General features: G+C 48.8%; 3 long non-coding RNA genes across 5 annotated transcripts; 2 read left to right on the top strand and 1 right to left on the bottom strand.

The window, feature by feature from the left end:
* Positions 1–26,114: 26,114 nt before the first annotated feature.
* LOC119867435 lies at positions 26,115–29,431 on the bottom strand. Its single transcript, XR_005383531.1, has 3 exons — positions 29,351–29,431; positions 27,658–27,761; positions 26,115–26,199 (listed from the first exon to the last, which is right to left on the bottom strand). It is a non-coding gene; the product is annotated as an uncharacterized LOC119867435 (long non-coding RNA).
* On the top strand, positions 27,323–28,964 carry LOC119867434. The gene is made up of 3 exons (XR_005383530.1): positions 27,323–27,454; positions 27,549–28,094; positions 28,263–28,964. It is a non-coding gene; the product is annotated as an uncharacterized LOC119867434 (long non-coding RNA).
* A 10,572-nt stretch (positions 29,432–40,003) lies between the features above and the next one.
* LOC119867482 lies at positions 40,004–47,770 on the top strand. 3 transcript variants are annotated; one of them, XR_005383736.1, is made up of 4 exons: positions 40,004–40,243; positions 40,576–40,928; positions 41,223–41,460; positions 41,875–47,769. It is a non-coding gene; the product is annotated as an uncharacterized LOC119867482 (long non-coding RNA). The 3 variants fall into 3 exon arrangements; XR_005383735.1 differs by having other exon boundaries at positions 40,576–41,460; positions 41,875–42,023; positions 42,932–47,768; XR_005383734.1 differs by having other exon boundaries at positions 40,576–41,460; positions 41,875–47,770.
* Positions 47,771–71,404: the final 23,634 nt, after the last annotated feature.

Here is a 71,404-nt window from a genome sequence, read left to right as displayed (position 1 = left end):
AAAACTGGACAGGAAGAAATAGAAAACCTGAACAGGCCAATAACCAGGGAGGAAATTGAAGCAGTCATCAAAAACCTCCCAAGACACAAGAGTCCAGGGCCAGATGGCTTCCCAGGGGAATTCTATCAAACGTTTAAAGAAGAAACCATACCTATTCTCCTAAAGCTGTTTGGAAAGATAGAAAGAGATGGAGTGCTTCCAAATTCGTTCTGTGAGGCCAGCATCACCTTAATTCCAAAGCCAGACAAAGACCCCACCAAAAAGGAGAATTACAGACCAATATCCCTGATGAACATGGATGCAAAAATTCTCAACAAGATACTAGCCAATAAGATCCAACAGCACATTAAGAAAATTATTCACCACGACAAAGTAGGATTTATCTCCGGGACACAAGGCTGGTTCAACACTCATAAAACAATCAATGTGATTCATCATATCAGCAAGAGAAAAACCAAGAACCCTATGATCCTCTCATTAGATGCAGAGAAAGCATTTGACAAAATACAGCATCCATTTCTGATCAAAACTCTTCAGGGTGTAGGGATAGAGGGAACTTTCCTCGACATCTTAAAAGCCATCTATGAAAAGCCCACAGCAAATATCATTCTCAATGGGGAAGCACTGGGAGCCTTTCCCCTGAGATCAGGAACAAGACAGGGATGTCCACTCTCACCACTGCTATTCAACATAGTACTGGAAGTCCTAGCCTCAGCAATCAGACAACAAAAAGACATTAAAGCATTCAAATTGGCAAAGAAGAAGTCAAACTCTCCCTCTTCGCCAATGACATGATACTCTACATAGAAAACCCAAAAGTCTCCACCCCAAGATTGCTAGAACTCATACAGCAATTTGGTAGCGTGGCAGGATACAAAATCAATGCCCAGAAATCAGTGGCATTTCTATACACTAACAATGAGACTGAAGAAAGAGAAATTAAGGAGTCAATCCCATTTACAATTGCACCCAAAAGCATAAGATACCTAGGAATAAACCTCACCAAAGAGGTAAAGGATCTATACCCTAAAAACTATAGAACACTTCTGAAAGAAATTGAGGAAGACACAAAGAGATGGAAAAATATTCCATGCTCATGGATTGGCAGAATTAATATCGTGAAAATGTCAATGTTACCCAGGGCAATATACACGTTTAATGCAATCCCTATCAAAATACCATGGACGTTCTTCAGAGAGTTAGAACAAATTATTTTAAGATTTGTGTGGAATCAGAAAAGACCCCGAATAGCCAGGGGAATTTTAAAAAAGAAAACCATATCTGGGGCCATCACAATGCCAGATTTCAGGTTGTACTACAAAGCTGTGGTCATCAAGACAGTGTGGTACTGGCACAAAAACAGACACAGAGATCAATGGAACAGAATAGAGAACCCAGAAGTGGACCCTGAACTTTATGGTCAACTAATATTCGATAAAGGAGGAAAGACTATCCACTGGAAGAAAGACAGTCTCTTCAATAAATGGTGCTGGGAAAATTGGACATCCACATGCTGAAGAATGAAACTGGACCACTCTCTTTCACCATACACAAAGATAAACTCAAAATGGATGAAAGATCTAAATGTGAGACAAGATTCCATCAAAATCCTAGAGGAGAACACAGGCAACACCCTTTTTGAACTCGGCCACAGTAACTTCTTGCAAGATACATCCACGAAGGCAAAAGAAACAAAAGCAAAAATGAACTATTGGGACTTCATCAAGATAAGAAGCTTTTGCACAGCAAAGGATACAGTCAACAAAACTCAAAGACAACCTACAGAACGGGAGAAGATATTTGAAAATGACGGATCAGATAAAGGGCTAGTTTCCAAGATCTATAAAGAACTTCTTAAACTCAACAGCAAAGAAACAAACAATCCAATCGTGAAATGGGCAAAAGACATGAAGAGAAATCTCACAGAGGAAGACATAGACATGGCCAACATGCACATGAGAAAATGCTCTGCATCACTTGCCATCAGGGAAATACAAATCAAAACCACAATGAGATACCACCTCACACCAGTGAGAATGGGGAAAATTAACAAGGCAGGAAACAACAAATGTTGGAGAGGATGCAGAGAAAAGGGAACCCTCTTACACTGTTGGAGGGAATGTGAACTGGTTCAGCCACTCTGGAAAACTGTGTGGAGGTTCCTCAAAGAGTTAAAAATAGACCTGCCCTACGACCCAGCAATTGCACTGTTGGGGATTTACCCCAAAGATTCCGATGCAATGAAACGCCGGGACACCTGCACCCCAATGTTTCTAGCAGCAATGTCCACAATAGCCAAACTGTGGAAGGAGCCTCGGTGTCCATCGAAAGGTGAATGGATAAAGAAGATGTGGTTTATGTATACAATGGAATATTACTCAGCCATTAGAAATGACAAATACCCACCATTTTCTTCAAAGTGGATGGAACTGGAGGGTATTATGCTGAGTGAAATAAGTCAATCGGAGAAGGACAAACAGTGTATGTTCTCATTCATTTGGGGAATATAAATAATAGTGAAAGGGAATATAAGGGAAGGGAGAAGAAATGTGTGGGAAATATCAAAAAGGGAGACAGAACAAAAAGACTCCTAACTCTGGGAAACGAACTGGGGGTGGTGGAAGGGGAGGAGGGCAGGGGGTGGGGGTGAGTGGGTGACAGGCACTGAGGAGGACACTTGGCGGGATGAGCACTGGGTGTTATTCTGTATGTTGGTAAATTGAACACCAATAAAAATTATTTTATTAAAAAAAAATAGAAACAGACAAGGAAAAGAAAAGGCATCCACAGCTGTAAGGGGGAAGTCAAAATGTCCCTATTGCAGAAGACACACTACTAAAAAAAGGAAACCCTAGAGGCTCCACCACAACTGTTAGACCTAATGAGTGACATCACTTGGGGACACAAAATGAACGTAGAAAGATTGGTAGCCTTTCTGTGTACCAACAATGAACATTCAGAAAGGAAATTAAGAAAATAATTCCATTCTCAGTAGCATCAAAAAGAACAAAACAATGTGTCTGAACCAAGGCAGTGAAAGACTTGTACAATGAAAACCGGAAGACTTTGGGAAGACATTGGGGCTCCTGGGGTGGGAGCCTTCCTCTTGTGAAAATGACGACAGTCCCTGATACAACCCTCACTTTCAATGGAATTCCTATGAAAATCATGGTGGCAGATTTTAGACATAGGAAAAAGACCCCTAACTTTCGTCTGCCCCTACAAATGACCCTGGATAGGAAAAACTACTGAGAAGCAGAGCAGAGCTGGATGCAGCACTTTTCTATTTCAAACTATGTCACAGAGCCACAGAATTAAAACTGTGTGACTCTAGGGTCCTGTCTGGCTTAGTCAGTTAAGAATAGGACTCTCAGTCTCACCTCAGGTATTGATTTCAGGGTCATGAGTTCAAGCCCTGAGCTGGGCTATGAATGAGGGAAGGAGCCTACTTAACAAAAATCAAACCCACAATGGTGTGGTCCTGGCATAATCGGATTGAGCAGAATAGAGAGCCTGGAAGGAAATGCACTCTGATGTGGTCTACTGATGCTTTTTGAAAATTTTATTTTAAATTCAATTAATTAACATATAGTGTATTCCTAGTTTCAGAGGTAGAATTCAAGAGGTGTTGGATATAAAACCCAATGCTCATGACATCACCTTCCCTTCCCCTGTTACCCTGTTTCCCCAACCCCCTGCCCTCCAGCGACCCTCAGTTTGTTTCCTATGATTAAGAGACTCTTTTTCCTCCCTCTCTGTTGTCATCCTCTTTTTTCCCTTCCCTTCCCAGATGTCCATCTGTTTTGCTTCTTTAATTCCACATAGAAGTGCAACCATATCATAATTTTCTTTCCTAACTGACTTATTTCAATTAACATAATACCCTCTAGTTCTATCCATGTCTTTGCAAATGGCAAGATTTCATTCTTTCTGATTGCTGAGTTACATTCGTATATATATATATATATATATTCTTTATCCATCCATCTGTCCAAGGACATCGTGGCTCCTCCCACAGTTTGGCTGTTGTGGATACTGCTGCTGTGAACATTGGGGTGCAGTTGTTCTGGCGTTTCACTGCATCTGTATCTCTGGGGTAAACACTCAGTAGTGCAATTGCTGGGTCATAGGGTAGCTCTATTTTAATGCTTTGAGGAACCTCCATACTGTTTTCCAGAGAGGCTGTACCAGCTTGCATTCCCACCAACAGTGCAAGAATTTCCCCCTTGTCCAGACCCTGCCAACGTCTGTTGTCTCCTGTCCTTTAATTTTAGCCATTCTCACTGGTGTGAGGCAGTATATCATTGTGGTTTTCATTTGCATTTCCTGATGACAGGTGATGTGGAGCTTTTTTCACGTGCCTGTTGGCCTTTTGTAGGTCTTCCTTGGAGAAAAGTCCATTCATATCTTCTGCCCGTTATTCATTGGATTTTTTGTTTTTGAGTGTTGAGTTTGACAAGTTCTTTAGAGATCTTGGACACCTGACCTTTATCATTATGTCATTTGCAAATATCTTCTTCTATTATGTAGGTTGCCTTTTAGTTTTGTTGACTGTTTCCTTTGCTGTGCAGAAGCTTTTTATCTTGAGGTAGGTCCCAACAGTTCATTTTTGCTTGTTTCCTTTGCCTTTAGAGACGTGTCTTGCAAGGTTTTGTGGCCAAGGTCAAAAAGTTGCTTCCTGTGTTCTCTAGGATTTCGATGGGTTCCTATCTCACCCTTAGGTCTCTCATCCATTTTGAATTGATCTTTGAGTATGGCGTATGAGAGTGGTCTGGTTTCATTCTTCTGCATGTGCTGCCCGATTTTTCCAACACCACTATTGAAGAGACTGTATTTTTCCATTGGATATTCTTTCCTGCTTGGTCGAAGGTTAGTTGACCAACTTCTTTTGGTTAGGGTTTCATTTAGTGTTACGTTTGGTCAGGAGTTCAGGTTTTGTTTAGGGATGGGTGTTAGGGGTTAATGGTTAGGGGCTATGATTAGGATTTAGGATAGGTTCGGGGTTCGAGGCAGGGTTACAGGTAGAGGTTGGGTTAGGTTTTAGAGTTTAGGATTAGGAGTTAGGGTAAGGTTAGGGGTTAGGGTAAGTAAGGGTAGGGTTAAGGTGAGGTTTAGGGTTAGAGTTTAGGATTAGGAATATTTTTAGGGTTAGGGGTTACAGTATGGGTTTAGGGATGGTTGTGAGGGGTTAATGGTTAGGGTTAGAGTTTTGGGTAGGGTTACGGTTAGGGGTTAAGTTTAGAAGGTTAAGGTTAAATTTTTAGGGTTTGGATTGGGTGTTAGAGGCTAGGGTTAGGAGATCGGGTAGAGTTAGGGTTTAGGCCTAGGGGGTATGGTAGGGGAACTGGTCACAGTTAGGGGTTAGGGTTAGAGTTTGGGTTAGAGGTTAAGGGTAGAATTAGGGTTAGGATTATGGTTGGTGTCAGGGTTAGGGTTAGATATGAGAGGTCAGAGTTTAGATTAAGGATTAGGATTAGGGTTTAGGTTTAGGGTTATGGTTGGAGTCATGGTTAGGTGTGTGGATTAGGGGCTAGTGATTCGTGTTTAGTTTTCAGTTAGTGATAGGTCCAGGGATAGGCTAGATGAAAGTTAGGATAAAGATTAGGTTAGGGTTATTGGCTATACACAGGTAGAGTTTGGATCTGGGCATCTTCCTGTCACTGGGATTCCTAGTGTCTTCAATGGGTTAGTTTTAAGTGTTTTATTTAGATTTTGGGTTAGGGTTTCTGCTTGGCATCCATCCATTCAGAGGCCTCCCTAGAGAATCAAACTCTAGGCTTCTGCTGGGGTGAGAATAGACATGGCCGGCATCTCCTGAGCTAATGAGGGGTTATATGGCTCTAAATACGATTTATTTGGGAATCAATTTCCATACTCATTTTATCTCTTGTGTGCACTGGTGTCATCAATACTAACAATTGTTATTTTAAAGTTTTACTTGAATTCCTGTTTGTTAACATAGTATAGTATTAGAAAATGTAGCGCACTCATGTGATGGAATATTATTCAGCTATAAAAAGGAACAAAGTGCTGATACACACTGCAACATAGGGAAGCTTTGCAAGCATTATGCCGAGCAAAAGGAGCCAAACAAAAAGCGTCCATGTTGTAGGATTCTATTTACATGAAATATAAATATATATAAATATAAATACCCAGAAGAGGTAAATCCACAGTGATGAAGAGCAGAGGAGTGGTTGCCAGAGGGAATGGTGGGGAGGGAATGAGGATGAACCGCCTACATAGCATAGCGTTTTATTTTGGAATAATGAAAATGTTCCCTAACTAAAGAGTGGTAATGGTCACCTGATATTGTGAATGTACGTAAGCCACTGAATTGTAGACCTTAAAATGGTCAAAAGGTAAATTTTATTTTATGTGTATTTTAACAGAAAAAATATGAAGACAAAATATTATTTAGCTCAAAGTTGAGACATATTATCATTCTTGAGAATATTTCAACACTTCTAATGGAAATCACAAAGACTAGATTTATATATTTAATGTCATCTAAAAAAAACCTATCCTAGAAATTAAATACCAGTGAAAATATTTCCTAGGAGTAAAGGTACACGGAAGATATTTTCAGAAACATATGCTAAAACATAACCACACACACCAAAGCTACTGTTGTCAATACAAATGGAAATTCTAAAGAATGTTTCTCAAGCAGAAGAAAAGTTACCTCTGAAGGACCAATGTCCTAAGTTGGATTCCTGTGAGGCACCCGCTACAGCACAGTCGCCAAAACGCTTCCAGGAGGAAACTGCAGAACCAGAAAACACCATGGTGAACTCTATTATAAACGGTCAAAGTAGATTAATTCCACAATTAAATTTTGGGAAATATTGAAAGTTACAAGCATTCCAAAATTCAGTTTATTACCCTAATAACTTTAAAATAGGACCAGGAACAGAAAATACTAAGACATATCAATACCATTCATGATGATGTAATCCTGAACAAAATCACTTGTTAGGGTTCTTTTTCATATTTCTAAAATCTGTCACCATGATTTTGATAGGAATTCTACTGAAAGTGAGGGTCGCTCCAGGTACTATCGACATTTTAATAGGATGAAGGCTCCCACCTCATGAGCCCAGGATGTCTTCCCAAATTCTTCCAGGTTTCAGTGTAGAAGCCTTTCACTTCATTGGTTCAATCTAATATTTTGTTCTTTTTGTTGCTACTGAGAATGGAGTCTTTTTCTTAATTTCCTTTCTGAGTGTTCATTGTTGGTACAGAAAGGCTACCAACTTTTCTATGTTCATTTTGTGTCCCCCAAGTGAAATCACTCATTAGGACTAACAGTTCTGGTGGAGCCTCTAGGGTTTCCTGTTTCTACTACTGTGTCTTCTGCCAATAGGGACAGTTTGACTTCCCCTTATAGGTGTGGATCCCTTTTCTTTCCCTTGTCTGTTTCCTATGGTAGGACTGCCAGGGCTAAGAGGGGACTTCCCTGTCTTGTTCCTGCTCTTAGGGGAGACGATTTCAAGTCTTCATCATAGAGTGTGATGTCAGCTCCGGGCCTACCTAACGGCCTTTTTTCTGTTGATGGAAATATCCTCAAAACCCACTATGATTTTTTTTACATTTGTTTTTATTTAAGTTCTATTTGGCAACACACAGTATAACCCCCAATGCTCATCCCATCAAGTGACCACTCACTGCCTATCACCGTTACCCTATCCCCGCGCTCACCTCCACCTTTTTTTATTTTACATATTTTTTAGTTGGAGTTCAATTTGCCAACATATAGCATAACACCCAGTGCTCATCCCATCAAGTGCCCCCCTCAATGCCCGTCACCCAGTCACCCCGACCCCCCGCCCACCTCCTTTTCCACCACCCCTTGTTTGTTAACCCACTAAGATTATGTTGTATTTTGTCAAATGCTTTTTCTGCAACTATTGAGATGAATGTATGGTTTTTGTCCTTTTCTCGTTAATGTGGTGGATCACTTTGCTTGCCAGAAAGGAAGTAGGTTGGAGATGGGCAAAATAGATGAATATTAAGAGCTATAAAAATCTGGTTCTAAAATATATAAGCCACAGAAACTAATAAGTACAGCCTAGGCAATGGAGTCAGTACTACTGTACTAACTTTGTACAGGGACTGATGCTGACTACAGTTCTTGTGGGGAGAGCTGAGTAATGTACGGAATGGAGCCACTAAGCTGTGGCCCTGAAACTAGTGTACCATTACATGTTGACTATACTTCAATAAATATTAATAGGGGTTTCTGATAGAAATCACGGTGGATCCCTGAAAGGCTTTTATACAATTGTTATACATATGAAGGCACCTCTGCAGAGATGATAAAGATTTCTCAAATATCTTCAATATTGATTATTAAAAGATTTGACAAAGCTTGCATTGAGAGGGGCAGAGGGAAAGGGAGACTCTCAAGTACACTACCCACACAGCTGGGTCCAGACCCCACGTGAGGCTCCACACCACAACCTCGAGATCCTGACCTGAGCCAAAATCGAGTCAACGTTTAACCAACTGAACCACCCAGGAGCCCCTCGAATGTTCTTAAGTGCAAAATCCATGCTGTGAACCCTTGGGGGTGGTAGGACAGCTGGGATACCAGTCTACTGAGAAGGGTGGAAGGCCTGGAGGGCCTGAGGGTGGGAACTAAGGACGTGGGAGGGTGCCTGCATACCTTCCCATGCAGCGTGGTGACAGGAACTCCCCTCACACCCTTGGCCTTCAGGGTGAAGGGCTAAGTGCTGACTGGACCCCCGACCTACAGTGATGACACGGAACACCATTGTGGGCAGAACTGTGGCGCCCCAGGGTTCCACCGTTGCCTGGCGCTACTCTGCGACCCCAGGCAGTTGGAGGCACTTGTGCTCCTGATCTGGCTCACAGAGGCCGAACTATCCCACTCTCCCCAGTACCCCAGTGTATAAAGTGTAGGTGCTCACACAGCGACAGGTCACAGGTCAGTGGGAGCTGCTCCCTGCCCCCCTCGGGCCAGTATGGGGCCTGTGGTTTCCAGTGGGTGTTCTGGCTTCCTGGCTTGGGAACACACCAATCCCCATGTGATGCCCATGAGGCAGCTCCTGCAGCCCTTCCACAGCTTCACGTGGTCAGAGCTGCCTCCCTGCTGCCCCAGGCCAGGGAAGGAGTCTGTGGTAGGTCTCCGGCAGCTCATCTGGGACCCACTCTCCCCTGTAAGCCCTGTTCTATACAGGGCATACCCAAACCATGACATTCCAGTGCATCCTAGGTGCATGGACCCCAACATGTGATGACCAAGGCCCGACTCTCTGGTCCGGAGTGGACGGTCAGGGTTTCTGGGTCCTCCTGGCCCTTGAGAAGGCTTGCTTTTCATGTATTGGATCATGGAGGCCCTTGTGCTCCCCGCAGAGCCCCACTCAGGCTATTCACAAATCCTTGTATTCAGGATGGGGTGTTTGGTCACACTTTTGCTGCCATAAGTTTTTAATTTTGATGATGTCCAGTTCATTGCTTTTCCCTTTGGTTGTTGTGCTTGTGGAACCTAAGAGAAACCGAACCTCCTGTCTGCCCCAAGCCAGCAGGAACACTCTCTGGCAGGCCCCTCCAATGCCATGGTGGCTGCAGTCCTTGGCTAGGAGATGTCACCCCAAGCATCAGGTCAGCAGTTCCCAGTAGGCTCCTGGTCCCCCTTGTGTAACTGATAAAGGTGTGGAGAGCTGTGTCCTCTAATGACAGCATGTCCTGGGACAGTGGCTGGGAAGGTGGACTGTAGGTGGGCGAGCTACAGACAGTGAGTTCCCGTGAGTGATCCTCCAACCCAGCATGTCCCCCTCGGAGCTACTGTGTTGTCTCCACCCTCTGATCAGACAGATGCAGACCTGCCCACAGGGAGCACACAGACGCATGTGTCTTCTGAAGGTTTTCATTCCGTGTCATCCTTAGATGTGTTTGCTTTACAGCACCAGGCAAGAGGACCTGGAGACCCTGCTGGCCTTGGAAAGGGCTGATATCATAGCCAAATACCATCAGCTGAGGCCCAGATAAGTACCATAGGCACTAGAGTACCCACTAGAGGTGGGGACCACACCTGCAAGAGCAGGTGAGGCCCAGGAGGGGCTCAGAACCAAGCATGTGCCGGGTCAGCCCAGGCAAGGACCACAGTCACCAGGAACAAGTGGGACCCTCGGGACGGACCCCGGCATCAGGAGCAAGTGAGGGTCTATCCTGGATCCTACTTATCAGTAGCTGATGAGCCCAGGAGGGGATCATAGTCACCAGGTCCCGATGAGGCCCAGGTGGTGAGCATCCTCGGGTATGTAGGAGCGCGTATGGCCCAAATGGTATCATAAGCAGCAAGAGCAATTATGTCCTGGGTGAGGATCATAGCAGAGTCTAGACAATGACACCCAAATGGGTGTTGTTGCCAATAGGCGCAGGTAAGGCCTGGTGAGGATCATAATCCTCAAGTGAACCAGATGTCCAGATGTTAGCCAACATGTAGAAGTGGGACCCAATCAGGGATCTGAATCTAAGCTGAGCAGGGAGGTCCCAGGCAGAGATGAAAATCAGAGGAACAGAGCATGAGGAAAAGGCTGGAGGCATAGAGTCAGGTGAGGCCCAGGTGGGGATCAGAGCCTAGCATGAGCCAAGTCAGTCCAGACAAGGACCATAGTCACCAGGAACAAGTGAGACTCTGGGGACAGACACAGCATCAGTAGCAAGTGAGGGTCGATCCGGGATCCTAGTCATCAGTAGCCGATGAGCCCAGGTGGGGATCATAGTCACCAGGTCCCGATGGGGCCCAGGTAGTGAGCATATACTTAGGTATGTAGGAAATGGTATGGCCCAAATGGTATCATAAGGAGCAAGAGCAATTATGTCCCGGGTGAGGATCATAGCAGAGTCCAGCCAATGACAATCAAGTGGGTGTTGTTGCCAGGACAAGCAGGTAAGGACAGGCGGGGATCATTGTCCTCAGGTGCACCAGATTTCCAGATGGTGTGTTATCCAGGAAGTAGAGGTGAGACCCATTCATGGATCCGAATCTAAGCTGATCAGAGAGGGCCCAGGCAGACATGAAAATCAGAGGAGCAGAGCACGAGTCAAAGGCTGGAGGCATCAGAGCCAGGTGAGGCCCAATAGGGGTCAGAGCCAAGAATGAGCCAGGTCAGCACAGACAAGGACTATAGTCACCAGGAACAAGTGAGACCCTGGGGACATTCCCAGGCATCAGTAGAAGTGAGGGTCCATCTTGGCTCGTAGTGATCGGTAGCCAATGAGCCCAGGTGGGGACCAAGGTCACCAGCTCCATGTGAGGCTCTGGTGGGGACCAGAGTCACCAGGTCAGGTCAGGCCCAGGTTGGGATCATCGCTGGTAGGAGCAGGTAAGGTTGTCAGGCTGCTCCCATTTGGCAGAGGGGCCCTTCCTCTCATGCCCGGCCAATCTCAGAGGGTCCTGGTCTCCCTCAGGATTCAGGGGAGAGGAGCCATTCTGCTCCCTTCTTTCCCCATGTCCCTGGCACTGATCGGTCCCCACCATGGGGTCCCATTGTTTCAGCATGCCAAGTACGGTGTCCACGGGACCTGGGATGATGCTGACCCATCACTGTGGAAGGTCATTGACTGTCTGAGCTTTCTTTTTTTTTTAATTATTTTTTATTGGTGTTTAATTTGCCAACATATAGTACAACACTCAGTGCTCATCCCGTCAAGTGCCCCCCGAAGTACCCGCCACCCAGTCACCCCCACCCCCCGCCCACCTCGCATTCCATCACTCCTAGCTCGTTTCCCAGAGATAGGAGTTTCTCATGTTCTGTCTCCCTTTCTTATATTTCCCACTCATTTTTTTCTCCTTTCCTCTTAATTCCCTTTCACTATTGTTTATATTCCCCAAATGAATGAGAACATACACTGTTTGTCCTTCTCTGATTGACTTATTTCACTCAGCATAATACCCTCCAGTTCCATCCACGTTGAAGCAAATGGTGGGTATTTGTCATTTCTAATGGCTGAGTAATATTCCATTGTATACATAGACCACATCTTCTTTATCCATTCATCTTTCAATGGACACCTGAACACCGAGGCTCCTTCCACAGTTTGGCTATTGTGGACATTGCTGCTAGAAACATCAGGGTGCCAGTGTCCCAGCGTTTCACTGAATCTGTATCTTTGGGGTAAATCCCCTGTAGTGCAATTGTTGGTTCGAGGGCAGATCTATTTTTAACTCTTTTGGGCCCTCATCCCAGGACCCCTCGCCAGCCCGGATGCCCCACAGGGAACTCCCTCCTCATGCTCCCAGGGAACCAGGAGAATACAGGCAGGTGGCACCCGAACAAGGACCTGAAGAGAAAACATTGGGTCCCCTTCCCTTTGGCACCTGCCTGGGCCACACCACAGGCCACACAGCAAAACAGACAATAGATTCCCCCTGGGACTCCCATCAGTGGGTCCACCCAGCCCACCAAGATGACACTGTAGGGATCCAGATACCATTCCTGCCCTGAGGCCACAGCAGCTCAAGCCACTCTCTGGGGAGTGATAGGCAGGGCCAGACCAGAGCCAGGGCAGTGCTGAACCCACTACCCCAAGGCCCCTCACAGTCCTGGAACCATCTGACCTCTGTCTCCACAGGGAAGCTCCATGCACCTGGGCCTCTGGAACAGAGCGTGATGGTGAGGATATGGGCCCTGAGGCTCTGGCCAGCAGACACCATGCCCTGCTTCATCTCACATACCTTCATAAAGGGCGCCCCCACAACAGGAAAAGAGTCCCTGAGCCAGAGGGACCTGGGCTGGCCTCTCCCAGGGTACTGGGGAGGCAGGTTCGACATGAGCCCCCCCAGGGTCAGAATGCAGTTTGATAGGTTGAGCCCCCCCGTGGCCCTGACCAGTTCTGGATTCTGCCCCAAGGCTCGGTGATCCTCTCAGAGCAGGATGTGTCTTCCTTGGTTCTGGGTGGGCCCCACAGATCCAGGTCGCTGACCTAGGTCAAAGCTGGGAATTTCAGGATACTCCAGGGCAGGGGCAGCAGGGGCAGGCTGCTGGGCCACATCCTCACCCACACTAGGAGGCAGGCTCCTCCACATGTTGGTCTCTGGGAGTCAGTCCCCTGGAACCAGTGGTCCAGAAGCCGGGGTCCAGCTGATATGCAGGGACCAGCTAGGGACCCTTAAGCTGCAGGGGCCCAGAGCAGGGACCCCTAAGCTGCAGGGATAGGTCAGGTCTGCTGTCCACAAATCTCAGGCTCCAACTTCAAGAAATGTGCCCACACTCAGAATCTTCCCAGGCTCCAAGTTAGGGGACTCTAGCACCCACACCCCCATGTGACTTCGGGTTTCCCTAAAGGACAGGATGGTCCCGCTCCCCCGGGGAAGGTGCGCACCCTAAGGTCGGAACCCCTGTTTGTTGTTGAAAGTTCAATAAAGTCTTGAGAGTTAAAATGCATGTCCAGCCCATTTCTGCGTCTCCCAGAGCTCTGTGCAAGCAGTGGGGACAGACCCCCAGAAAGGAGGAGGAGCCCTACCCAGCCCTTACTAGCCCCTGCACAGGTGCCACCAGGCACACAAAGCTGACCTGCCCCTATGACCTCCAAGTTCGGCCAATTCCAGGTCAGGACCCTCACAGACTTACTGGGACTCAGCCCATTCCCCGTGGGCCAGGATGGGGCTGGGAGAGAGTGACAGCTGGGGACTGGTGGCCTGAGTTCACGTTGGAATGTGCAAAGCGCCCTGGGAGATCTGTGCTCCCTCTGTCCACGGAACCTGGACTGGCCGGGCTCTGGGGGCGCTTCCAACCTTTTCGCTCTGAACCTGTGCTCCTGGGGCACAGCAGGCCAGCAGGGCGGTCAGTGTGGCCCTGGAAGGGACGTCAGGACAGCAGGTACTTGCAGCTCATGTACCCGGGCCCCCTCAGCAGGCGGGCTCAGCTGGCACACCTTGTGCTGCCTCGTCTCCTGCACCAGCATGTGGAGGATTCTCGACGCCCTAGCAGGTAGGATCTGGGGGAGAGTGGGGCTCAGCCTGGGGGCCTGGAGCCCAGGGGACCGAGGGACCCCAGACCCAGCTGACCCCCAATGTCCTCTCACCACCAGGGCTGAACGCCAATGTCCTCTGTCTGCTCAGGGTTGACCCCCCGTGTTCCCTCCCCACCCAGGGTTACCTGCCATCTTGCTCCCGGCACAGGACTGACCTCAGTCCCCTCCCCATCAACAGCTGAGCACAAGCCCTCACACAGGCCAGAACGCATGGTGGGCACCTGTGCCATCCCTGGCCTGGCCTCACCGGGGAAGGAAGGAGGTTTCTGCAGGACACACTCACATGGTGACCAGCAGTGCTCCTGCTTAGGATGACAGTCGGTGACAGTTAGTGTTCTGTGTCCCTGATGCTGGCTCCTTCTCCCCGGTCTCCCCACAGGAAATGGAGGAGGCCCCGGTATCCTCCTGGGACATCAAACAGATAGATCTAGATATCAACAGAAGCTTCTGCAACATCATGTTCATGTTATGGGATGGCTTTGGGGTTGGGTAGGCTGCTGGCCAAGTGGGGACTGGGGTCTCCAGGGATGGCCCGAGGGCTCTGGATAAGGAACACGTGGTGGCTGAGGCCACGTGGAACAGCAGCAGCAAACAAAACACTGTCGCATCATAAAGTGCTCGGGATGACCCACATGACTCCCCTCCACGGTGTCCCTGGGATGGGGAGGCCACCAGGACTGGGCCTTCAGGTATCATTGGGTGAGCTGAACCCCAAGAAGATGTGAGGCTGCCCTGTGAAGGGCAGGGCACAGGGTGGGGGCCAGAAAGTCGGGGGCAGGAAAGTGATCTGGGGGCTGGCCAGCACTGCCACCGCTGGACCAGGACACACATGGACCCAATGAGAGTCAGATGGGTCAAAGTGACACCCACCCTCAGTGTTTTTATGTATTTCTGAATGTCATGCATTTAATTTTAGACAATTTTCACTGCTTGTTAACATACCTAGTATGATGAGCCCCCAGATGCCGTCCCCTGTCCAGCGAGGGTCCTGCCCTAACCACACGGGCTCAGTAGCAAGTGTGTCACAGCAAACCCCAGACCTGGGGTTGAATTGATCTATAGCTCATCCTAGTGGCCCTCCACTCTGCTCTCCTTGCCCTCTGGGAGCACCCTCTGGGAACCTCGGCTGTGAGGGAGCCCTGGGAGCCTGATGTCCAAGCGGGGAGGGCTCAGGGGGGCATCGGCAGTGGACACCCTCTGTCGGGCTCTGGCTCTTGCAGGAGGTGGGCCAATGCTGGGGCATGAGCCAGATCGTGGCCATCCTGCTGATGTCCCAAAATAAGGAGGATGCCTTCTGGGCACTGGCCCAGCTGATGACCTATAGGTGGCATGCCATGCAAGCTCGGACACAGGCAGGGTGGACGCAGGGTTCTGACACAAACTGCGGAGACAAGAAGGCTCGATGGCTCTTCTGTGAAGGCTCACTGCAGACAGGGGGTTGGGATGTTCAGATCCAGAGCCAGGGAACCCAATGCCCCCCTCGCTCATCCTGTCCATCAGCACTCAGAGAGCTCAGGGAGCAGCACAGCGCCACCTGGTGGAGGCCAGATGAGCCTTCACAGAGCCCTGCCTCTGAGCCCTGCAGGTGCATCTCCACTAAGGCAAGTGGCACCTGACACTCAGCGCAATGGCTCCTCCCCCAGACGGACCTGCACAGACCACTGGCTCCCACCAAGAGTACTGATCACAGAGGCTTCAGATCAACGGGAGAAGTAGGATCTAGCTTCCTTTGTACTTTGTTCTGTATAATTATGTTTCATTTATTTTGGTCAATTTTTTTTATTAAGTGTTAATTTTATTTGTTAGAGACATATATTTATTATTTTTATTACTTTCTTTGTACTTAAATTTTCTCTATTATTTTGCGATCTAGATTCTCTTAATAATTAATAATTAAAAAGCAGCCTAAAACACACACAGGATCTAAGATTTTGGGGGGATTGTGGTTATTGTTGTTTTTCCTGTTTTTCTTTTTCTTTCTTACATATATTCTGAGAAAAACAATGATATGATGAAGTTTGCCTCCAAAAAGCAGAGGAGGTAGTACTCACATCCAGGGACTTAATCAATTCAGATATAAGTAAGATGTCTGAACTAGAATTTAAAACAATGATTATAAAGATAGTAGGTGGGTTGGAAAAAGAGCTTAGAAGACACTACGCATTCCCTTACTGTCGATATAAAAGAACTAACATCTAGTCAGGCTGACATTAAAAATGCTATAACTGAGATGCAGTCCCAAACGGAAACCCTAAACACAAGAAAGGTAATGGACCACAGAGGCAGACTTAGGGAACACAGCCACTGATTGAAACAATAACGTTCATATCACAGGAGACTCAGAAGATGAAGAGAGAGAAAAGGGGGCACAAGTTTTATTCGAACAAAGTATATGAACTTTTCTGTTGTGAGGAAGGACCCAGACACTGAAACCAGGAGCACAGAGAACTCCCACGAAATTCAACAAAAGCCGACCATCGCCAAGGCACATCAGAATCAAATTCACAAAATACACACGCAAGGTTAGAATCCTGAAAGCGGTGGGGTGGTGACAGTCCTTAACCTACCAGGAAAGGCAAATCCAGACAACAGATCTGCCTACACACACCTCTCAGGCCAGAAAGTAGTGGACGGAAATATTCGATATACTGAATGGGAAAAGTATGCAGCCACGATTTCTTTATACAATAAGGCTGTCATTCAGGATAGAAAGAGGGATTAAGAGTTTCTCAGGAAGACAACAAATAAAGGAGTTCATGACCACTAAACCAGTCCAGCAAGAAGTTTTTAAAGGAGACTCCTCTAGTGAGGAAAAAAAAAAAAAAAAAGACACCAGAAACAACAAAGACTAGAAAGGACCAAAGACCATTACCAGAAACACCGACTCTACTGGTAACACCAAAGCACTGAATTCATAACTTTCAAAAATCACTCTGAATGTAGATGGACTAAAAGCCCCATTCAAATGATATAAGGTATCAGAGTGGATTAAAAAGCAAATACAGGATGTCTCGGTGGTTCAGAGATTGAGTGTCTGGCTTTAGTTCAGGGCATGATGACAGTGTCAGGGACCTAGTCCCACATCGGGCTCCTTTTGTGGAGCCTGCTTCTCCGTCTGCCTATGTCTCTGCCTTTCTCTCTCTCTCTCTCTCTCTCTCTCTCTCTCTGTCCCATGAATAAATAAATAAAATCTTTAAAGAATCCATCAATATGCTTCCTACAAAGGCCTAACTTTAGACCTACAGAAACACGTATATTGAAAGTCAGGGGATTTACAATCATCTATCATGGTAATGGACATCAATAAAAAGTTGGAAGAGCCATACTTAGAAAAACTAGATTTGAAACCAAAGACAGTAATAAGAGATGAAGAAGGACATTATTTCATAATTAGAGGCTATCCATCAAGAAAATCAAACAATAGTAAATATTTATGCACCCAATGTGGGAGTAGCTAAATATAGAAACCAATGAACAACAAACATACTGAAACTCACTGATACTAATACAATGACAGGGGATTTTCATGCCCACTGACAAACAGGACAGATCATCTAAGCAGAAAATCAACAGGGAACAATGGCTTTGATTGACACTCTGGACCAGAAGGACTCAACAGATGTATTCAGAATATTTCATCCTACACCAGCAGAATACACATTCCTTTCAAATGCACATGACACATTCTCCAGAACAGATCACATGATGAGCCACAAATCAGCCCTCAACAGGTACAAGAACACTGAAATCCTACCACGTACATTTTCAGACCACAGCACTATGAAACTTGAAGTCAACTAAAGAAAAGACTTTGGAAACACCACAAATACCTGGAGATTAAAGGACACCCTACTAGAGAATGAATGAGGTGACCAGGCAATTAAAGAAATTATAAAAATATATAGAAGTAAATGAAAATGAAAACATGTTTGTCCAAACCTCTGGCATGTAGCAAAGGCAGCCCTAGGAGGGAAGTACATAGAAATACAGGCCTACCTCAAGACACAAGAGAAGCCTCAAATACCCAACCTAAGTTTCCACCTAAAGGAGCTAAAAAAGGTACAGGAAACAAAGCATAAAGCCTGCAGAAGAAGGGAAATAATAAAGATTAGAGCAGAAATAAATGATACAGAAACAACAACAACAAGAAAACAGTAGAATCGAACAATGAAACTCAGAGCTAGTTCTAAAATACAGTTAATAAAATTCATCAACCTCTACCCAGACTTATCAAAAAGAGAAAGGACCCAAATAAATAAAATCACAAATGAAAGGAGAGAGATCACATACAGCGCTACAAAAATAAAACAAGTATAATTGTTGCATTACAATGGTGTTTCACTGTGACCCCTATCAAGCTCAAATCTCTTCTCTAAGCCAGTGATAGCTTGTCACTTCAGATTACTGTCCTGTGAAAAGTCAGCTCCAGTTTCCCAGAAGTTGTGTGTTTATGATGAGTCATTGCTTCTGCTCAGTGTGAAAGTTGTCAGCCCTTTTGTTCTGGGTGTACATGCTTAAAAGTATCTAAACTTGTATTCTAATCCGTACATGCTCTCTTAACTGTTAAATTGTGTTATTGACTACTTTGGTTATCTTGCTTGAAGCTTGATTCCTACTTTTTAATTTGATAGGAATAAAGGTTTATTTTCTGCGTAAAAAAAATATAAGAGAATACTATGAAAAATTCTATGCCGACAACCTGGGAGACCTGAAAGAAATGGACAGACCTCAAGAAATGTACAAACTACCAAAACTAACACATGAAGACATAGAAAATGTGAACAAACCCAGAACTAGTCCATAAGTTCAATCAGCAATCACCCCCTCCCAACAGGACACCTGTGTGGCTCGGGAGTTCAGTGTCTGCGTTGAGCTCAGGTCGTGATCCCGGGAACCTAGGATTGAGTCCCACATCGGGCTCCGCACATGGAGTGTGCCTCTCCCTCTGTCTCTGCCTCTCTCTGTGTGTCTTTCATGAATAAGCAAATAAAATCTTAAAAAAAAAAAAGAACCCTCCCTAAATGGAGGTCCAGGACTGGCTGGTTTCCCAGAGCAATTCTACTGGACATTTAAAAAAGAGTTAATATCTATTCTTCTCAAACATTTCCAAAACATAGAAATGGAAGGAAAACTTCCAAACTCTTTCTATGAGGCCAGCATTACCTTGATACCAAAACCAAAAAAAAAAAAAAAAAAAACCCACTAAAAAGGAGATTTAGAGACCAATACGCTTAAAGAAACATGGAAGCAAAAATTCTCAGTAAAATACTAGCAAATCATATTCACAGGATATTAAGAGAATTATTCACCTCAATCTAGTGGGACTTATTCCCCGGTTGCAAGGGTGGTACAATATTCACAAATCAATCAACATGATACACTACATTAATAAAAGAAAGGATAAGAAGCTTATCCTATTGATCTGTCAATAGATGTGGAAAAAACATTCGACAACATACAGCATTTTTTCTTGAAAAAAAAAAAAACTTTCAGCAAGGTAGGGATAGAAGGGACATACCTCAGCATCATAAAGGCCATATACCAAAGACCCACAGCTAATATCATGCTCAGGGGAGAAAAACTGAGAGTCTTTCCCCTACACTCAGAAATGAGCAGGGATGTCCACGCTCACCATTCCTATTTACATAGTACTGGATGTCTGGGCCTCAGTAATCAGACAACGACAACAACAAAATATAAAAGGGATCTAAATTGTCAAAGATGAAGTCAACCTTTCATTATTTGCATAAACATGATGCTTTATTTAGAAAAGCCAAAAGACATCACCAAAAACAATTGCTAGAAATCAAACATGAATTTGGAACAGTAGCAGGATATAAAATTAATGTGTGGAAATGTGTCGTATTTCAATGCAACAATAATGAGGCAACAGAAAGAGAAATTGAGGACTCAATCCTATTTCTAATTAGCAACAAAACCAATAAGGTATGTAGGGTTCAAGTTAACCAAAGAGGTGAAAACCCTGTACTGGAAATACTATAAAAATAATGATGAAAGAAATTGAAGATGACACAAAATGAAAAAAATATTTCATGCTCAAGGACTGGAAGAACAAATATTGCAAATAAGATTATACTACTCAAAGCTATCTGTATATTCAATGCAATCCCTATCAACATAGCACTAACATTTTTCACAGAACTGGAACAAATAACCCTAAAATTTGTATGGAACCACAAAAGATTGAAAATAGACAAAGCAGTATTAAAAAAGAAAATCCAGCTGGGGCACCACAATTTCAGACTCCAAGTTATATTACAGATTTCTAATGATCCAAAGAGGATAGTGCGGGCACAACAAGAAGACGCATAGATCAATAGAACAGAATGGAAAACTGAAACCAGACACAAAACCAAAACTCTAAGCTGAATTAATCCTTGACAAAGCAGGAAAGAATACCCAATGGTTAAAAGACAGTCTCAGGCAGCCCTGGTGGCGCAGCAGTTTAGCGGCCACTGCAGCCCAGGGTGTGATCCTGGAGACCTAGGATAGAGTACTGTGTCAGGCTCGCCGCATGGAGCCTGCTTCTCCCTCTGCCTCTACCTCTGTCTCTGCCTCTGTGTGTGTGTGTGTGTGTATGTGTGTGTGTGTGTGTGTCATGAATAAAGAGAATCTTTAAAATAAATAAATAAAAGACACTCTCTTCAGCAAATAATGTTGCAAAAACTAGACAGCCACATGCAGAAGAATGGAATTGGAACACTTTCCTACACCATGTATAAAAATTCCAAAGGGACTGAAGACCTAAATGTGAGACCTGAAACCATAAAAAGAAGAAAAGATAGGCAGTAACGTCTTTGACTTGGCCATAGGATCTTCTTTCTACATATGCTCTGAGACAAGGGAAACAAAACCAAAAATAAATTATTGGGACTTCATCAAGATAAAAAGCTCTGCACAGTGAAGGAAACAACCAAGGCAAAAAGGCACCTTAGAAAATGAGACGAGATATTTCTAAACGAGAGATCCAGTAAAGACATAATATCCAAAATATAAATCTCAACATGAATGATCCAATTGAAAATGGGCAGAGACACGAATAGACATTTTCTCTAACAAGACATCCAGATGGCCGCCAGACACAAGGAAAGACACTCAACATCACCCAGCATCAGGGAAATGCAAATCAAAACCACAATGAGAAATCACCTGACACTTGTCATAATGCCTAAAATTAAGAACACAGGAGACAACAGGTATTGGTGAGGATGGGGAGAAAGGGGAACCCTCTTACACTGATAGGGGGGAAGCAACCAGGGGCAGCCACTGTGGAAAACAGTGTGGAGGTTCCTCAGGTTAAAAAGAGAACTGCCCTATGATCAGAAATGCACAACTTGGTACTTACCCGAAGAATACAAAAGTACAGATTCGACGGGGGATATGATTTTCTTCATGTGCTTTGCAGGTATTTGGACGTGTCTTCCCAGGTCTCCCAGGTCACTAAGCCATACTCTCCTTGGACACCTCATGTCCCTGCAGACATGACCAGCAGAGAGTGGTCAAGAGTGAGGAGAATCAGCTGGAGCCTGTCTGACCACAAAATGACGGGCACTGATGGAGCCCACACTCTTTTCTCTGGGCCCACAGGTGAGGCCTGAAACCATATGAGCCTGCGGAGGGCATTGCCTCCATGGACCCAGGACGTGGTAAGACGCACAAGTGCCCTGAATTGTCGACGATCACGGGTGCTCTTTGTTCTTTTCTTCAAGGCTGTTGCTCCCTCATGCCCACAGGCAATCCATCGTGGTTCCACCCATCCCCACACCAAGGGTGACAGCTGGCGCCCAACGTCCCTCATAGGCCTCCTATCTAAGGGGTCTGATTCCCAGCTCCTGCCTGGCTGTCAAGTGGGGCTTCACAGGAGCTCCCTGGAGCCGCCCAGGTGTCATTGGAAACTGCTTCCCCAGATCCAGAGGCAGCCTCCAGACCCAACTGAGAGGCTGACCGATCTAGATTGGCAGGCCAAGCGTTCAAAAACCAAGGGGACCTCAAAGTACACACTATAAAAAAAAAACCAACATTCTTATATTATGTGTATATACATATATTTTGGAGATATATAAAATATATATATATATAAAATATATAAATTATATAAATTACAAAGTCATTACAACAAATACACGTAAAGAATCACAGCAGAACACTCCCAATAAAAATGACCAAAGTGAAAAGAAATAAACCACACAACTTTAATTAAAACAATTATAAAAATAAAGAAAAAAATTAAAATGACTTTCCAGGAAGGTGAAGCAGGAGGCTCGTGCTGGGAGGCCAGAGGTGGCCAGAGTTCCACAACCTCGGTCCAGAATCCTGAGCGACTGTACGAGGGCCACGGAGGGGTCCGGGCCAAAGACACGGTGCACAGGGGCTCCAGGGCACGGTTCTGTTTCAGGTCTGAGATCCCTGAGAGGCCTGTGGGTGCCAGGATGGCGCCAGTCGTCTAAGGGAAGGGTGCAGGCCCATCGGACACAGGCCCAGCTCCAACTGTGGTTTCTGGTGGTCCCAAGGCCCGGTCCAGGGAGACCTCCCTTGTCCGCCGATGGTCGGCCCCATTGAGGGCAGGGCCACCCAGGGAGCTGAGGGAAGGCCAAGGGGTGGGCCATCCTGGGTCGGGCCCTCCCAGGCCAGAGTAAGTCCCACGTGCTGGGTCCTGCCCAGTTGACCTGCCGGCGCCACTCAAGCCGAGGGCCGCCTGCAGCATGGCTTACAGGAGCACCCCTGGCTGTGAGTGGCCATCGCAGGATCCACACCTGCCGAGATGCCCCAAGGGCTCAGAGGACATACCGGGCTTCAGGAAAGGAGAAGTGACTGCCTTAATGGGTGGGACGCTCATGGAACAGCTGGGCTCCCCTGGTGTCTGGGTGAAGGGGCAGGAGTGGGGCTTGCATAGGGCTGCGGGAGGAGGGAAACCCTGGACTGGGCCGAGATTCCCAGCAAGAGTCCCCCTTCTGTAAGGCCGCCAGCTGGATCTCGGGGCACAGAGAGCAAGTCAAGGTGGATCACTTCCTTTGATGGGTTGACGACAGTAGAACTTTCATGTCAATGGACCCACCTATGGGCATGGGTTTTCACATATTCCCTTCAGGTTTCCTCGTGGACATGTGGTCATCTTTGGTTTTCCCAATGGGCTTTTCACCCTTCTCCCGCCCCCTCCTCGACCCTGACCCCCACCAGGATCTCCACTCAGGGTCTTTTCCAAGCCTTGGCCTGGAATCACATAGGTAGCTCAAGGCTGCCCTTTCCCTAAATCCCTGACGAACACCCATTCCCAAGGGCAGATGGGGAACTGCCTATGTCCTGTGGAACAGCCCCCTCAGGCTTAGGTGGGACCATGAGTGGCAAAGGGAAGGTCATTCCTGGACGGGGACGTTTTCGACATCCCAGAAAGGGGAGTGCTGAGAGCACATCGCTGGTCAATGCTCCTCTGAATGTCTTCCTCCTGTGGCTGCCCTCTTACCCATACAGGCCCACTCCCACGAGGACCCCGACAAATGAGGCTCATATTGACGGTGAGGCAGAAGGGGGCCCTGCAGGCATTCTTCCAGGAGACCCTTACCCTGGCATTCGCTGCTAGAGAACACCTGGCCCGAGAGTTGGCCATCCCCGAATCTAGAATCCAGCTAGGCAGACTCAGTGCTTTTCTCATAGTCTCTGGGGGAGGAAGGCCTGCAAACACATGGGGCTAGGCCATTGCCTGTCCTTCTGCGTGCTCAGCTGGGGAGCTCAGAACCTATGGCATGGGGATGTGCGGGCCCTAGGAGCCCTTGCCCTTGGAGGTCCTTCTGAGACCTTCGTTCACTGGATGAGGGAACACTGGGGTCCAAGGCCTGAGGCCTGACGACGGGTTCATGCCCATGGGCTGACTGTCCCCAGAGATCCTGTGTCCTGGCCAATCACTTTTCCCACATGAAACACCATGAGTTCTCCTACACGGGAGGGGAAGAGACACATAGAGAGGAATAGGTGCCAATCCATGACGACCATTTTGTCTTTTGCCTCCAGCGGAGAGGAAGCCTGCACAAGGGTCCAATTGTGACGAGAATGACACCCATTTCCAGTGTCTTCTTGGGTCAGTCAAAGTCTCCTCAGCTCCCTCAGGGGACTGCAGCAGGAACTCCATCATCTGTCCATGCAGATGACCAAAGAAGAAATGACTTTTCTACCAACACCATCCATTGTGTGTTTCCCTACAGTTCATGCTCCTCAGGGGAGACCAACGTCTTCTTCCTTGTACACCAAAGGGCCATGCAAATACATATAACAGTGTAGGCAACAAGCCAGCTCTGGCTTTCAGTGGGGTGTTAGTTGGTCTTGGGTCCTCGAGTCCCTGCCATGTGTGAGATAAGCTGCCCTCGCATATTATCTGACCGTTGCTTCTTCTTTTGCCCCTTAGGTCTGGTGCCAAAACCAGCGAACAAGACAGCTAAGGCAGAGCCGCTGACTGGGCTCCACAATCCGCCAAGGAGAAGGGCCACTGTGTGGACAGGAACAGCCTCCAGGTGACTCCCCAGCATCCAAGAAGGGTCCCCTCCTGAGCCACTACTTGACACAGGAATGTGTCTCTGTGTGCTTACCAAGGAGTAGCAAAAGCCTCAGGAAGGGCATCATCTCTGCTCTCAGGCTCCAGCCACCCTGTGACCGAGGATGGCGACACCCCACCTGCCATTGTTGGGCAGGCAGCAGGGAGGCTGTTTCTGGGCCAGGAAGGATCTGCGTCTTCCTGTCCTGAACCTGCTAGTCAGGACAGAGGCGTCTTCTTCTATCAACTCACCATTGTTATCCAAAGGCTGGCTCCAGGGGTGGGTTCATACTCTGGCTCTTGGCCTCAGGGAAGGGAGGCTATGAAGACAGAGAACATAGAGAAAAGTTCTCTCTCTCTCTCTCTCTCTCTCTCTCTCTCTCACACACACACACACACACACAGTCACATGCACTCACACACTGTCACACACCACCACACACACCCTGACACCTGCTTCTGTCTCCACACTGGCTGTGTTATTGGGGTCCAAGCCCTCCTCTCCAACACTGTTTTCTCTTTAGGTCGAGTCCCGAAGGAAGGCAAGAGAAAACTGACATCCATTTCTGCATCCCAAACCAGTATCTTCCTTCAAGCCTTCGTGGAGGAGTGGTTTCCTGGCATTGCTATGAGGGAGAGCCTGGCCAGAAGAACAGGCATTCCAGAAGCCAGAATTCAGGTGAGTTTTTACCATGTGTCATGGGCGTTGTTCCCTGTGGAAGGGACAGTAGCCCTTAGATGTTGTCGGAGAGAAGTGAACTTCTTGGGGGGTTAACCACGGGGTGTGGAGTAGAGGCACCAGGGGCATAGTGTTGACCACACCAGTGAGAACCCGTCCAAAGGAAGAATTTCCAAACTCAATGGGTGGTTAACACACATGCTTGTACATATGGTGACCGGACCAGAGTGGGAATACATCCAAGTTGCCAGCTCTACAGAGAAGCCAAAGTGTCAGGGCTTCAAGAGCTCAGCCCTATTATCCATCGAGTAGGCCCACGAGATGCCGTTACTATGTGTGGGCTTGCTTTCCTGTGTGTGTAGACAGATGTGATGTTGTCCTGGGCCTCTTGACCATGGGGCTACAATGGATCCTGCCCAGGAGCCACACATCTTGTGTGGATAACCTAATCAGCCTGAATTACAGGTCCTAATCCAGGTGAGGGAGAGGCGTCAGGGAGCCCAGCTGTGTGCGGCTCTTCTGCCTTAGTTCTGCACACAGCGCTTGCTGGGACCCCCTTGAAAACTTGACTACTCAGCTGCAGAAGGAAGGCAGTGTAGGGGAGTTGGGCCCAGGGCGGCACCTTGGAGCTCAGAGAATGGGAGGCATCGAGAAGATTGTGGCTTTAGCTATACGGTGTCTCCAGAGAGGCTGGGCCTACCTAGAGCTGGGCCTCATCCACCACAAGGAGCAGGGTTTTGTGGCCTTGGACTGAGGCTCCCCACGTCACAAAGCTTGGGCTTGTGGAAGCTTTGCCTCTGGCAGCAGACTCTTCCCAGGCAGGGAAATCTTGCACGGACAGGGCAGGAGGCGGCTCTGTGCGGCCCCAAGCCCCCTCAGGACAGAGTGCCCACCTTCTTGCTTGCTGGTAGTGGCCCCATTTCCTGAGCATTGTTAGCCACTTGTTGGCTCGCCAGGTTTGCTGGTGTTGTTTCTGGAAAAGGACATACAGGGGCAGCAGATGAGCCTCTAGCCCTGGGAGGTGGGCGCACTTTGCCTTGTCCAGTCACCCTGAGGGGACTCAGAGAAGTGAGCCAGGAAGGCACAGAGCCCTTCCCGCTGACCACAGCTCGGGGTCTGGGGTGCGTTCCTGGCAGCCCGGGCAGCGCTGGGAAAGGGAGTTTGGGGAGACACCCTGGGGATGTTCTGGGGGCGGGGTCTGTGGACAGCTGGCCTCACGCCCACTGTTGAATCCTGCCCAGTGCCCAGGAAGGACTCTCACCTTGGCCTCGAGGGGCTGGGGCTGGGGCCGGGCAGGTCCTTCTTCCAGGAAGGCGGAGGCACAGCCCTGAGCTCCAGGCTTGGCCCCAGAGTCCCCCACATATGAGCCCACAGCACTTGGAGGGGAGGGTCCCCTAGGGAAGGCAGAGGCTGCCTGCTGCCTGTGGTCGGGCTGCGACAGGGTTCTGGGGGGTCCAAGAAGGGTTGTTGCTGGTGGTAGGCTAGGCCCCCTCGGAGCCCCCAGGAGGTGCCCTGCCACTGTATGGACCAGCCTGAGTGGTCTAGGTGCCCCCGTGACTGTTTGGCAGGGGCCCCCTGCCTTCCCAGGGACTGACTACCGGCTTCCAGCCCGCCTCCCCCTGCACCCTGGGTGTCCTCCTTGCTGTCCCCTGAATCCACCCCTCTTGCTGTCACCTCCACTACTCTCCCCATTGTACCTCTTGTCTTGTCAGAGCTGCTGAGCACGACCCATGCCTGACCCATCAAGCAGCCACTGGGCAGAAAGCAGGGCTGAGAGGGACAGAGGCAGCCCCGTTGGACCCAAATGGAGTCTTCAGCCTCCAGGAGGTTCCTGTGGTGCCGTCGACACAGCAGCCTCCTCCCCTCCGACCAAGGCCACTGAGCTGTTCTCCCTCCCTTGTTTTTGACCCAGGGTTGCTTCCTCCTCCTCTTCTTCCCTCTTCCTGCCCATGTTGGTCAACGCCTTCCTCTGCTGCCCAACCTCCCTCCCTGACCTTGCTTTGTCCCCAGCATCTAGCTGCAGCCCCGCAGAAACCTTCAGGACTGTGGAAGCCCTGGCCTGGGGGTGTGAGTGAGGAACACCCCTCCGATTCGCCCCAGACCAGACCATCCTCCTATAGAAAACCAGGCTATTATCCCAGAGCCCCTCACCTCTGGAGTCCCTGCTGAAGGAGAGGACACCCCCCAACCCAAAGCAGGAGGCACACACCTGGACCTCCCCACAGCAGGTATGGAGGCCACTTCTCTGAGTGCCCAGGGGCCGGCCCCCAGGCCCAGCTCCCTTCCAACCCACATCCCGTGTTTGCCTCCTGGGTCACTCAGCTCCAGCCCAGTGAAGTCATGGTCTTCAGAGGGCTCCAGGGGATGAGGTCCTGACGAGGGGAGATGGACCAGCCTCCAGAGAGGCATTCCTACAAATGCAAACCCCCACCTGAGATGGATGAAAGGGTGCAGAAGGCTCTGATTGTCCGTGATATTCCATGGTGACAGGTCAGCATCATCCCAAGGGATCCATGGGGACCCTACTCGGAATGCCTGAAACAGAGCAGAACCCATGGTGGGGACCTATCTGTGCCAGGGACATGGGGAAAAGAGGGAACAGAGTATCTCCTCTCCCCAGAATCCTGAGGGAGATCAGGACCCTCTCAGATTCGTCGGGCATAAGAAGAAGGGCCTGTTTGCCCAACGGGAGCAGCCTGACAGCCTTATCTGCTTCACCAGAGATGATCCTCACCTGGGCCTGAACTGATCTGGTGACCAGTCCCCACATGAGCATCACCTGGACCTGGTGACCGTGGTCCCCACCTGGGCTCATTGGCTACCGATCACTACGAGCCAAGATGGACCCTCACTTCTACTGATGCCCTGGTCAGTCCCCAGGGCCTTACTTGTTCCTAATGACTATAGTCCTTGTCTGGGCTGACCAGGCTCATCCTTGGCTCTGATTCCCTCCTGGGCCTCACCTGGTTCTGATGCCCCGGGCCATCAGGCTCTGCTCCTCTGATTTTCATCTCTGCCTGGGCCCTCGCTTCTCAGCTTTGATTCAGATCCCTGATTGGGTCTCACCTCCATTGGATGGCTATACATCAGGACATCTGGAGCACCTGAGGACTATGATCCCCACCTGGCCTTACCTGCTCCTACTGGCAACATCACCCCTTGGTTCTCATTGGCTGGACTCTGCTATGATCCTCAACCGGTACATAATTGCTGTTACTGCTTATGATACCATTTGGGCCATACCTGCTGCCACATACCTAAGTATACAACCACCTGGGCCTCATGGGGACCTGGTGACTGTGATCCCCACCTGGGTTCATCGGCTACTGGTGTCTAAGATCCAGGATGGACCCTCACTTGCTCCTGATGCCTGGGTCCATCCCCAGCATCTCATTTGTTCTTGGTGACTGTGGTCCTTCTCTGGACTGACCTGTCATGCTTGCCTCTGATCCATTCCTGGGATTCACCTGCCCTTGCAGGAAGGGTCCCCACCTCTAGTGGGTTCTCTAGCATCTATGGTACTTGTCTGGGCCTCAGATGATGGTATTCGGCTATATCAGCCCTTTCCAAGGCTAGCAGGGTCTCTAGGTCCTCTTGCCTGGTGCTACAAACCAAACACATTCAAGGATGACACCGCATGAAAACCTTCAGAGGGGATCCCTGGGTGGCGCAGCGGTTTGGCGCCTGCCTTTGGCCCAGGGCGCGATCCTGGAGACCCGGGATCGAATCCCACATCAGGCTCCCGGTGCATGGAGCCTGCTTCTCCCTCTGCCTATGTCTCTGCCTCTCTCTCTCTCTCTGTGACTATCATAAATAAATAAAACTTAAAAAAAATTAAAAAAAAAAAAGAAAAAGAAAACCTTCAGAGAACACAAGCGTCTGTGTGCTCCCTGTTGGCAGGTCCCCATCTGTCTGACTGGAGTGTGGAGACAACACCATAGCTCCCAGGGGGACATGCTGGGCTAGAGGATCACTCATGGGCACTGACTGTCTGTAGCTCACCCACCTACCATCCACCTTCCCAGCCACTGTCCCAGGACACGCCATCATGCTCAGAGAACAGAGCTCTCCCACCCCCTTACCAGGAGCACAAAGGAGCCCAGGAGGCTAGGGGAACTGCTGACCTGATACTTGGGGTGACGTGTCCCAACTCAGGGCTGGTGCCGAGATGGCTATGGATGGGCCTTCAGGTGAGTGTTCCTGCGGGCTTGGGGTAGACGAGGTTTTTGTTAGATTCGACAAGCACAACGACCAAAGGGAAAAAGCAATCAACTGTACTTCATCAAAATTAACAACTTATGCCAGCAAAAGTATGAACAAACTACACACCCTGTATACAGTGTTTTGTGAATAGCCTGAGGAGGAATCGGGGTGGCGGGGATGAGGGCCTCCATGTTCTAGTTTGTGAAGAGCAAGCCTGCTCATGGACCAGAAGGACCCAGAGAGCCCAGATCGTCCACCCCGGACCACAGGGTGGGGGGATTGGTCATCACATGTCGGGGTCCATGTACCTAGGACTGGCTGGAAATGTCATGGCTTGGGTCTCCCCTGCACAGTAGAGGGCTTACAAGGTAGTAGTGGTCCCGAATGAGCTGCCCTAGCCCTGACCGCAGCCTCCTTCCCTGGCCTGGGGTAGGAGGGAGGCAGCTCTGATCCCTGTGGAGCTGTGGAAGGGCTGCAGGAGATGCCTCCTAGGCATCACACAGGGTTCGGTGCATTCTCACCCCAACCCAGGATGCCAGCACCCCTACTGGGACCCACAGGCGCCACAGTGACCCGAGGTGTGCAGGAAGCAGCTGCCACTCAGCTGTGACCTGTCGCTGTGTCAGCACCAACACTATACACTGGTGTACTGGGGAGAGTGGAATAGTTTGGGCGCTGTGAGCAAATCCGGAGCACAAGTGCCTCCAACTGCCTGGGGTCACAGAGTAGTGCCAGGCAGCGGTGGAACCCTGGGGCTCCACAGTTCCGCCCACAATGGGCTCCCGTGTCATCACTGTAGGTCGGGGGTCCAGTCAGCACTTAGCCTGGCACCCTGAAGGCCAAGGGTGCGCGGGGAGGTCCTGTCTCATGCCGGATGGGAAGGGGTTGCAGGCACCCTCCCACATCCTTAGTTCCTCCCTTCAGTCCCTCTAGGCCTCACCACCCTTCTAGGTAGACTGGGTGTCCCAGCTGTCCTTCCATCCCCAAGGGTTCACAGCATGGATTTTGCACTTAAGAACATTTGAGGGGTTCCTGGGTGGGTCAGTCAGCTCAACATCTACTCTTGATTTTGGCTCAGTTCAGGATCTCGAGGTTGTGGTGTGGAGCCTCAGGTGGGGCTCGGCCACAGCGGTGGGGGGAGTCTGCTTCAGAGTCTCCCTTACCCTCTGCCCCTCTCACTGCATGCTCTCTCAAATCTTTTAAAAATCAACATTGAAGACATTTGAGAAATCTTTATCATCTCTGCAGAGGTGACTTCACATGTGTAATGGCTGTGTAAACGCTTTTATTTTAATTTTCATTTCTCTGGAATAATTCCCAGGAGTGCTACTGCTGAATTATGTGTTAATTGTATGCAAAATATTTTTTGGACAAAACTGCTAGACTCTTTCCCAGGAGTGATTGTAAGATTTTAGAAAAACTGTGTGGAAACTGTTTTTTCCAAGCAGTTGTCTAGATACTAGAAGTGTGCCTGCCAGAACTTCAGGTGAGATTTATTATAGCCTCGGAAAACATTGTTAAACTATCTTCCAAAGCAACCATATTTATATGCGCTGCATGAAGGAGCGTTCCATCATATGCCAACCTCCAGCAACTAGTATCCTCGTTTTTGGGAGTTTAGCATTTCTAGGGGCACCTGGGTGGCTCAACTGCTGTGATGCTTGTGTGGCTCAGTTGCTGCAGTGCCTGCCTTTGGCTCAGGTCATGATCCCTGGGTCCTGGGATGGAGCCACCATAGGGCTCCCTGATCTGGGGGAGCCTGCTTCTCTCTCCCTCTGCCTACCTCTACCCCTACTTGCTTGCTCACTCTCTGTCAAATAAGTAAAATTGAAAAAATAAGTAAATCGGAGGAAAACATTATATGATCTCATTCATTAGGGGAATATAAAAAATAGTGAAAGGGAATAAAGGGGAAAGGAGAAAAAATGAATGGGAAATATCAGAAAGGGAGACAGAACATGAAAGACTCCTAACTCTGGGAAACGAACTAGGGGTGGTGGAAGGGGAGGTGGTGGGGGCTGGGGGTGACTGGCTGATGGGCACTGAGGTGGGCACTTGACGGGATGAGCACTGGGTGTTATTCTGTATGTTGGCAAATTGAACACCAGTAAAAAATAAATTTATAATAAAAAAGAAAAGATATAAAAGAATAAAAATAAAAAATATATATATAGCATTTCTAAAAGGTGTGTAGCACCATCTCACTGTTGTTCACATTGTTCACATTGGGAACTTCCTAATGCTAGAGGATGTAGAAGCATAGCAGGCTTGCTTATTATCTGCCTATCATCTTTGTTCAGGTGTCTACTCAGATATTCACCCATTGTTAATTAAATTATCTGTGTTCTTACTGTTATGAAGTTTGTTTTGTGTAGATTGAATAAAAAGTAAAGAATTTTAATATGAGATGTGTGTTTTGAACAAATATTTTCAAATATTTGAACAAATATTCAGTTTGTGAGAGGTCCCTAGGTTCCCTGGGCAATGCCTTTCACAGAGTAGCAGTTTTAAATTTGTAAAGTTCACATTATGTTTTTTTCTTTTCTGGATCATGTTTGGTGTTGTGTGTTAAAATGCACCACCAAACTCAAGGTCACGTAGATTTTCTTTTATGCTATCTTTTTGATGTTTGATAGCTGTGGTTTTAAGTTTACATACAATGTTGAGTGACTTTGGGTGGAAGTTGTAAAAGTTTTGCCCACATTTCATTTCATATCCTATGGGTTCCAATTCCTTGTTCCTTAAGTATTTCGGGAGCAGCCCAGATATTGTAGCGCATGTCAGTGAGCCATTGCAAAGCTTCTAGGACTCAGCTGGAGCCAGGAAGGAGGCAGCTGGGGCCCTGGCAGTGAGGACCCTGCCTCCTGCAGGGCTCCTGTGGTGCCTGAACACCCTGCAGGGGGTGCCCGAGCGCAGGCACTGCCCCAGGGGGCTGGCAGGTGCAGGGGCCCTTGTCCACCTGCAGGAACAGGAGCCCCCGCGCTGGGGAGGCTTGGGGAGCATGTGGGCCGCGGCCACTGTGACAGCAGCCCCTGGCATCTGCAGGCCCTGGGGTCCTGAGTATGGGGGCTGATGTAGGGCCTGACAAGCCTACAGAAATTGGCATTTCAGGACCCGCTGTGGAGGCTTCTGGAGGCATTTTCGGGTCCATGCCGACATCAGCAGGGACTCTTCAAAACCACAAGGTAAGGGATAAGTTAGAGTTAATGTTAGAGTTAGGGGGTAGGGGTTAGGATAATGGTAGGGTTAAGGTGAGGGTTAGGGTTAGTGTTTAGGGTTAGCGTTAGGTTTAGGGTTGGGGTTGGTTTAGGAGTTAGGTGTTAGTTTAGAGCTAGTGTTACATTTGGGATAGGGGTTAAGGTTAGAGGTTTGGGTTGGGGGAGGGTATGAGTTTAGGAGTGGGGGTTAAGGTTTAATGGTTAGGATTATGGTGAGGGGCATTTGGGCAGGGTTAAGGTTAGGGGTTTGTGTTAGGGGCTTAGGCTAGTGTTTGGGTTAGGTTTCGGAGTTCGGGTAGGGTTACAACACAGGTAGGGCTAGGGTTAAGGGTTAGGGTTACGTTTCAGTGTTTAGGGTTAGGGGATAAGGGTTAGGATTAGGGTTAGGGTTAGGGTTATGGTGGAGTCATGATTAGGTGTATGGATTAGGGGCTAGTGATTGGTGTTTTGTTTTCAGTTAGTGATAAGTCCAGTGTTAGGCTAGGTGAAAATTAGAATTAAGGTTAGGGTAGGATTCGTGTCTGTACACAGGTAGAGATTGGATCTGGGCATGGGGCATGTGTCTGGCACTGGAACTCCTAGTATCTTCAAGTGGGTTAAAGTTTTTCTTTAGGGTTTGTCCTTGGCTCCATCCATTCAGAGGCCTCCCCAGATGACCTGGCCGGCATCTCCTGAGCTGAGATAAGGAGGGGATATATGGCTCTAAATATGCTCTATTGGATTTTCCTGTTTGTTAACACAGCATAATATTAGTTTGAGGTGTACAAGAGAGTGATTCAACCCTTGGATACAATGCCTGGTACTCATCCCAGGTGCCCTCCATCATCCCCATCCCCCATTTCCCCATCCCCCCGCTAACCTTCCTCTGGTATTTATTAGTTTCTCCTCTATGGTTAAGAATGTGTTTCTTGGTTTGCTTCTCTCATCCCTCCCCTTTGCCAGTTTGTTTGGTTTCTTAAAATCCACATATGAATGCAGTCGTATGGTATTTGTCTTTCTCTGACTTATTTCAGTTACCATAATTTTAGTCGCTTTTTCCACATCATTGTAAATGGCTTCATTTCATCCTTTCTGATGACTGAGTGATACCGCAGTGTGTATATTGACCACATCTTTTTTGCCCATTCACCTGTCGATGGACACCTGGGCTGTGTTCATAATTTGGCTAGCTCTTGTTGATAATGCTGCTGTAGACATTGGGCTGCATGTCCCCATTCGAATCTGTACTTTTGTATCCTATGGTTAAATACCTAGTTGTGCAATGTCTGAATCGTAGGGTAGTTCTATTTTTAACTTCTAGAGGAATCCCCATAGTGTTTTCCACAGTATGCAACAGGCTGCACCTGTTTGAATTCCTACCAGCAAGTAAGAGGGTTCTCCTTTCTCCCCATCCTCACCAACACCTGTTCTTTCTTGTGCTGTTAATTTTACCCATTATAACAAGAGTCAGGTGATATCTCATTGTGGTTTTGATTTGCATTTCCCTGATGATGGGTGATGTTGAGTGTCTTTTCCTGTGTCTGGTGGCCATCTGGATGTCTTTTAGAGAACATGTCGTTTCGTGTCTTCTGCCCATTTTTAATTCGGTCACTTGCGTTTAGGATGCTGAGATTTATATTTGCTTTATATGTTTTGGATACTAAGTCTTTACTGGATATGTCGTTTGCAAATATCTTTTCTCATTTTGTATGTTGCCTTGTAGCTTTGGTTGTTTCCTTCATTGTACAGAACCGTTTCGACTTGATGAAGACCCAATAGTTTATTTTTGCTTTTGTTTCCCTTGCCTCAGAGGCATATCTAGAAAGATCCAATGGCCAATGTTAAATACATTACTGCCTATCATTTCTTCCTTTTATGGTTTCAAATCTCACACTTAGGTCTTTAATCCATTTTGAATTTATTTTTGGCATACGGTGTATGAAAGTGATCCAATTTCAGTCTTCTGCATGTGGCTGTCTAGGTTTCCCAACACTGCTTGTTGAAAAGACTGTCTTTCTGCCAATGCATATTCTTTCCTGCCTTGTTGAAGATTAATTGAGCATAGAGTTATAGGTTTGTATCGTGTTTCGGTTTTCCATTCTGTTCTATTGATCTGCGTGTCATCTTCTTGTGCCTGCACCATACTTTTTTGATCACTAGAGCTCTGTAATATAACTTGAAGTCTAAAAAAATTTTTTTGAAGTCTAAAATTGTGATGGCCCAGCTTTGGTTTTCTTTTCCAACACCGCTTTGGCTTTTTTCAACCTTTTGTGGTTCTATACAAATTTTAGGATTACTTGTTCCAGCTCTGTGAAAAAAAAAAAATGCTATTGCTATGTTGATAGGGATTGCATTAAAAGATTTTATTTATTTATTCATGAGAAACACAGAGAGGGAGGCAGAGGTACATGCAGAAGCAGGCTCCTGTGGGAGAACTGATGTGGGACTTGATCCAGGATCCCGGGATCATGACCTGAGCCAAAGGCAGATGCTCACCCACTAAGCCACCCAGGTGCCTTGCTGATCCAATGTCTTTGCTAGTTATGGGTCTGTTCACATTTCTATTTCTTCCTATTTAAGTTTTGGTAGTTTGTACATTTCTATGGATTTGTCCATGGCTTTCAGGTCTCCCAGTGTGTTGCCTTATAGTTTTTCATAGTATTCTCTTTTAATTGTTTTCCTTTGTGGTGTAGCTATCCCCTCTCGCATTTGGGATTTTATTTATTTAGGTCCTTTATCTTTTTGTTGATAAGTCTGGCTCAGGCTTGATCCATTTTATTACTTAGTTTGAAGTACCAGCTCTTCGTTTCGTTATTCCATTCTAGTGTTTTGTTGTTTCTAATTGTGTATTTGTGCTCTCAACTTTATTATTTCCCTTCTCCTGCAGGCTTTATGCTTTGTTAGCTTGTCCTTTTCTAGCTCCTATAGATATAGGATGAGGTTGTGTATTTGAGACTTTTCTTGTGTCTTTAGGTAGGCCTTTATTGCTATGTAATTCCTTCTTAAGACTGCCTTTGATGCATCCCAGAGGTTTGGACAAATATGTTTTCATTTTCATTTGTTTCCAAATATTTTTAAAATTTTCTCCTTTAATTTCCTGGTAGCCTCATTCATTCTCTATTAGAGTATTGGTTAATCTCCACATATTTGTGGTCTTTCCAAAAATTTTTTTCTTAAATATTTATTTTTTAATAATAAATTTATTTTTATTGCTGTTCAATTTGCCAACATGCAGAATAACACCAATGCTCAACCAGTCAAGTTCCACCCTCAGTGCCCGCCACCCAATCACCCCACCCCCTGCCTTCCTCCCCTTCCACCACCCCTAGAGTTTGTTTCCCAGAGTTCGGAGTCTTCCATGTTCTGTCTCCCTTTCTGATATTTCCTACCCATTTCTTCTCCCTTCCCCTCTATTCCTTTTCACTATTATTTACATTCTCCAAATGAGTGAGAACATATAATGTTTGCCCTTCTCTGATTGATTTATTTCACTCAGCATAATACTTCCAGTTACATCCACATCGAAACAAATGCTGGGTATTTGTCATTTCTAACGGCTGAGTAATATTCCATTGTATACATAAACCACATCTTCTTTATCCATTCATCTTTCCATGGACACCGAGGCTCCGTTAACAGCTTGGCTATTATGGACATTGCTACTAGAAACATCGGGGTGCAGGTGTCCCAGCGTTTCATTGCATCTGTATCTTTGGGGTAAATCCCCAACAGTGCAATTGCTGGGTCGTGGGGCAGGTCTATTTTTAACTCTTTGAGGAACCTCCACACAGTTTTCCAGAGTGGCTGCACCAGTTCACATTCCCACCAACAGTGTAAGAGGGTTCCCTTTTCTCTGCATCCTCTCCAACATTTGTGGTTTCCTGCCTTGTTAATGTTCCACATTCTCACTGATGTGAAGTGGTATCTCATTGTGGTTTTAATTTGTATTTCCCTGATGGCAAGTGATGCAGAGCATTTTCTCACGTGCTTGTTGTCCACGTCTATGTCTTCCTCTGTGAGATTTTTGTTCATGTCTTTTGCCCATTTCATGATTGTATTGTTTGTTTCTTTGCTGTTGAGTTGAATAAGTTCTTTAAAGATCTTGGAAACTAGCCCTTTATCTGATACGTCATTTGCAAATATCTTCTCCCATTCTGTAGGTTGTCTTTTAGTTTGTTGACTGTGTCCTTTGCTGTGCAAAAGCTTCTTATCTTGATGAAGTCCCAATAGTTCATTTTTGCTTTTGTTTCTCTTGCCTTCGTGGATGTATCTTGCAAGAAGTTACTGTGGCCAAGTTCAAAAAGGGTGTTGCCTGGGTTCTCCTCTAGGAATTTGATGGAATCTTGTCTCACATTTAGATCTTTCATCTATTTTGAGTTTATCTTTGTGTATGGTGTAAGAGAATGGTCCAGTTTCATTCTTCTGCATGTGGATGTCCAATTTTCCCAGGACCATTTATTGAAGAGACTGTCTTTTTTCCAGTGGATGTCTTTCCTTGTCAAATATTAGTTGACCATAAAGTTGAGGGTCCACTCCTGGATTCTCTATTCTATTCCATTGATCTATGGATCTGTTTTTGTGCCAGTATGGTCTCATTCATTTGGGGGATATAAAAAATAGAGAAAGGGAATAAAGGGGAAAGGAAAAAAAAAAGAGTGGGAAATACCAGAAAGGGAGACAGAACATGAGAGACTCCTAACTATGGGAAGCGAACAAGGAGTGGTAGAAAGGGAGGTGGGCGGGGGCTGGGGGTGACTGGGTGACGGGCACTGAGGGGGGCACTTGATGGGATGAGCACTGGGTGTTATTGTATATGTTGGCAAATTGAACACCAATAAAAAATCAATAAATTTAAATGCTATTCAATGGCACACATCATACTAGGATTGACGTGTAGCAGGAGGTTCCGGGATTTGGAGGTAGCTAAAGCTCCCCGTCATGGACTCAAATTCCAGATGATGCAGAGATAGGCAAGCAAGCAAAGAGATGTAAAACATGGCACTGGGGTGCCTGGCTGCCTTGGTCAGTGGATTTGATCTCAGCATTATGTGTTTAAACTTCATGTTGGGTATAGATACTACATAAAAATAAAATATTTAAAAATAATAAATAGATGAAGATATAAAACATGATATAGAAGGTAAGTGCTTGCGTCGGGAAAATACTCGAACCAGACTATGGCTAACCTAAAACCTATTCTTATGCACTCCCGCTTTCACTACTTTGCCCAGATGACGTTCCCCACAAGTGACAGTCCCACCCGAGTGGGAGTGGGCTTCTTTCATTGTAAGACCTGTGTTTCCTCTCCTTCTGCAAGGAGAGAAGAGCTGTGAAGGCACGAGTTAGGTGGATCAGCACAAACCTGGGCAATAATCATTTCTGAACCTGGTAGGGAAAGATGTGCCTCCTTGTGGGACCCAATGTCCTAAAAAAGCCTGTATGGTCATTGACTTGGATGAAGGGTGGAGGCTGAAATAGAATTATGAAGAACCAAATAGTGGGAAAACCAAAAATAGAAAGAGAGGAGGACAGATTTCACCATGTATCGTCTTCGAAGGGATCTGGTGTCCTTTGCTAAGAGGGAGTCCACCCTCTGTAAGATGTTTCCTACCGCTCCTTGCTCACTGTCAGAACCCAGCAGACATATCTCCATGCCTCCTACACCTCTGTGCAGTCGTGATTTGTAGGATCTTCAATCTATTCTCCCGAGTGACCTGAGCATCGAGTATGTAACCATTCTGCTGCCCTTTGACAACATCGAGGGGGATTCCGATTTTTGTTCATTTTGGAGTGTGTATCTCTCACTGTGCAGCTATGTGACTTTGAGCTGTGCCATCCTAACACCTAACTGGCTTGAATCCACAATCTTTATTACTGTAGGTGCTGGCATTAGGTGGATAGTTGGTATCTCCTGGTCAATCCTGGTCTTGTTCATGCAGTGAATTTTTGTTGGAGGGTCAGCTCAGTTTGAGGTCCAACTGGGCCACATTCACGTGTCTGACAGTGGGTCCCAGCTGAGTGCCGGCTGCCTCTCCTTCCTCTATGCCTCTCAAGCTGGGAGCACGTAGGGGCGGCCCTATCGGGGAGCTCCTGAGGAGGAAGCTGCCCAATGGAGGGAGCCCTGGGGATGCCTGTTTGTGGTAGTCAGCGTGGGGAGGGGCCTGGGGTCCCCAGCACCAAGGGACCGGGAGTATAGGCCACGGGGAGACCTATGGGTGGGCATGGCCATCTCTGGGGCTTTGGAATCAGGATGGGGTCTCCCAGGAGCAGGAGATGCTGCACTTGGATTTGGTCGGCTGTGGGTTGGGGGGGTGGCCTGGGGGCAAGAAGGCAACCAAAGTCAGGGCTGAGGGAGCAGCGGGAGTGCAAGACTAGTCTGCAAATGGTGGTGCAGGTGGCCGTTGCTCCAGGAAACCAAGGGCCACCTGGGGAAGCGGTGCCCATGCCAGTGGGAGGCAGGCTGAGTGGGGGTCCCCTCCTGCCCCATGGCTGGAGTGGCCCTGCAAGGAAGCTCTTCTGAGCTGTAGTCCGGACCAGTGGCCCATCCAGCCCCTAACTTGCATGGCGTGCCTCCCGTAGGTCATCAGCTGGGCCAGCGCCCGGAAGACATCCTCCTCAGTCAGGAATATCAGCAGGATGGCCACGATCTGGTTCGTGCCCTGGCAGTAGCCCACTTCCTGCAAGAGCCACTGCCTGATGGAGGGTGTCTACTCCTGAGGCCCCTCAGAGCCCTCCCCTCTTGGGACGTCAGGCTCCCACGGCTCCCTCACTGCCCAGGCTCCCAAAGGATGCTCCCAGACGGCAAGGACAGCAGTGTGCAAGGCCACACAGATGAGCTATAGATAAATTCGACCCCAGGTCTGGGGTTTGCTGTGACACACTTGCTGCTGGGGACCTGTGTGGTCAGCGCAGGACCCTGGCTGGACAGGGGACGGAATTTGGGGGCTCATCATACTAGATTTATTTACAAGCAGTGCAAATTGTCTAAAATTCAATGCACAACATTGAGAAATACATAAAAACACTGAGGGCGGGTGTCCCTTTCACCTGTCCGACCCTCATTGGGTCCGTGTGTCCTGGTCCAGCTGTGGCGGTGCTGCCCGGCCCCCAGGTCTCCTTCCTGCCCCCACACAGCCCCTGCCCCTGTGCCCTGCTCTTAACGGGGCATCTCCAAACCCACTTGGGGTTCAGCTCACACAGTGACACCTGGAGGCCCCGTCCTGGTGGCCTCCCCATCCCAGAGACCCAGGGGGGACCATGTGGGTCATCCCGAGCACTTTACCACATGGCAGTGTTTTGTTTGCCAGCGCAGATCCACCTGGCCACAGGCACCCCGTGTTCCTTACCCAGAAGCCCTTGGGCCTCCCCTGGGGCCCCCAGAAGCCCGCTTGCCCAGCAGTCTCACCCGACCCCAAAGTGGTCCCAGAACATGACCAAAATGTGGTTGGGGAAGCTTCTGCTGATATCTAGATCTATCTGTTTGATGTACCAGGAGGAGACCTGGGCCTCCTCCTTCATTCCTGTGGCGAGAACCGGGGAGGAGGAGCCAGCATTAGCGACACAGAACACTAACTGTCACCAACTGTCATCCTAAGCAGGAGCACTGCTGGTCACCATGTGAGTGTGTCCTGCAGAAACCTCCTTCCTTCCCCGGTGAGGCCAGGGACAGCACAGGTGCCCACCGTGCCTGTGGGGCCTACATGAGGGCTTGTGCTCAGCTGTTGTGGATGCAGAGGGGACTGAGGGTCAGCCCTATGCTGGGAGGGACATAGCGGGTATCCCTGGGGGGGAGGGGACACTGGGGGTGAACCCCGTGCGGACAGAGGACATGGGGGTTCAGCCCTGGTGGTGAGAGGACTTTGGGGGTCAGCTGGGGCTGGGGTCCCTCAGTTCCCTGTGCTCCAGACACCCAGGCTGAGCCCCAATATCCCTCATCCCCTACTCACTAGGGCGTGGAGGATCCTTCCACACGCTGGTGCAGGAGATGCGGTAGCACAAGGTGTGCAAGCTGAGCCCGCCCGGTGAGGGGGCCTGGGAGCATGAGCTGCAAGTGCCTGCTGTCCTGACGTCACTACCAGGGCCACGTTGCCCGCCCCGATGGCTCTCTATGTCCCAGGATCAGAGGTTCAGGGCAAAGAAGGTTGGAAGCGCCCCAGAGGCCAGCCAGTCCAGGCTCCCTGGACAGAGGCAGCGCAGATCTCCCAGGGCACTTTGCACAGACCGTCGTGAACTGAGGCCCCCGGCCCCGGCTGTCACTGTCTCCCAGCCCTATCCTGACCTGTGGGGCACAGGCTGAGTCGCAGTAAGTCTGTGAATGTCCTGCCCCTGACATCTGGCTGACCTTGGAAGACAGGAGGGCAGGTCAGCTTTGTGTTCCTGCCGGCCCCTGTGTAGAGCTATTAGGGGCCTGGGCAGGGCCCCCTCCTCCCTTCTGGGGTTCTGTCCCCTCCTTTGTACAGAGCTCTGGCAGATGCAGAAACGAGGTGGCCGTGCATTTTAACACAACCACACTTTATTGAACTTTCAACAGCAAACAGGGGCTCAGGGCTGAGGGTGCGCGCCTTCCCCTCTGGAGGGGGACCTTCCTTTCTTTTAGGAGAAAGCCAAAGTCACATGGGGGTGTTGGTGCCAGAGTCCCCCAGCTTGAAAGCTGTGCTGACCCCGAATGGGGGCACGAGTCCTGAGGTTGGGGCCTGAGAGGCAGTTCTGAGGACAGCGGACCAGACCTGGACCTGCAACTTCAGGGTTCTTGCGCTGGATCCCAGCAGGTCATCTGGACCCCTAGTTTCTGGCTCACGTGCCAGGGGACTGACTGCTGGAGACCCAGCATGTGGGTGAGTCTGCCTCCTACTGTGGATGAGGGTATGGCCCAGCAGCCTGCCCCTCCTGCCCCTGCCCTGGGTGCCCTGTTATTCCCAGAGCTGTCCTAGGTCAGCGACCTGGATTTGTGGCGCACGCCCGGGTCCCAGGAGGCCACATCCTGCTCTGAGAGGGTCACTGAGACTTGGGGCAGAATCCAGAACTGGTGAGGGCCACAGGGGGCTCAATCTCATCAGTCTTCATTCTGTCCCTTTTGGGGCTCATGTCGACCCTCTCTCCCAGAGCCTAGGGAGAGGCCAGCTCAGGTCCGTCTGGGTCGGGGACTCTTCCTGTTGAGGGGGCACCCTCCAGGAAGGACAATGAGATGAGGCAGGGCATGGTGGCCATGGCCTCAGGGCCCCCACCCTCACCATTTCGCTCTTCTTCAGAGGCCCAGGAGCATGGAGGCAGAGATCAGATGGCCCCAGGACTCTGTGGGGCCTTGGGGTTGTGGGTTCAGCGCTGCCCTGGCACGGGCTGGCCCTGCCTATCACTGCCCAGCGAGGGACTTGAACTGCTGTGGCCACAGGACAGGAAGGTATCTGGATCCCTATAGTGTCATCTTAGTGGGCTGGGTGGACCCCGTGAGGGGCGTCCAAGGGGGATTCTATTGTCTGGTTTGCTGTGTGGCCTGTGGTGTGGCCCAGGCAGGTGCCAAAGCGAACGGGACCCAGTGTTCTGGCTTCAGGTCCTTGTTTGGGTGCCACCTGCCTGCATTGTACTGGTTCTCTGGGAGCATGAGGAGGGGTATTATCTCTACGGGGCCTCCGGGCCAGCGAGGTGTCCTGGGCTGGGGGCAGCTGAGACAGAAGCAGAGCCCCCAGTGTTCCCAGACACAGGTGTACAGCCGTGGGCTCTGGGGAGCTTCCCTCCTGCAGCAGCTCCTTGGCCTTGAGGATGACCCTGCCAGGAGGGGGTCCAGGCTGCTCACGTTGTGTGGCTGCGCCTGGGGAGGTCTGCTCGTCCACTCTGGGCAGCGTCTAGGTAATAGAAGGGAGGGAGAGGCTCAATTGCCGGGACACTCACTCCAGGCCCAGGGGCCTCCTGAGGTAACTCTCCAGGTCCTGTTGGAAAGAGGCAGGCTGGTTTTGCATCTCCAGTAGGCTGTATGTCCCCAGCTGGAGGGCCCCAGGGGTCCTCTTGGCTCCCGGGTGGTCCCCCTGGCTTGACGCTGTCCACAGCCCTCCACACTGCTGGTACCCAGCCCCTGCAGTGAGTGCCTGCACACTCAGTCCCGGCCTGGTTTCCCTGAGGCTGGAGCAGAAGAGGAGAGGGCCAGAGATGAGGAGGAAAACCCGGGGGCCCTATCCACGTGAACAGCCCCAGCAAGTGGAATCGGGAGGGGATGGAGCCCTAGGTACACCTGGGCGGGGGCAGTTCACACTTCATCTTTCGGAGCTGGGTCGTGGAGGCCCAAAGTTGTCTGAGCACCACCTCATCCTCCAGGGCCCAGGGCCGGACCAGCACGTCCTGCAGAAACTCCCGAGGACCTTCCAAGGGCAGCTTCAGGAGGCTCTCTGGGCAGTGGGTGTGAGTGAGACCCAGAGGCTCCCTGCTCTGTGGCCTCCAGGTGCCTCCCAAGGGCAGCAGCTGAGGGTCCAGCTGTGCAGGATCACCGTGGGCAGTGCTATGACCGAGGGAGGGCCCTGCCTGCTGCTCACTCAGGGAGTCCTGATCAACTCGCCTGCTCAGCCGTCCCCCCGTCCCCAGGCCTGGGTGCTGCTCAGAGTAGGGGGTCAACACCCCTGTCCCCTCACCCCCAGCCTCGGGCACACCTGGGCACCCAGGGGCCCACTTACTCCTGTGTACTTTGAGGATCATGTAAGCCATGGCTGTGAGCACACGCTCCACGTCCAGGATTTACACGTCCCAGTGCTTTTGGGTAGGGATAAGGGGTTTTATGGGAGCAAGGGTAGGGAGGAGCGGCCTGAGCAGAGCCCCTTGGGGTCTCCCATCTTCCCATAACCTCCGCCGCTCCCACCCCCCGGGCTACATCCGGGGAGGCACCACAGCCCCTCCTGGGCATGTACTCCTCCCAGGAAGTACAGGGCTCCAGGCCACTCTGGGTTCTGATCCTGGCCAGCACTACCCACAGACCTGGGGGCACAGACTCTGCCCCCATTTCTACCAACATGCCACAAGGACCCCAGGCTGGCTGCAGAATGGCCCGAGGGCTCATCCACACCCCAGGCTGACCAGGCCTCCCTGGGGGAGCTGAGGCAGAGACAGCCTGTTCCCTCGAAACTCCTCCAGGGACACTCTGGGCTTCTTAGGTGGGTCTGGGCTGTGAGCCTCAGCCTTCTGGCCCAAGGTCTGGCCTGGCTTGTCTGTAGGGTGGGGTTGAACTCCGCCCTCCCTGGGGTCAGGGGACAGGATGAGGCAGCAGGGTTCCTCGGGTTCCCTTACCTAATTGACAAAACACTGAAGGAACCACTTGGGATGTAAATGCCAGTGCACGTCAGTTCCTCGCCCTGGCAGAAGGAGAGGAGATGCTCAGGCCCCACACTGCAGCCCCGTGGAGCCAGGTGGACCTACTTCCAGTGGCCCCTCAGAGCCTCGAGGGTGCCCCAAGCTTCCCAGAGGGAGGAACTTGACACCAAACTGGGGCAGCTCAGAAGAGCCGTGCTGGCACCCCCTGCCCTGGGGCCAAGGGGATGGAGCCTCTGGGGAGCATCTACTCGCCATGTGCTTCTTCAGCTTGGGGTGAGCTCTGTCTAGAACGTGCTCGCCTAGGACCTCAGCAATTTGGTGAACCCTGGAATCAAGAAGCCTGAGAAGGCCCCAGATCCCCAAAGATCAGGGTCTCCTCCTGCAACAGGCCAGGCAGGGGGGCCATCCTGGCAGGGGCCTCTTCCCCCACGCCTTGACCACCGACCCCGATGCAGGTGTCAGACACCTTGTTCTCCACAAAGCAGGCATGGAGACCCCTCCTCTGGGTGCCCAGGGGCCGTCCCCCAGGCCCAGATCCCTTCCTACCCACTTCCAGGGTTTTCCTCTTGGGTCTCTCAGCTCTAGCCTAGGGCAGACATGGCCCTCAGAGGGCCCAAGGGGAAGAGGTCCTGATCTGGGGGGATGTGCCAGCCTCAAGAGAGGCACCTCCTGAGATGGATGAAGGGGTGTCCAGGGAACTCAATGCAGAAAACTCTGATTGTCCGTGACCTTCCACAGTGACGGGTCAGCGTCATCCCAAGGGTCCTATGGAGACCATACCCGGCGTGCCTGAAACAGAGGGGACCGATCAGTGCCAGGGACATGGGGAAAGGAGGGAGCAGAATGGCTCCTCTCCCCTGAATCCTGAGGGAGATCAGGCCCCTCTGAGATTGTCCGGGAATGAGGGGAAGGGCCTTTCTGCCCAATGGGAGCAGCCTGACAGCCTTATCTGCTTCTACCAGAGATGATTCCCACCTGGGCCTGACCTGACCTGGTGACTCTGGTCCCCACCTGAGCCTCACCTGGACCTGGTGACTGTGGTCCCCATCTGGGCTCATTGGCAACTGATGACTATGAGCCAAGATTGACTCTCACTTCTACTGATACCCGGGGTCCGTCCCCAGGATCTCATTTGATCTTGGTTTCTGTGGTCCTTGTCTGGGCTGAACTAACTCATGCTTGGCTCATGCTTGGCTCTGATCCCCTCCTGGGCCTCACCTGTTCTTGCAGATGTGGTCCCCACATCTAGTGGGTGCTCTAGTGTCTATGGTATTTGTCTGGGCTTCAGCTGATGGTATTCGGCTATGATGTCAGCCCTTTCCAAGGCCAGCAGGGTCTCTAGGTCCTCTTGCCTGGGGCTGCAAACCACACTCATCCGAGGATGACACCACATGAAAACCTTCAGAGGACACATGCGTCTGTGTGCTCCCTGTGGGCAGGTCCCCATCTGTCTGACTGGAGGGTGGAGACAACACAGTAGCTCTGAGGGGGACGTGCTGGACTGGAGGATCACTCAGGGGCACTCACTGTCTGTAGCTGGCCCACCTGCAGTCCACCTTCCCAGCCACTGTCCCAGGACATGCCGTCATGCTGAGAGGACAGAGCTCTCCCACCCCCCTTATCAGTAGCACAAGGGGGCCCATGAGGCTGCGGGGAGCTGCTGACCTGATGCTTGGTGTGACGTTTCCCAGCCCAGGGCTGGCCCCGAGATGGTGGTGGATGTGCCTGCCAGAGAGTATTCCTGTGGGCTTGGGGCAGACCGAAGGTTTCTCTTGGATTCCATAAGAAGAATGACCAAAGGGAAAAAGTAATGAACTGGACTTCATCAAAAGTAAAAACTTATGCAATGATTTGTGAATAGCCTGAGGAGGGTTATGCGGGAGCACGAGGGACTCCATGTTCCAGTTTGTGAAGATCAAGCCTGCTCATGAGCCAGAAGGACCGAGAGAGCCCTGACCATCCACCCCGGACCACAGAGTGGGGGGATTGGTCATCACATGTTGGGGTCATGCACCTAAGACGGACTGGAAAGGTCATGGCTTGACCTGTTGCCTCCTGCACAGAACAGGGCTTGAGGGGAGCGGGGGTCCCGCATGAGCCGCCCGAGCCCTGAACACAGGCTCCTTCCCTGGCCTGGGGCAGCAGGGAGGCAGCCCTCACCCTGTGGAGCTGTGGAAGGGCTCCAGGAGCTGCCTCATGGGCATCACATGGGGTTTGGTGTGTTCTCACCCCAGCCCAGGAGGCCAACACCTGCAGCAAGACCCACAGGACCTACAGTGGCCCAAGGGGGGCCGGGAGCAGCTCCCAGTCACCTGTGAACTGTCACCTTGTGAGTGCCTACACTTTATACACTGAGTTACTGGTGAGAGTGGGCTGGTCGGGCACTGAGCCAGATCCGGAGCACGGGTGCCTCCAAGAGCCTGCGGACACAGAGTAGCGCCAGGCATTGGAACCCTGGGGCACCACAGTTCCGCCCACAATGGAGCCCCGTGTCATCACTGTAGGTCTGGGGTCCAGTCAGCACTTAGCCCTGTACTCTGAAGGTGAGGGGAGGCCCTGTCTCCATGCCAAGTGGGAAGGGGATGCAGGCACCCTCCCACATCCTTAGTTCCCACCTTCAGGCCCTCCAGGCCTCCCACCCCTCTAGGTAGACTGGGTGTCCCAGCTGTCCTCCCACCCCCAAGGGTTCACAGCGTGGATTTTGCACTTAAGAACATTTGAGGGGCTCCTGGGTGGTTCAGTCAGTTAAACATCGACTCTTGATTTTGGCTCAGGTCAGGATCTCGAGGTTGTAGGGTGGAGCCTCACGTGGGTTTGGGTTCTGGCCGGTGGGGAGTGTGGTGAGAGTCTCCCTTTACCTCTGCCCCTCCCACTGCACACTCTCTCAAATCTTTTAAAAATCAACATTGAAGACATTTGAGAAATCTTTATCATCTCTGCAGTGGTGCCTTCATATGTGTAATGGCTATGTAAATGCTTTTTAAAAAAATTTTCACTTCTCTGGAATAAATTCCCAGGAGTGCTCTGCTGAATTATGTGGTAATTGTATGCAAAATCTTTTTTTGATAAAACTGCTAAACTCTTTCCCAGGAGTGATTGTTAGATTTTACAAAAACTGTGTGGAACCTGTTTTCAAAGCAGTTGTCTAGATACTGAAGTGTGACTGTTGGACCCTCAGGTGAGATTAATTGAGCCTTGGAAAAAACTGCTAAAGTCTCTTCCAAAGCAACCGTATTTATATCCGCAGCATGAAGGAGCGTTCCTGTCATATATCTCCCTCCAGCAACTAGTATCCTCCTTTTTGGGACTTTAGCCTTTGTAGGGGCGCCTGGGTGGCTCGGTTGCTGGGGTGCCTGTGTGGCTCAGTTGGTTAAGCGTCTGCTTTGGCTCAGGTCATTATCCCTGGGTCCTGGGATCGAGGCTTGCATCGGGATCCCTGCTTTGGGGGGAGCCTGCTTCTCTCTCCTTCTGCCTACCTCTACCCCTACTTCCTTGCTCACTCTCTGTCAAATGAGTAAAATTTTTTAAAAAAGTAAAATTTCTAAAAGGTGTGTAGCACCATCTCACTGTTATTCACATTGGCAACTTCCTAATGCTAGAGGATGTAGAACATACTTTTGTAGGCTTGCTTATTTTCTGTGTGTCCTCTTTGTCCAGGTGTCTGCTCACATAGTCACCCATTGTTAATTAAGTTATCTGTTTTCTTATTGTTATGAGGGTTTTTTTGTGTAGATTGAATAAAAATTAAAAATGTTGAATATCCGATGTGTGTTTTGAACACATATTCTCTTCAGTTTGTGAGTGGTCTTTAGGTTCCCTGGGCAATGTCTTTCAAAGAGTAGCAGTTTTAAATTTGTAAACTTCACATTATGTTTTTTCTTTTCTGGATCATGTTTGGTGTTTGTTAAAACACACCACCACGGGATCCCTCGGTGGTGCAGCGGTTTAGCGCCTGCCTTTGGCCCAGGGTGCGATCCTGGAGACCTGGGATCGAATCCCACGTCGGGCTCCCAGTGCATGGAGCCTGCTTCTCCCTCTGCCTATGTCTCTGCCTCTCTCTCTCTCTCTCTCTCTCTCTCTCTCTCTGTGACTATCATAAGTAAATAAAAAAAAATTAAAAAAAAACACACCACCACACTCAAGGTCTCGTAGATTTTATGTCGTCTTTTTGCTGTTTTGATAGCTGTGTGTTTTAAGTTTGCATACAATGTTGAGTGACTTTTGGTGGAAGTTTTAAAAGTTTTGCCCACATTTCATTTCATATCCTATGGGTTCCAATTCGTTGTTCCTTACGTATTTCTGGAGGAGCCAGGATATGGTAGCGCATGTCAGTGAGCCATTGCAAAGCTTCTAGGTCTCAACTGGAACCTGGAAGGAGGCAGGTGGGGCCCTGGCAGCGAGGACCCCGCCTCCTGCAGGGCTCCTGCGGTGCCTGAACACCCTGCAGAGGGCGCCCGAGCGCAGGCGCTGCCCCAGGGGGCTGGCAGGTGCAGGGGCCCTTGTCCACCTGCAGGAACAGGAGCCCCCGCGCTGGGGAGGCTTGGGGAGCACGTGGGGCCACGGCCACTCTGACAGCAGCCCTGGCATCCTCCATGGTAGGATCCATGGTAGTGAGTTGGGGGCTGATGTAGGGCCCGACATGCCTACAGAAATTGGTGTTTCAAGACCCGCTGTGGGGGCTTCTGGAAGCATTGGTCGGGTCCACGCAGACATCAGCAGGGACTCTTCAAAACCACAAGGTAAGGGATAAGTTAGAGTTAATGCTAGCGTTAGGGGTTAGGGTAGGGTTAGGGGTTAGGATAAGGATTAGGGTAACGGTAGGTTTAAGGTGAGGGTTAGGGTTAGAGTTAGTGTTTAGGGTTAGGGGTTAGGGTTAGTGTTACATTTGGGTTAGGGGGAGGGTTTGGTTTTAGGGATGGGGGTTATCGGTTAATCGTTATGGTTAAGGGTTTTTGGTTAGGATTGTGGTTTGGGGTTAGTGTTAGGGACTACGGCTAGGGTTTGGGTTAGGCTCCAGATTTGGGGTGGGATTACAATAAAGGTCGGCGTAGGGTTAAAGGGTTTGGGTTATCTTTCAGTGTTTAGGATTAGGGGTTAGGCATTAGGGTTGGGGTTAGGGTTATGGTTGGAGTCACGGTTAGGTGTATAGATTAGGGGCTAGTGATTCATATTTGGTTTTCAGTTAATGATAGGTCCAGTGTGAGGCTAGATGAAAGTTAGGATTAAGATTAGGGTTAGGGTTATTGATCTGTACACAGGTAGAGATTGGATCTGGGAATGTCTGGCACTGGGACTCCTAGTATCTTCAATGGGTTAGTTTTAAGTGTTGTATTTAGGTTTGGGGTTAGTGTTTGTGCTTGGCATCCATCCATTCAGAGGCCTCCCCAGAGAATCAAACTCCAGGCTTCTTCTGGGGTAGTATAGACATGGCAGGCATCTCCTGAGCTGAGCTAAGGAGGGGATATATGGCTCTAAATAAACGTTATTTGGATTTTCAATTTCCTTACTCATTTTATCTCTTGTGTGCACCAGTGTCATCAATACTAACAATTGTTATTTTAAAGTTTTACTTGAATTCCTGTTTGTTAACACAGTATAATATTAGTTTCAGGTGTACAAGATAGTGATTCAACCCTTGGATTGAGGGCACCTGTGCCCTCCGTCGACCCAGGCCCCCATTGACCCATCCCCTCATCACCTTCCTCTGGTATTTATTAGTTTCTTCTCTATGGTTAACAATGTGTTTCTTGGTTTGCTTCTCTCGTTCCCCCCCCCTTTGCCAGTTTGTTTTGTTTCTTTTTTTTATAATAAAGTTATTTTTTATTGGTGTTCAATTTGCCAACATACAGAATAACACCTAGTGCTCATCCCGTCAAGTGCCCCCCTCAGTGCCCATCACCTATTCACCCCACCCCCCTCCTCCCCTTCCACCACCCCTAGTTCGTTTCCACATATGAATGCAGTCATATGGTATTTGTCTTTCTCTGACTTCTTTCAGGTAGCATAATTTTAGTTGCTTTTTCCACATCATTATAAATAGCTTCATTTCATCCTTTCTGATGACTGAGTGATACCGCAGTGTGCATATTTACCACATCTTTTCTGCTCATTCATCTGTCGATGGACACCTGGGCTGTGTTCATAATTTAGCTAGCTATTGTTGCTAATAATGCTGCCATAAACATTGGGCTGCATGTCCCCCTCAAATCTGTACTTTTGATCTTCTAGTTGTGCAATTTCTGAATCGTAGGAAAGTTCTATTTTGAACTTCTAGAGGAATCTCCATACTCTTTTCCACAGTATGCAACAGGCTGCACCTCTTTGATACCCACCATCAGTGTAAGAGGGTTCCCCTTTCTCCCCATCCTCAACAATACCTGTTGTCTCCTGTGTTGTTAATTTTAGCCATTATGACAAGTGTCAGGTGATATCTTATTGTGGCTTTGATTTGCATTTCCCTGATGATGGGTGATGTTGTGTGTCTTTTCATGTGTGTGGTGGCCATCTGGATGTCTTGTTAGAGAAAATGTCCATTCGTGTTCTGCCCATTTTCAATTAGATCATTTGTGTTTATGATGCTGAGATGTATATTTGCTTTATATATTTTGGATACTAAGTCATTACTGGATATGTGGTTTACAAGTATCTTCTCTCATTTTCTTTGTTGCCTTTTAGCATTGGTTGTTTCCTTTAGTGTGCAGAACCTTTTCAACCTGATGAAGTCCCAATAGTTTATTTTTGCTTTTGTTTCCCTTGACTCAGAGGCATGTCTAGAAAGATCCAATGGCCAATGTTTAACACATTACTGCCTATCGTTTCTCGTCTTAAATGGTTTCAGGTCTCACATTTAGGTCTTTAATCCATTTGAATTTATTTTTGGCATATGGTGTAAGAAAGTGATCCAATTTCATTCTTCTGCATGTGGCAGTCTAATCTTCCCAACACCATTTGTTGAAGACACTGTCTTTTTGCCATTGCTTATTCTTTCCTGCTTTGTTGAAGATTAATTAAGCATAGAGTTACTGGTTTGTATGGTGTTTCGGTTTTCCATTCTGTTGTATTGATCTGCATGTCTTCTTCTTGTGCCTGCACCATACTTTTTTGATCACTAGAGCTCTGTAATATAACTTGAAGTCTGAAATTGTGATGGCCCACCTTTGGTTTTCTTTTCCAACATGCTTTGGCTATTTTAAACCTTTTGTGGGGATCCCTGGGTGGCTCAGCGGTTGAGTGTCTACCTTTGGCCCAGGGTGTGATCCTGGAGTCCTGGGATCGAGTCCCGCATCGGGCTCCCTGCATGGAGCCTGCTTCTCCCTCTGCCTATGTCTCTGCCTCTCTCTCTCTGTGTCTCTCATGAATAAATAAACAAAATCTTTTAAAAAAATAAAATAAAATAAACCTTTTGTGTTTCCGAACAAATTTTAGAATTATTTGTTCCAGCTTTGTGAAAAAAAATGCTATTGCTACATTGATAGGGATTGCATTAAAGATTTTATTTATTTATTCATGAGAGACACAGAGAGGGAGGTAGAGGTACAGGCAGAAGCGGGCTCCCTGCAGGGAGACTGATGTGGGATTTATCCAGCATCCTGAGATCATGACCTGAGCCAAAGGCAGATGCTCAACCACTAAGGCAACCAGGTGCTTTGTTGATTCAATGTCTTTGCCAGTTATGGGTCTGTTCACATTTTCTATTTCTTCCTTTTTAAAAAAAATATTTTATATATTATTTACTCATGTGACAGAGAGAGAGTACAGAGGTATAGACACAGGCAGAAGGAGAAGCAGGCCCCATTCAGGGAACCCAACTTGGGACTCCATCCCGGGTCTCCAGGATCACACTCTGAGCCAAAGATGGCACTAAGCCACTGAGCCACTTGGCTGCCCTTCTATTTTCCTGTTGCAGTTTTGGTAGTTTGTACATTTCTAGGGATTTATACTTTTTTTTTTCATGTCTCCCAACTTGTTGGCATATAGTTTTTCGTAGTATTCTCTTATAATGGTTTTGTTTGTGGTGGAAATGTCTCCTCTCTAATTTGTGATTTTATTATTTAGGTCATTACTCTTTTCTTGTTGATAAGTATGGCTAGGGTTTGATCCATTTTATTAATTAGTTTGAAGTCCCAGGTCTTAAGTTCGTTATTCCATTCTACTGTTTCGTTGTTGTTTCTGTTTTTGCTTATTTGTGCTCTCATGTTTATTATTTCCCTTCTTCTGCAGGCTTTACACTTTGTTTGCTTTTGCTTTTCTGGCTCCTTTAGGTATAGGATTAGGTGTATTTGAGACTTTTCTTGTGTCTTGGGGTGGGCCTGTATTGGTATGTACTACCCTCTTAGGTCTGCTTTTACTGCATCCCAGATGTTTGAATAAATATGTTTTCATTTTCATTTGTTTCCATATATTTTTAAAATTTCTTCTTTAATTTCCTGGTTGCCTCCTTCATTCACTAGTAGGATGTTCTTTAATCTCCACAGATTTGAGGGCTTTCCAAATTTTGTCTTGTGGTTAACTTCAAGTTTCATAGTGTTATGGTCTGAAAATGTTATTGGTATGATCTCAATCTTCTTGTACCTGTTGAGGCTGATTTGTGGCCCATGATGTGATCTGTTCTGGAGAATGTCGCATGTGCACTTGAAATGAATGTGTATTCTGCTGGTGTAGGATGAAATATTCTGAATATATGTGTTGAGTCCACCTGGTCCGGTGTGTCAAAACCATTGTTCCCCTGTTGATGTTCTGCTTAGATGATCTGTCCATTGCTATAAGTGGGTGTTAAAATCCCCTGTCATTGTATTACTGTCAGTGAGTTTCTGATGTTTGTTGTTCATTGGTTTATATATTTAGGTACTCCCATGTTGTAGGCATAAGCATTTACATTTGTTGGATCTTCTTGATGGATAGTCTACTTAATTATGAATTAATGCCCTTCTGCTCTCTTGGTCCAGGATTTGTTTCTTCTTTCTGTTTTGTTTTTTTTTAAGATTTTATTTATCCATGAGAAACACAGAGAGACAAGCAGAGGCAGAAATATCGGCTGAGGGAGCAACAAGCTCCCCAAGGGGAACCCAATGTGGGACTCGATCCTGGGACTCCGGGACTGGCACCCTGAGCCACTACTAGATAGTCAACCAGTGTTTGGCTTCAAATCTAGTTTGTCTGATATAAGTATGTGTCCTCCATCTTTCTCTTGATATCCATTAGGCAGATACATGATTTTCCATCCCCTGACTTTCAATCTGTTCCTGTCTATAGGTCTTAATTGAGCATGTGATAGGGAGCATATGGGTGGATCTTGTCTTTTCATCCATTCTGATACCCTATATCTTTTAGTTAGGGCCTTTAGTGCATGTACATTTTGAGTCAAAATGAAAGATATGAACTGAGTGCCTCGGTGTTGCCAGTAGAGTTGGTGTTTCTGGTGATGTTCTTTGGTCCTTTCTATACTTTGTTGCTTTTGGTCCTTTTCCCCCCACTAGAAGCGTGCCCCTTAGAAATTTCTAGTTGAAATGGTTTAGTGGCCTAGAACTCTTTTATTTTTTACCTATCTGGGAAACTCTTAATCTCTCCTTCTATCGTGAATGATAGCCTTGTTGTATAAAGAATTCTCGGTTGCATACTTTTCCCGTTTAACATAGTGAATATTTCCTTCCACTGCTTTCTGGCCTTTCATGTTTGTGTGGACAGATCTGCTGCAAACTGGATTCATCTTCCTATGTAGGTTAAGGATTCTCGCCACCCCGCCACTTCAGGATTTTTTCCTCGTGTGTGTAATTGGTGAATTTGACTCCGATGTGCCTTGGCAATGGTCGGCTTTTGTTGAATTTAGTGGGAGTTCTTAATGCTCTTGGTTTCACTGTATGGGTCCTTCCTCTCATTAGAGAAGTTTATAGAATTTGTTCAAATAAAACTGTGGGCAGCCCGGGTGGCTCAGCAGTTTAGCACGGCCTTCAGCCCAGGGCGTGATCCTGGAGCCCGGGATCCAGTCCCTCGTCAGGTTCCCTGCATGGAGCCTGCTTCTCCCTCTGCCTGTGTCTCTGCCTCACTCTCTCTCTGTGTCTCTAATGAATAAATAAATAAAATCTTAAAAGTAAAATTAAATTAAATTTAAAAAAACAAATAAAACTTGTGCCTCTTTTTCTCTCTCTTCATCTTTGAGTCTCCTATGACGTGAATGCTATTGTCTAATAAAAGGCTGAGTTCCCTAAGTCTGCCTCTGTGGTCCATTCTCTTTCTTGTTTTGAGGGCTTCCTCTTGGGACTGCATCTCAGTTATACCATTTTTAATGTCAGCCTGACTAGATGTTAGTTCTTTTATCTCTAGAGTAAGGGTTTGTGTAGTGTCTTCTAAGCGCTTTTTCCAACCAAGGTACTATTTTTATAATCACTGTTTTAAATTCTAGTTCAGACATCTTATTTATGTGTGCATAGATTAAATCCTTGTCTGTGAGTACCACCTCCTGTTCTTTTTGGAGGTGAATTTCTCCACCTCATTATTTTTTTCCGGGAAAGAAGGAAGAAAGAAAAAACAGGAAAAACAACAATAACAGCAAAATCCCCCAAAACAGTAATTCCTGGGTATGTTTCAGCCTGCTTGTTAATTATTGATTAATTGTTAGAAGACTCTAGACCCAAAATAAGAAATAAATTTAAAGTACATTGAAAGTAGTCAAAATAATAAATATATAAGTATGTACATAACAACTGAGTGTAAGCAGTTAATATAAAAGAAATGAGGAAAATAAATGAAAAATATTTAAAAAGAACAAAGTACAAAGGAAGCTAGATCGTACTTTCTCCATAGAGCTGAAGCCTTGCAGGCCTCTGTGATCAGTACTCTTGGTGGCAGCCAGTGGTCTCCGGGGGTCTCCTGGGGGAGAGGTCGGTTATTGATTGTCAGGTGCACACTTGCCTTAGTGGAGACGCACCTGCAGGGCTCAGAGGCAAGGCTCCGTGTAAGCGCCTCTGTGCTCCACCAGGCGGCGCTGTGCTGCTCCCTGAGGACTCAAAGTGCTGATGGATGGGATGAGGGTGGGGGCCCTGGGTTCTCTGGCCCTGAAGCTGAACATCCCGCCCCCCAGTCTGCATTGACCCTACACAGAAGAGCCATCAAGCCCTCTTGTCTCTACAGTTTATGTCGGAACCCTGAGTTCACCCTGCCTGTGACCGAGTTTTTTTTTTTTTTTTTATCTCAAAGAAGCGACTGAGTTTCAAAACTCCAAATTTTAGGGCCTCCCGTGGTGGACACCTGTACTCTTCCTGACCCGGAGGGTCAACTCCCACTTATGACCAAGTAAAGCGGACCCATGACTGCACAGTGGTTTGCAGTTTATGGCCACACAGGGAGGAATGCTGGACCCTAGTCCCAATGCTCTCAGGATTTCCCCACTCCTGTGCCTGGGAACAGTTGGCACCACCGTCCTTGCGACCCCGGGGACCCTAAGCACACCCTTGGCTCCTGGGACTGCACCTCGCCTCGCCACCTGAGCATTGTTAAGGATGCTGCGTCCCCCTACACTAGCCGACTTCTGAAAGTTCTGAATTTGTGCTCTGCTGCTTATGATCCTGTACGAAGACCTGTCAGCTGCCTGCCTGCCCCTGTGGGATCTGGAGCTGTGTCTCCCCAATCAACTGATTGATTAATTTTTTAAAGATTTTAATTTTCTGTAATCTACACCTAAATTGGGGCTTCAACTCACTATCCCAAGATCAAGAGTCACCTGTTCTTACCAACCACACTGAGCCGGCCAGGCTCCCTTTGATGAACTGATACCTATTAATTGAACTAGACATACAGCATGTGTCAGGGCAGAAATTGAGCCCACACTCTAGGTTTGGAGGAGTCATTTGAACCTTGATAAATGTTAAAGAAGGCATAAGTTCCCTAGGAGCCCAGGGCGGGGTGCACACACGTTAAACGTTGACAATTTCCTTTACAGTAGTCATTTTACTGACGATTGATTTAAAGTGCCATTCAATGGCAAATGTCGTTCTTGGATTGGGATATGCAGGCAATTCTGGGATTTAGAGGAAGCTAAAGCTCCCCAGTCACGGACTCAATGTTCCAGTTGGATGCAGAGATAGGCAAGCAAGCAAAGAGATCCCCTGGGTTCCAGGCCCCCGTGCTGAGCCCAATTCTCCCCCAACCCTACTGGCTAGGCCGTGGAGGATCCTTCCACACGCTGCTGTGGGTGATATGGCAGCACAAGGTGTGCAAGCTGAGCCCTCCCAGTGAGGGGGCCCGGGTGCCTGAGCTGCAAGTGCCTGCTGTCCTGACGTCCCTTCCAGGGTCACGCTGCCCATCCCGCTGGCCCTCTGTCCTCCAGGAGAACAGGCTCGGGGTGAGGAAGGACAGAAGCGCCCCCGGAGCCCAGCCAGTCCAGGTCCCCTGGACAGAGGGAGTACAGAACTCCTGGGGCGCTTTGCACAGACCTTCATGAACTGAGGCCACCGGCCCCCCACTGTCACTCACTCCCAGCCCTGTCCTGGCCCGCGGGGCACAGACTGAGTTGCCATAAGTCTGTGATGGTCTTGCCTCTGGCGTCTGGCCGACCTTGGAAGGCTTGTGGGAAGGTCAGCTTTGTGTGCCTGGCGGCACCTGTGCAAGAGCTGGTAGGGGCCTGGGCAGTGCCCCCTCCTCATTTCTGGGGGTCTGTGCCCACTACTTGCACAGAGCTCTGGGAGATGCAGTAGCGGGCTGGCCATGCACTTTAACACAAGAACACTATTGAACTTTCAACAGAAAGCAGGGACTTAGAGCCGAGGATGGGCACCTTCCCCTGGGGAAGGAGACCTTTCTGTCCTTTAGGGGAAAGCCGAAGTCAAGTGGGGGTGCGGAAGCTAGAGTACCCCAGCTGGGAGCCTGTGCGGACTTCGAGTGAGGGTGCATGTCCTGAGGTTGGGGCCTGAGAGGCAGTTCTGAGGACAGCAGACCTGATCTGGACCTGCAGTTTATGTGTTTCTGTGCTGGGTCCCAGCACGTCAGCTGAACCCTGGCCTCTGGCCCACTGGTGCCAGGTGACTGACTGCTGGAGACCCAGTATGTGGAGATCCTAGTGTGGATGGGGGTGTGGCCAAGCGGCCTGCCCCTGCCCTGGGGTGTCCTGTTATTCCCAGTGCTGTCCTAGTTCAGTGACCTGGATCTGTGGGGCATGCCCAGGTCCCAGACGGCCACATCTTGCTCTGAGAGGGTTGCTCAGCCTTGAGGCAGAATCCAAAACTGTTCAGGGCCATGGGGGACTCCATCCCATCAGTCTTCAGCTGGCCTTGGGGGCTCATGTCGACCCTGCCTCCCCAGAGCTCAAGGAGAGGCCAGCCCAGGTCCCTCTGGGTCAGGTACTGTTTTGCTGTTAGGGGGGCAGCATCCAGGAAGGACAGTGAGACGAGGCAGGGCATGGTGTCAGCTGGCCAGAGCCTCAGGGCTCCCACCCTCACCATCACGCTCTGCTCCAGAGCCCCACAAGCATCAAGCTTTCCTGTGGATGCAGAGGTCAGAGGTTTTCTTGGATTTTAAGAAGTGAGACTCCATACTGGAACTCCAGGATCCATGCTCTGAGCCAAAGACAGAGACTCATCCGCTGAGCCACCCAGGAGTCCCTCTTCACTAAATTTAAAAAGTAATTTCAACTAATACATTTAAGAAAATATCACTTCTTGGGATCCCTGGGTGGCGCAGCGGTTTGGCACCTGCCTTTGGCCCAGGGCGCGATCCTGGGGACCCGGGATCGAATCCCATGTCGGGCTCCCGGTGCATGGAGCCTGCTTCTTCCTCTGCCTGTGTCTCTGCCTCTCTCTCTCACTGTGTGCCTATCATAAATAAAAAATAAAAAAAATTTAAAAAAAAAGAAAGAAAATATCACTTCTCTGTTTATAGAATTGTTTGGTTTACCAGCATTCATAATGATAAACACCTTTAAGAATTATATTTAAATTTAATTATTTATTGAGTCTTTGAAGAAGAAATCCTATTTGCAACCTCTTTACATACCGTGAAGACTAATTAGAAGTAGAATGCCAACTTTACAAATATCATAACGAGAAAAATTCCAATATCTCTACTAATAACTCAGTAATAAATCATCCCCCAATCCAGGTATGATAAAGACTATTTCAGTCTTTGAACAAAAGGAAGAAAAATTTAGAGACTAACATAGGGTATCCAAACCACAGTTTGTTCTCACCAGTCAGGCTTCCAAAATCACAGACTACGCACACTGGATCAAGCTCACAGCCCTTTTAGTGTTGAGTCTATTTATGGAGCTAAAAGCTGTTCTCCAAGCGATTGCTTTACATCATCACTCAATTCAATGCTTCGGTGTAAAACTTTTAAGAGGTGTGCAAACTATGATTCCTATGAACAATATTGCTCTGGAAAACATGCCCGTAAAACTAATTTTCCTGAATTATATTCTGGTGGCCATACACATAAGAATACCTGATGATTTTGAATGTGCCACTCGTATATCATGTGCATCAGATATCTATCTGAACAGGCAGAAACAGTGTCTTCTAAAACTTAAAAGATGGTGGATTAATTAAAATCTTTGGGATACACCAAAAGCGGTCCTAAGAGGGAAATACATTACACTACAAGCCTCCCTCAAAAAATTGGAAAAAACTTAAAAACACAAGCTACCCTTGCACCTAAGGGATTTGGAGAAAAAACAGCAAGTAAAGCCTAGAAATCTACACCAAGCAGAAGAAGAGAGATAATTAAAGATTGGAGTAGAACTCAATGAAATAGAGACCAGAACTGTAGAATAGATCAACAAAACCAGGAGTTTGTTCTTTGAAAGAATTAATAAGATAAACAGACCCCCAGTCAGCCTTATTAAAAAAAAAGTGAAAAGACTCAAATTAAAAATCACGAATGAAACGGGAGAGATCAAAACCAATACCAAGGAAATACAAACGATTTTAAAAACGTATTATGATCAGCTATATGCCAACAAATTAGGCAATCTAGAAGAAATGGATGCATTTCTGGAAAACCACCAATTACCAAAACTGGAATGGGAAGAAATACAAGACCTGAACAGGACGATAACCTGAGAGAAAATTGAAGCAGTCACCAAATACCTCCCAAGATTTGGAGAATTCAGGGCCAAATGGCTTCCCAGGGGAATCCTATCAAACGTTTAAAGAAGAAATAATACCTATTCTACTGAAGCTGCTCCGAAGGATAGAAAGGGATGGAATACTTCCAAACTTGTTTTCTGAGGCCAGCATTACTTCGATTCCAAAACCAAAGTCCCCACCAAACAGGAGAATTATAGACCCATATCCCTGATGCACTCAGATGCAAAAATTCTCAGCAAGGCGCTAGGAACAGGATCACACAGACCTTAAGAAGATTATTCACGAGAGGCGGGGCAAGGTGGCGGGAGAGTAGGGTCCCCAAATCACCTGTCCCCACCAAATTACCTAGATAACCTTCGAATCAACCTGAAAACCTTCGAATTAAGCCGGAGATTTAAGGAGAGAACAGCTGAAACGCTACAGTGAGAAGAGTTTGTGCTTCTACCAAGGTAGGAAGACGGGGAAAAAGAAATAAAGAAACAAAAGGCCTCCAAGGGGGAGGGGCCCCGCGAGGAGCCGGGCTGAGGCCGGGGCGAGTGTCCCCAGGACAGGAGAGCCCCGTCCCGGAGAAGCAGGAGCTGCACCGACCTTCCCGGCGGAAAGGGGCTCGCGGGGAGGTGGAGCAGGACCCAGGAGGGCGGGGATGCCCTCAGGCTCCCGGGGACACTAACAGACACCTGCGCCCCGGGAGAGTGCGCCGAGCTCCCTAAGGGCTGCAGCGCGGGCGGCGGGACCCGGAGCAGCTCGGAGGGGCTCGGGCGGCGGCTCCGCGGAGGGGGCTGCGGGGCGGGAGCAGCTCGGGATGCTCGGGGGCGGCTCCGCGGAGGGGGCTGCGCGGAGGGGGCTGCGCGGCCCCGGGAGCAGCTCGGCCGGGCTCGGGCAGAGGAAGAGGCTCCGTGCGGAGGGGGCTGCGCGGTTCCAGGAGCAGCTCGGAGGGGCTCGGGCGGCGGCTCCGCGGAGGGGGCTGCGGGGCGGGAGCGCGAATCCAACAGCGCAGGCCCCGGAGCACAGGGCGCCGGGACACAGCCCAGGATCCGGCCTCCCCCCAGGACAGGCAGAGGCCGGGAGGGCCCAGGACAGCAAGGACGCTCCTGCCCCAGCTGAGCAGATCAGCGGCCCCACCCTGGAGCCTCCAGGCCCTGCAGACGGAGAGCTCTGTAGTTCCTGCCGGAGCTGAATCCAGATTTCCAGAGCTGCCCCGCCACTGGGGCTGTTCCTCCTGCGGCCTCACGGGGTAAACAACCCCCACTGAGCCCTGCACCAGGCAGGGGCACAGCAGCTCCCCCAAGTGCTAACACCTGGGAATCAGCACAGCAGGCCCCTCCCCCAGAAGACCAGCTAGAGGGACGGGAAAAACAAATTATTGACCAAGCAGCACTGGAAACTTCCAGGGAAAGTCGAGGAATTTACAGTATACAGAACCAGAGGATACTCCCCCTTGTTTTTTGTTTTGTTTCCTCCCCCCCCCCCCTTTTTTCTTCTCTTCTCTTTTTTCGTCTTCTTTTTTTCTCTTTTTCTTTTCTTCTTTCTCTTCTTTTTCTCCTTTTCCCAGTACAACTTGTTTTGGGCCACTCTGCACTGAGCAAAAGGACTAGAAGGAAAACCTCACCTCAAAAGAAAGAATCAGAAACAGTCCTCTCTCCCACAGAGTTACAAAATCTGGATTACAATTCAATGTCAGAAAGCCAATTCAGAAGCACTATTATAAAGCTACTGGTGGCTCTAGAAAAAAGCATAAAGGACTCAAGAGACTTCATGACTGCAGAATTTAGATCTAATCAGGCAGAAATAAAAAATCAATTAAATGAGATGCAATCCAAACTAGAAGTCCTAAGGACGAGGGTTAAGGAGGTAGAAGAACGAGTGAGTGACATAGAAGACAAGTTGATGGCAAAGAGGGAAAGTGCGGAAAAAAGAGACAAACAATTAAAAGATCATGAGGATAGATTAAGGGAATTAAATCACAACCTCAGAAGGAAAAAACTACGTTTAATTGGGGTTCCTGAGGATGCCGAAAGGGACAGAGGTCCAGGATAAGGTTCCTATCCTTTCTTTTATTAATGTAGTATATCATGTTGATTGATTTGTGAATAGTGAACCCCCCTTGCAACCCGGGAATAAATCCCACTAGATTGTAGTGAATATTTCTTTCAATATACTGCTGAGTTTGATTTGCTAGTATTTTACTGAGAATTTTTGCTTTCATGTTTCATTAGGTGTATTGGTCTGTAAATCTCCCTTTCAGTGGTCTTTTTCTGGTCTTGAGATCAAGGTAATGCTGGCCCCTTAGAACAAGTTTGGAAGTTTTCCTTTCATTTCTATGTTTTGGAAACGTTTGAGAAGAATAGGTATTAACTCTTCTTTAAATTTCCAGTAGAATTGCTCTGGGAAACCATCCAGTCCTGAACCTCTCTTTGTTGGGAGAGGTGCTTCTTTCTTTTTTTTTTTTTTTTTAAGATTTTATTTACATATTCATGAGAGACACAAAGAGAGAGGCCAAGACAGAGGGAGAGGCACACTCCATGTGGGAAGCCTGATCTGGGACTCAATCCTAGGACCCCTGGATCACAACCTGAGCTGAATGCAGAAGCTCAACTGCCTAGCCACCCAGGTGTCCGGTTGGAAGGTGGGTGATTGCTGATTGAACTTATTGGCTAGTTGTGGGTCTGTTCACATTTTCTATGTCTTCCTGTTTTAGTTTTGTAGTTTGTATGTTTCTTGAGATCTGTCCATGTCTTTCAGGTCTCCCAGGTTGTTGGCATGTAATTTTTCATAGTATTCTCTTATACTTGTTTTATTTTTGTAGCATTGTATGTGATCTCTCCCCTGTCGATTGTGATTTTATTTATTTGGGTCCTTACTCTTCTGATAAGTCTGGGTAGAGTTTGATGAGTTTTATTAATTATATTTTACAAGCAGCTCTGAGTTTCATTATTTGATTCTACTGTTTTCTTGTTGTTGTTGTTTCTGTATCATTTATCTCTGCTCTAATCTTTATTATTTCCCTTCTTCTGCAGGCTTTATGCTTTGTTTGCTGTTCCTTTTGTAGCTCCTTTAAGTGTAAGCTTAGGCTGTGTATTTGAGGCTTCTCTTGTGTCTTGAGGTAGGCCTGTATTTCTATGTACTTCCCTCCTAGGGCTGCCTTTGTTACATGCCAGAGGTTTGGACAAACATGTTTTCATTTTAGTTTGCTTCTATATATTTTTATAATTTAATTTCCTGGTTGCATCATTCATTCTCTAGTAGGGTGTTCTTTAATCTCCAGGTATTTGTGGTGTTTCCAAAGTTTTTTCTTGTGGTTGACTTCAAGTTTCATAGTGTCATCGTTTGAAAATCTACGTGGTAGGATCTCAGTGTTCTTGTACCTGTTGAGGGCTGATTTGTGGCCCATTTAGTGATCTGTTCTGGAGAATGTCCCATGTTCATTTGAGAGGAATGTGTATTCTGCTGGTGTAGGATGAAATATCTAAATATGTCTGTTGAGTCCTTCTGGTCCAGAGTGTCCATCAAAGCCATTGTTGCCTGTTGATTTTCTGCTTAGACGATCTGTCCTTTTGTTGTCAGTGGGCATGAAAATCCCCTGTCATTGTATTAGTATCAGTGAGTTTCTGTATGTTTGTTGTTCATTGGTTTCTACATTTAGTTACTTCCACATTGGGTGCCAATTACCATTGTTTGATCTTGATAGATAGCCTCTAATTATGAAATAATGCGCTTCTTCATCTCTTATTACTGTCTTTGGTTTCAAATCTAGTTTGTCTAAGTATGGCTCTTCCAGCTTTTAACTGATATCCATTAGCATGATAGATGATTGTCAATCCCCTGACTTTCAATCTACAGGTGTCTCTAGGTATAAAGTTAGGGTATGTAGACATCATTTCGATGGATTGGTGTTTTTTTAAAGATTTATTTATTCATGAGAGAGAGAGAGACAGAGAGAGAGAGAGAGACAGAGAGAGGCAGAGACATAGGCAGACAGAGAACCAGGCTCCACACAAGGAGCCCGATGTGGGACTCTGTCCCTGACACTGGCATCATACCCTGAGATGAAGGCAGACACTCAATCTCTGAACCACCCAGACATCCCAGATCTTGTTTTTTAATCCACTCTGATACCATATATCTTTGGATTGGGGCTTTTAGTCCATCTACATTCAGAGTGATTTTTGAAAGTTATGAATTGAGTGTCTTGGTGTTACCAGTAGAGTCGGTGTTTCTGGTAGTGTTCTCGGGTCCTTTCTAGTCTTTCTTGCTTTTGGTGTCTTTTTTTTTCCCTCACTAGAGGATTCCCCCTTAAAACTTTCTTGCCCGACTGGTTTAGTGATCATGAACTCCTTTATTTGTTGTCTGCCTGGGAAACTCTTAATCCCTCTTTGTATCCTGAATGACAGCCTTGTTGCATAAAGAATTCGTGGCTGCATACTTTTCCCATTCAGTATATTGAATATTTCCTTCCACTACTTTCTGGCCTGCGAAGTGTGTGGGGGCAGATCTGTTGTCTGGATTTGTCTTCCCTTGTAGGTTAAGGACTGTCACCACCCCACCGCTTTCAGGATTCTAACCTTGCGTGTGTATTTTGTGAATTGGACTCTGACGTGCCTTGGTGATGGTCAGCTTTTGTTGAAATTAGTGAGAGTTCTCTGTGCTCCTGGTTTCAGTGTCTGGGTCCTTCCTCACATTAGAAAAGTTTATATAATTTGTTCAACAAAACTTGTGCCCTTTTTTCTCTCTCTTCATCTTCTGAGTCTCCTGGGATATGAGTGTTATGTTGTGCCCAAGATCGCAAATCCGAGAAACCACCAAGGAGCCAACACGGATGCCTACGCACGGAGGTTTATTTACAAGCTCGATCTTGGGTCCAAGTATACTTGACACAGCAGAGCAGGGCCTTGGACCCCGAGGTGGGTTTCAGCTTAGTTTTAAGGGCTGGTCTAGGGGACCTCCAGAAGGGATGGAGCAATTCCTCAAATTCTGTTTACATTTTGATATGGGGACTTCAAGGGCATTGAGCTCTGTTCTTATTCTAATAGGGGCTTCCTGCCACTGGCTTGGGCTCTGTTTTTATTCTAATATGGGGCTTTCTAGGACCTTAAGCTGTAAGCTGTTTTCTTCTGGTAACTGAAGTAAGGTAAAGTTCAACTCTTATTCACAGGGGCCTGGGATGGCTGTACTTGTGCTAATGCTGAACTTAAAGTGGAATGGCCTTAATTTTCTTGGCCTCCTCAGTTATTGTTTTAATAAGTGACTATGTTTCCTAAGTCGGCCTCTGTGGTCCATTACCTTTCTTGTTTTTAGGGTTTCTGCTTGGGAATCCATCTTAGTTACAGCATTTTGAATGTTGACCTGACTAGATGTTAGTTGTTTTATCTCTACAGGAAGGGATTGTGTAGTGTCTTCTATGCTCTTTTTCCAACCCAGGTACTATCTTTATAATCATTATTTTAAATTCTAGTTCAGACATCTTACTTATATATGCACTGATTAAGTCCCTGGCTGTGAGTACTACCTCTGTTCTTTTTAGAGGCGAATTTTGTCATATCAGCATGTTTCCCAGAATAAACAGAAAAAAGAAAAAGAAAAAGAAAAACAGGAAAAAGAACAATAACCACAACCCCCCCCAAAAAAATCCTAGATCCTGGGTGTGTTTGGCCTGCTTCCTAATTATTAATTAATTATTAATAATATCTAGATCCCAAAATAATAAAGAAAACTTAAGTACAAAGAAAGTAATAAAAATAATGAATATATGTTTTTAATAAATAAAATTAACACTTAATAAAAAAGAATTGACCAAAATAAATTAAAAATAATAAAAAAAGAACAAAGTACAAAGGAAGCTGGATCCTACTTTCCCTATAGAGCTGAAGCCTTGAGGGCCTCTGTGATCAGTACTTTTGGTGGAAGCCAGTGGTCTGTGCAGGTCTTCTGGGTGAGGGCCCATGCTCTAATTGTCAGGTGCACACTTGCCTTAGTGGAGATACACCTGTGGTGGTCAGAGGCAGAGCTCGGTGTAAGCGCCTCTGGTCTCCACCAGGAGGCGATGTGGGCAGCTGTAGGACTCTCAGTGCTGATTGGAGGGATGCCTGGGTGGGCCCCGGGTTCCCTGGTCCTGGAGCTGAACATCCCACCCCCCAGTCTGCAGTGAGCCTTGACAGAAGAGCCATCAAGCCTTCTTGTCTCCACAGTTTGTGTCAGGACCCTGGGTTCACCCTGCCTGTGTCTGAGCTTGCGTGGTGTGCCTCCCATAGCTCATCAGTTGGGCCAGCGCCCAGAAGACATCCTCCTCAGTCAGGAACATCAGCAGGATGGCCACGATCTGGCTCGTGCCCTGGCAGTGGCCCACCTCCTGCAAGAGACAGAGCCTGACAGAGGCTGTCCATGGTCCAGGCCCCCCTGAGCCCTCCCCGCTAGGACATCAGCCTCCCACAGCACCCTCACAGCCCAGTCTCCCAGAGGGTGCTCCTAGAGGGTGAGGAAAGCAGGGTTCTGGGCCACCTGGATGAGCTATAGATAAATTCAACCCCAGGTCTGAGGTTTGCTGTGACACACTTGCAACTGAGCCCGTGTGGTCAGGACAGGACCCTGGCTGGACAGGAGATGGCATCTGGGGGCTTTTCATCCAAGGTATGTTAAGAAGCAGTGCACATTGTCTAAAGTTAAATGCACAACATTCAGAAATACATAAAAACACTGAGGCTGGGTCTCACTTTGACCCGTCTGACCCTCATTGGGGCCATGTGTGTCCTGGTTGAGCGGTGGTGGTGCTCCCCGGTCTCTAGATCCCCTTACTGCCTCCCATGGCTCCCACCCCTGCACCCTGCCCATCACTGGGTGGCTCCACACTCCTTGGGGTTCAGCTCACACAGTGACACCTGGAGGCCCCGTCCTGGTGTCCTCCCCATCCCAGGGACCCCGGTGGCATCATGTGGGTCATCCCGAGCACTTTACCACACGAAAGTGTTTTGTTTGTTGCCACAGTTCCACCTGGCCTCAGACACCCCGTGTTCCTTACAAGAAGCCCTCGTGCCTCCCCTGGGGCCCCCAGTCTCTGCTTGTCCAGAGGCCTCACTCAACCCCAAAGCAGTCCCAGAACATGACCATGATGTGGTTGTGGAAGCTTCTGTTGATATCTAGATCTATCTGTTTGATGTCCCAGGAGTAGATCTGGGCCTCCTCCTTCATTTCCTCTGGGGAGAACCAGGAAAGAGAAGCCAGCATCATGGACACAGAACACTAACTGTCACCAACAACCATCCTAAGCAGGGAGCACTGCTGGTCACCCTGTGAGTGTGTCCTGCAGAAACCTCCTTCCTTCCCCTGTGAGCCAAGGGACGGCAGAGGTACCCACCGTGCCTGTGGGGCCTGCGTGATGGCTGGTGCTCAGCTGTCTTGGATAGGGAGAGGACTGAGGGTCAGTCCTAGGTCAGGAGGGACATGGCGGGTATCCCTGGGTGGGGAGGGTACGCGAGGGGTCAAACCTGTGCAGACAGAAGACATTGGCATTCAGCCGTGGTGGTGAGAGGACCTTGGGGGTCAGCTGGGGTTGGGGTCCCTTGGTCCCCTGCGCTCCAGGCCCCCAGGCTGCGCCCCACTCTCCCCCAGCCCCTACCCGCTAGGACATGGAGGATCCCTCCACATGCTGGTGCGGGAGGTGCGGCAGCACAAGGTGTGCAAGCTGAGCCCGCCCGGTAAGGGGGCCCGAGTGCATGAGCTGCAAGTGCCTGCTGTCCTGACGTCCCTTCCTGGGCCATGCTGACCCCTCCGCTGGCCCTCTGTGCCCCAGGAGTACAGGCAGGGGGCAAAGAAGGATGGAAGCGCCCCCGGAGCCCAGCCAGTCCAGGCTCCCTGGACAGAGGCAGCCGCAGATCTCCCAGGGCACTTGCACAGTCCATTGTGAACTGAGGCCACCAGCGCCCAGCTGTCACTGTCTCTCGGCCCCGTACTGGCCCGCCAGGCATGGGCTGAGTCCCAATAAGTCTGTGATTGGCCTTCCCCTGGCATTGGCCAACCTTGGAAGGCACGGGGGCAGGTCAGCTTTGTGTGTCTGGTGGCAACTGTGCAGAGGCTGATAGTGGCCTGTGTAAGGATCCTTCCTCCTTTCTGGGGTTCTGTCCCCGCTGCTTGCACAGAGCTCTGGGAGACACAGAAATGGGCTGGCCATGCATTTTAACTCTCAACACTTTATTGAACTTTCATAACACAGAGGGGCTCTGACCTCAGGGTGTGCACCTTCTCTGAGGGAGGGGGACCATCCTGTCCTTTAGGGAAAACCCGAACTCACATGGGGGTGCAGATGCTAGAGTCCCCTAGCTTGGAGCCTGGGCAGACTCCAAGTGTGGGCACATTTCCTGAAGTTGGGGCCTGAGAGGCAGTTCTGAGGACAGTAGACCTGACCTGGACCTGCAGCTTACGGGTCCGTGGGTGGGTCCCTGCAGCTTAGGAGTCCCTGTGCTGGGTCCCTGCAGGTCAGCTGAATCCCAGCCTCTGGCCCAGTGGTGCCAGGTGAATGACTGCTGGAGACCCAGCATGTGGAGGAGCCTGCCCCTGCTGCCCCTGCCCTGGGGTGTCCTATTATACCCCACGACTGTCCTAGGTCAGTGACCTGGATCTGTGGGGCACACCCAGGACCCAGGAGGCCACATCCTGCTCTGAGAGAGTCGCTCATCCTTAGGGGAGAATCCAGAACTGGTCAGGGCCACCGGGGGCTCAACCCATCAGTCTGTATGGGCTGGGTGGGCTCATGTCCACCCTGCCTCCCCAGAGCCCGGGGAGAGGCCAGCCCAGGTCCATCGGGGTCAGGGACTCTTCCTGTTGGGGGGGCACCTTGTATGAAGGTATGTGAGACGAGGCAGGGCATGGTGTCTGCTGGCCAGAACCTCAGGGCCCACATCCTCACCATCATGCTCTGATCCAGAGGCCCAGGAGCAGGAGGCTTCCCTGTGGAGGCAGAGGTCAGATGGTCCCAGGACTCTGTGGGGCCTTGGGGTAGCGGGTTCAGTGCTGCCCTGGCTCTGCCCGGGCCCTGCCTATCAAACCCCAGCGAGCGGCTTGAGCTGCTGTGGTCCCAGGGCAGGAAGGGTATCTGGATCCCTACAGTGTCATCTTAGTGGGCTGTGTGGACCCTTTGACGGGCGTCCCATGGGGATTCTATTGTCTGGTTTGCTGTGTGGCCTGTAGTGTGGCCCAGGCTGGTGCCAAAGGGAAGGGGACCCAGTGTTCTGACTTCAGATCCATGTTCGGGTGCCACCTGTCTGCATTCTCCTGGTTCCCTGGGAGCATGAGGAGGGAGTTCCCAGTGGGGCATCCAGGCCGGCGAGGGGTTCTGAGATGTAGGCAGCTGGGCAGAAGCAGAGCCCACAGTGTTCCAGGACAGTTGTGAATCCGTCGGCTCTGCGGAGCTTCCCTCTTGCAGCAGCTGACCAGGCCTCCCTGGGGGAGCTGAGGCAGAGACAACCTGTCCCCTCGAACCTCCTCCAGGGACCCTCTGGGCTTCTCCAGATGGGATGGGCTGCGAGCCTCAGCCTTAGGTCCCCAGGGTTGGGCCTGGCTTGTCTGGAGGGTAGGACTGAGCTCAGCCCCCACAGGGTCAGGGGACAGGATGAGGGAGCAGGGGTCCTGGGGTGGCCTTACCTGACTGATGAAAAACTGAAGGAACCACTTGGGGGTGTAAATGCCAGGGAAAATCTGTTCCTCATCCTGGCAGAAGGGCAGGAGGTGCTCAGGCCCCAGGCTGCGTCCCTGTGGAGCCAGGTGGACACACTCCCCATGGCCCCGCCCAGCCTCCAGGGTGCCTCAGGCTCCCCACGAGGAGGAACTTGACAGGAAACTAGGGGCAGCGCAGAAGGGCTGTGCTGGCACCCCTTGCCCCGGGGGCCAAGGGGATGGATCCTCTGGGGAGTATCTTATCGCCATGAGCTTTTTCTGCTTGGGGTGAGCTATGTCTAGAATGTGCTTGTGATGGGCCTAGAACCTCAGTGGTTTGCAGAACCCTGGAATGAAGAAGCCTGGGAAGACCCCAGACCCCCAAAGATCAGGGTCTCCTCATGTACCAGGTGAACGAGGGGGGGCATCCTGGCAGGGGCCTCCTCCCCACGCCCTGACCCCTGTGTGCCCACAACCTTCCAAGTCCTGAATGGACCCGGTCTTTCCAGACAGCAGGACTGCCAATCTGGCTAGGTGTGGCAGGGTCCAGGGACCCTTGTTCTCAGAGACCCCGCAGGGTGGGAGCCCTGGGCTGAGGACCAGGCCCACCTGACTCAGCACCCTCTTTCCTGCAATGGCCACCTAGGGGGAAGGCAGGTCCTCAGCACCTAGGTACAGCAAGTGTTGGCCACGAGGAGGGTGATGGGTGTCCACAGCCGTTGCTGGGGTTTTGGAGTCAGGATGCGGGCACCCGGGAACGGGGAGATGCTGCACAGAGACTATTCAGCAGAGGCCCCCAGCCTGCGGACACAGAGTAGCACCAGGCAACGGTGGAACCCTGGGGCGCCACAGTTCCACCCACAATGGGGTCCCGTGTCATCCCTGTGGTCGACCGGGTCCAGTCAGCACTTAGCCCTGCACCCTGAAGGCCAAGGGTGTGAGGGGAGTTCCTGTCACCACGCCGGGTAGGGAGGTATGCAGGCACCCTCCCACGTCCTTAGTTCCCACCCTCAGGCCCTCCAGGCCTCCCACCCTTCTCAGTAGACTGGTGTCCCAGCTGTCCTTCCATCTCCAAGGGTTCACAGCATGGATTTTGCACTTAAGAACATTCGAGGAGCTCCTGGGTGGTTCAGTTGGTTAAACGTTGACTCGATTTTGGCTCAGGTCAGGATCTCGAGGTTGTGGTGTGGAGCCTCATGTGGGGTCCAGGCCCAGCTGGGTGGGGAGTGTGCTTGAGAGTCTCCCTTTCCCTCTGCCCCTCCCAAAGCAAGCTCTGTCAAATCTTTTAGTAGTCAATATTGAAGATATTTGAGAAATCTTTATCATCTCTGCAGAGGTGGCTTCATATGTGTAACGGCTGTGTAAATGCCTTTTATGGACCCACCTTGATTTCTATCAGAAAACCCTATTAATATTTATTGAAGTATAGTCAACATGTAATGTTACACTAGTTTCAGGGCTACAACTTAATGGCTCCATTCCGCACTTTACTCAGCTCTCCCCACGAGAAGTGTAGTCAGCATCAGTCCCTGTACAAAGTTAGTACAATAGTACTGACTCCATTGCCTAGGCTGTACTTTCTAAATTTCTGTGGCTTATATATTTTAGAACCAGATATTTATAGCTCTTAATATTCATATCTTTTGCCCATCTCCAATTTACTTCATTTCTGGCAAGTAGTCAATGTGATCCACCACATTAACGAGAGAAAGGACAAAAACCCTACGGTCATCTCAATAGTTGCAGAATAAGCATTTGACAAAGTACAACCTAATTATAGTGGGTTAACGAACAAGGGGTGGTGGAATGGGAGGTGGGCAGGGGGTGGGGGTGACTGGGTGTCGGGTACTGAGGGGGGCACTTGATGGGATGAGCACTGGGTGTTATGCTATATGTTGGCAAATTGAACTCCAATTAAAAATATGTAATATGTAAAAAAAAGGGGGGGGGGAGGTGGGCGGGGGGATAGGGTAACTGGGTGATGGGCAGTGAGCGGTCACTTGATGGGATGAGCATTGGGGGTTATACTATGTGTTGGAAAATCTAACTTAAATAAAAACAAATGTAAAAAAAAATCATAGTGGGTTTTGAGGATATTTCCATCAACAGAATAAAGGCCGTGCAGGTAGGCCCGTAGCTGACATCATACTCTATGATGAAGACCTGAAATAGTCTCCCCTAAGAGCAGGAACAAGACAAGGAAGTCACCTCTTAGCCCTGGCAGTCCTACCATAGGAAAGAGACAAGGGAAAGAAAAGGCATCCACACCTGTAAGGGGAAGTCAAACTGTCCCTATTGGCAGAAGACACGGTACTAGAAACAGGAAACCCTAGAGGCTCCACCAGAACTGTTAGACCTAATGAGTGATTTCACTTGGGGGACACAAAATGAACATAGAAAAGTTGGTAGCCTTTCTGTACCAACAATGAACACTCAGAAAGGAAATTAAGATAATGACTCCATTCTGAGTAGCAGCAAAAAGAACAAAATATTAGAAGATAGTCACCAGGAACATGTGAGACCCTGGGGACAGACCCGGCTATCAGGAGTAAATGAAGTTCCATCCTGGATCCTAGACATTGGTTACTGATGAGCTCAGGTGGGGATCATAGTCACCAGGTCCCGATGAGGCCCAGGTGGTGAGAATACCCAGGTATGTAGGAGTGGGTATGGCCCAAGTCGTATCATAAGCAGCCAGACCAATTATGTACTGGGTGAGGATCATACCAGGGTCCAGCCAATGAGACCCAAGTGGGTATTGTTGCCATTACGA

Source organism: Canis lupus, chromosome 34 (genome assembly GCF_011100685.1).
Source record: "Canis lupus familiaris isolate Mischka breed German Shepherd chromosome 34, alternate assembly UU_Cfam_GSD_1.0, whole genome shotgun sequence".
NCBI classification, from domain to species: Eukaryota; Metazoa; Chordata; class Mammalia; order Carnivora; family Canidae; genus Canis; species Canis lupus.
The sequence above is the reverse complement of the archived record's forward strand: the minus strand, read 5'-3'. Positions and strand labels throughout refer to the sequence as shown.